The sequence below is a fragment of the Cyanistes caeruleus genome, chromosome 2 (assembly GCF_971803275.1).
Source record: "Cyanistes caeruleus chromosome 2, bCyaCae1.hap1.1, whole genome shotgun sequence".
Lineage (NCBI taxonomy): Eukaryota > Metazoa > Chordata > Aves > Passeriformes > Paridae > Cyanistes > Cyanistes caeruleus.
This window is the reverse complement of record NC_141702.1, coordinates 29508588-29580676: the sequence shown is the minus strand read 5'-3', so window position 1 is coordinate 29580676 and position 72089 is coordinate 29508588. Positions and strand designations below refer to the sequence as shown.

At 41.4% G+C, this 72089-nt stretch overlaps 2 long non-coding RNA genes across 3 annotated transcripts; one reads left to right on the top strand and one right to left on the bottom strand.

Moving 5' to 3' along the window:
* Positions 1-60304: 60304 nt before the first annotated feature.
* LOC111925819 (uncharacterized) lies at positions 60305-66996 on the bottom strand. Its single transcript, XR_015282934.1, has 4 exons — positions 66922-66996; positions 65210-65488; positions 61096-61190; positions 60305-61021 (listed from the first exon to the last, which is right to left on the bottom strand). It is a non-coding gene; the product is annotated as an uncharacterized LOC111925819 (long non-coding RNA).
* On the top strand, positions 66996-70080 carry LOC111925820 (uncharacterized). 2 transcript variants are annotated; one of them, XR_015282933.1, is made up of 2 exons: positions 66996-67080; positions 67290-70080. It is a non-coding gene; the product is annotated as an uncharacterized LOC111925820 (long non-coding RNA). The 2 variants fall into 2 exon arrangements; XR_002862478.2 differs by lacking the exon at positions 66996-67080 and adding an exon at positions 67103-67219.
* The last annotated feature ends 2009 nt before the right edge of the window (positions 70081-72089 follow it).

Sequence of the window (72089 nt, the reverse complement as noted above, 5' to 3'; positions counted from 1 at the left end):
ATGGGAAGGTTGAGTGATGCTACAAGTACATTCCCACTTGCTTCACTAAGTAGAAGAAAGGGCAGAAATTGTATATGAAATATGAAGACAGTCATTTGAGGAAGGTGTCCCACAAGTTCAGTTTTGAACCTAGGCAATCTATGGAGTCCTAGTCTAGAATAAACGGACTGAACACATTAATACCTTGGTGGTAGAAATCCTACAGAGCAGAGAACTTTCTCTTTAACCAGTCAGAGATTACCAGAGGTCCAGATGGAAGAGAAAGAGCATGGTAGGGGTTATGAAGTCTCTCTTAGCACTTTCTAGCTTGCTGTAAAATATTCTGTGTCATTTGATGCCCTTGTATGTGCACTCTTCCCTTTGATATGGGTGCTGCTTCTGTCTCTTCTTTTAATGATGCAAACAAATGAGGACAGACCAGGGCCCTGGGGATGGTGTGAATGGCTGTGTCTGGGGAAGTGTGGAAGAATGAGCATTTGCATAGTTGGAAGAGAATGTACTGCTTCATACCATTTATCAAAGAAGGCTGAAACCAAAGTCTTGGGGAGAAAGAATAAACACGAAGCTCTGGTGCTAGATATGGTTTCAACAATATCATTTCAATTATAAAAGCCACATAAACAGCAGGAGAATCACAAGGGCAACACTAAGCAAAAATGTGTTCACATGAGTCCTGATTTAGCAGTTCTGGCATTTTTATAGAGGATGCTTCATCTTTGTCATTGCTGTGGGAATAAAGAGGAGAGGAAATAATAAGAGCCTCCTGAATTTCCTCTGATTAATCCCCTATATCTTTTCTTGTCTATTAGCAAGAGTTCAAAAATAACTGCTAGACATAACAGTCTGACAACATAAGGGAATGATCAGGGGAATTTTATATCCTCATTAGCCCATCATGAAAAACACAGTTTCTCTGATACTGCATCCAGATCACTCCTTTTTCAAACAGCTTAAATCAGTGGCAGTACTGTACCAAATCTGAGGGCAGAATGAGCATTACATTGTTAGAGAGTGGCCTCCTGTATGACCAGGCTGAAGGCTTTCACCCCACTGCATTTTACAGTAAGACAAATAGCTCATTTTTAATACAGTGATTTTCCTAAATGCCTTCAAGACCTGATGTGAATACAAGGAGAGAGGGAAAACTACCACTGAGAATTTTCAGCAATGGCCAAGCAGACTCATCATTAAGAATCTGTCTTGTTCCCCATTTAAATTTGTCTGCCTTGGTTCCTGGCATGACTTTCCCAGAATGGCTGAAGGTGTAGTCCTCAGTATTTTTTCCTAATAAGGGATGTACACTTTGCAGTTAATTTGCTTCTCAAGCTCCCTTTTGATACACAACACAGAGGGACCTTTTGAAGAATTGGGTCAAGCAACAGGAACTGTGACACAAAGCTTAGCACAGTAACTAGACTGTAAAACACTGAAAATCTCTTTGGCGAGAAGCATTTGCCCCAATCTCAGTCATTACTGGGAAACTTTTATGCACATTCTCTAATATTCCAACATTGTGCCAAAATGTGTTGCTATGTATGTGGAACAGCCCCTTACCAGTCTCACTTGTCCCTGATGTAAAAGTATCTCTTTGCCACTGTCCTCCCTTAACACTAAGATTATAATTTTTCTTCACAGTGGTCTCCTTCCACCTTTTCACTCTTCCTAATCCTAAGGAGTCCATGATTTGTACAATAAATACCCACTTTCTTGGTATGGGCTAAAGCTTCTGTTCCTGTATATTAGGATGCATTAGGTGCATGAAAATACTTGCTTTATAAATGGGCTTACATATTATGAGTTATTCAGATCCATTCTCAAAAGACTGTTTAGCCATTCTCAGTATTTGCCACTTCAGTGGGATCATCCAAAGTTTCTGTCAGGAATGATCGCTGGATTGTCTTCAGATCTTTGCAAACCTTTTGGTAGCATATAGTCTACAGGCAAAGTTTGCCAGTGATTTGCCAGTGTTTGCCAGTGATTCTCCACTGAAAATTGTTTAAAATTGGACTGCTAGATAACTCTGAATCCATTCTAAGATGTATTTTGCACTATACTGCACTCCATACTTTTTGCTGTAATGGTGTCTTTTGCTAAGGAGCCTGGGTAGGTTACAGGTAGGTGGTATCTTTAATAACTAAATTTGCAAACTTATCAAAGAGGAAATTGTGTTTGACTGAGCCTATTTCCCATGCTTTACCAGTATTAATTATACTGTCAACATTTAATTCTTTAACTAATAAGTCCCAAACAGCTGTCGGATTGATGTCAAGCACAGCCCACATATAATTACCTGGGTCATTCTGCTCACAGTATGAATATTAGTGCTCTTACAGTCTTCAGGAATTCTCATGGCATATCAAGGCAAACAGGTAGCAGTGAGGTACAAGTCTCCATAGCTCAGTTCATCATCAGCTGATTCCAAGTTTGCAGGAGTTTTTATGGATGTCATTGCACCCTCTGAGTCACTGAAAATAGCTATGACTAAGCTGTTATGAAATCTTCTCTTTCCAGGCAAGGTGCACTGCCTTTCTGTGTATTTAGGAGTACAATTATCCTATGGCTGAGCTGTCATTCTAAAACCAGATTACTTTCCTGCAGTGTAACACGGAGAACTACAAATTCTTGCACTGCTATCTGCATTTTCCCTCCTCCATGTAATGGCTAATTCCTGGAACCAATTTTGTGGTTTCATTAAATCCCTTAATGCTTTTATCAGAGTTCCAGGTCAAGGCTCATCAGATGAGCAATGGCTAGACATACTGCATAATGATTTACATTCAATATGAACAAGAAAGAAAACTCCACAGATAGAATATGTTTTAATTAGAGACATTTTATTTCTTACACAATGATTTGTGGTGTCAGTATTAACTCACCTCTCTTCTCCCTGAAACAATTTATTGAATATTAGAATAAGAAGGGAACAAGAAATGGTAAAAATAAGGAAGTAATCATCAAGATTCTGGGGCTCAATAAAAAAATAAGTGAATGAGAAATTTGGGGTATTCTGATGGAAATATTGCAAAAATAAAATTCTCACTGTTTTTGAGAATTTTAAAAGGTTGTTATCAAATTCTAAATATGTGGCCTTTTCATAAACAAAGTATTATATATATATAAATATATATATCTGCAGTTCACAAGTCTTTTACTGATATTCAAAAGCCATCAAAAATTATTTTGACTCTCTAATCAGACTTGCTACAATATAAAGAGGACTTCCAATAAAGTATTACTATTTCTTGCTTCTCTCCATCTGGTGTCAGTTGGTAAAGATCAAACTTTCTGGAAAGACATTCCTAGAGCTGCTCTAGCAGCTCTGTGTTGTATACCAGATTTAATTATCTTGCCTGCCATGTTTTCCAACTTATTTCTCTTATGAATTTATGTCAAATTTCAGCCACGTTTTCTTATGTTAACTCTGAAGATCCTCCATTAATAACATTTTCTTCCTTTTGTAGGTACTTCTGAACTGAAAGCAGACTTTTTCTTAACCTATCCTTTGATAATCCAAATATATTGACATTTTGAGTGGCTCGCTACAAGGTGTAACTTTCAATCCTTTAATCATTCTCAGAGTTTTGTTCTCTGAATTATGTTCAATTTCTCAGTGTTTCTATTGAAGTAAAAATGCCTAGAAGAAATTGAATTACTGTCAGATATATTTTTTCAAGTTCTGCTTGGTATGCCTTCCTTTCTACATCCAAAGTGTGCACTAGTACCACACCTAGAGATGTGGCCTGCACTCAGCTTGCTAACAATCACGACCCATTTTTCAGAACCTGTGACTTCCCATATAAATCTCACACTCCTACATTCTTTTTATGCTGAAACTTTTACTTGCCCATAGCAGATTACATAGAGGGTGTTTTTGTTCTCTTTTGTAAGCAATCCAGATCTCTAACTACTGTCCTTTTGTGGGGTTTTTTTGGTCATGTTTCAAGATTACATGTTTTTATCACCTGAATATTTTTTAGCAATACGGACATAGCTGTTTCTAGATCACTGATGAAAAAGTTAAGTCAAACAGGGAAGGACCTGAGTCCTACTACATCCTTACTAAACAGAAACTTATTTCATACTTATTTAGTAATGAACAAAGATCACTGTTCCTTTTACTCCTACTACGTTTAGAAAATTACTCTCCTGTGTCCTTACCTTACCTGGCCACTGGTATGTTTGGTTTTCTTTTTCTTACTAGCATTTGAGAATTCTGATTTTTCATTTATACCACTTTTCATCCAGTTGCCCTCTTGTCTGAATATGTTCATGCATGAGTGCATAGTAATTGTTTGCAACTATTTGTAGGTTAATTTTCTAATACTCTACCCTCCTGGGTTTGAGTGTAGCTTTTTCTGGAGCGAATGAGACATCAGAAGGAACTCCCCATCCCCTTGTACATTCAGTCTTTCTTTTGGATAATGTGCCTCATAATTACATTGTGTGGTCCAACTGCAAAGCCAATTAATAAACCCAGAAGGAAAGAAATACTACAGTGGAGGAGAGGGACGAGCTTGAAATGAGAAAGGAGCAGATCTTCTAAACTGAGGAACAAAATCTACTAATTACACTAATCAGCTCAGTGATTGGCAAGAGAAGCTATAGTCATACCTGGGAAAAAGTAAATAGTGACTTTTAAAAATCTAACTATAAACATACCACCCCTTGAAACAGGGAAAAAAAGCTTAGTACCTGAAATGAGACATAATCAGCTAAACACTTGTTCAGAACCCTTAAGACACAGCTGTATGCTTTTCAGACTCTGAATAACATAAAAATACCATGGGCATCCACTCACACTCCAGCAGATTCTCAGCTAATTGGAAAAAGTGGTTCAAAGCAGTTTTAGACCAGCTTGTATCAGCCTGAAGGAACATAGAAAATCATTTGTGCAAAAATATCTGAGCTGATTTTTGTCAGTTTGAAGCTATGCCCACACCAGGAGCAGTTTGCTGGCGTGTGTGGCAGCACACCTGGAGCAGAGAGGTGCTTTGAGCCCTGGGATTGTCGAAATGTCAGATGGTAAATGCCTTTTCACTGACATACAGGTGTAGGTCAGATGCCTGGTGGATGGGTTTAGATGCCCTGCTTGAGCCTGTGCCGGCTGTAAAACCTGAGATGGACACTGCAATCAGAACACATACATTAATAAATGTCAGTAAATTTGAAACAAATTACAAAGGGGTGTAATAGGGATAATAATGAGTGTTGCAAATAGCCAGAAGCTGTGACATGGCTGCACTTTATTATACTGGAAGAGCTTTGTAATAAGGATAAAGTGGGCATCATTTAATCAGCTCAGTTTTTCATACCAAGCAGATCATCCCATTGGGATAAACCTGCCTGCATGGTTTAATAAAGCACATTATAGAAAAGAATTATATCCAGTGATAATTCAACTTGTAAATTCAAATGAAAAATGAGGTTAAAGTTTGGAGAGAAGAGTTGATAAAACTTCATCATATACTCCAACTACCATTAAAACCTTAGATTTATTGTTTTTAATTAAGCATCCTAGCTGTTCCCTGGTCTAACCAGCCATCCTTTGTCTATTTTAAGGTCATGACAACAAGATCAGTCTACAAAGAGATATCATCAGTGGACAGGGGAAGATAATAAAATGATATATTATTGTATCTCTTGAGCCCCTATTTTGGGGGGGGAGGCTCAGGAAAGGTTATCATGGAGGACCAGATCTGAGAAAATCTCTCATAACTTTGGCTGAAAGAGCAAGCAGGGAAAGATCATCCCTCTGAAAAGATAAAATAGGAGTAAGAGGAAATAATCTGGATGTATAAAATCACAATAGCAAAAAGAAAGTGAAGAAGGAGCAATTGCTTCCTCCAGTAAAAGAAGTAGGAGCCTACAACTACAGCTGACAGGAACTTTGTGCAAAACAAAACCAGGAAAAGTTGTGATGGTAGGCTTGGGACACCTCCTGCCAGTGAAAGCCGTAAGTGCAAAGTGTTTGCATAGGTTTAGGGAGAGGCTGGACAAATGCATGTGGAGGAGAGATCCACTTTGGATCACTCAATACAGAAAGCACATCAGGCTCAGAAAACTCTCGAAGCTGAAAACAGTTGTGGAACAAGAGATTACTGGAGGTATCAAATTGTCCTCTCCTATCCCAACATTGTCTGGCATTCACTTGTAACTGAGACAGGGTACAGGGCAAGTTGAGCTCTTGATCTCCACCAGGAACAGCCATTCTGATTTTCATTAAAGTGGATTAACTCCCTGATTTCAAATTGGAAGAAGACTCCTGAAAAAGTCCCCTTATCCAGTCATTCATTTTGATTCATTAAGTACATTATTTGGGACCCTGGTGTGTGTTTTCCTTTCCTGAGACAGCCAGTCCTTCTTTGATCATCTGTATCATAATGAAGCACTGCACCTGGAGTCAAAAAAACCCTCTCCCTTGGAAGGAAAATCTATTTTAAAAATAAATTGAACCATGATCTTTGGCTGGGCAGTGATTTTACACAGACCATCATAATTAGTAGGAAGAAAATAAAGACAGGAAGCCTCATTTACTAATCTATTGTGGCTTGTTGAATTTCAGAGAAAAATAAAGGATCCCAGTACAAGCTGCCACTTGAATTAGCCTTACTTCATGAATATCCTTCAGTGCACCAACCAAAGTTAGATATGGGAAAAAGTAGGAGTTCTCAAGGGGTTATTCAATAGTAAACAGTGCTTCTTCACGCTCTCTTGTAATCTCTAGCAATACTGAAGATTTTTCCAATCTCCTGTAATTGTCCTAGAGTACTGTAACTTGGGATTTTAGAAGCACTCTTTGACCCTCTCTGCCAAGGACCAGCTGGGTGCTGCTGAAAGGTGACTGTCTCCTGAAGTTTCATTCTGTGCCTAACAGAAGTAACAGACAGGTGGTAATTCCTACTTTGATTAGGAAAACCTGGATTCTGACTACTGCATCAATTTGGAATTAGATATAAATGCGCCCACTTTAAAAATGCTTTCTACCTATAGCTGCAAGCAGGAGCAAGGTGCAGGGCAGGAACCCCTGGGAGTCCAGGGCACTTGCCTTCAGTCTCCCTGAGCTGTCTCCAGCTCTGCAGGCACCAGGGGCAGTTGCAGAACAGCAGAAAACTCCCAAATGTACAGCTGGGGGAAGGAAAGATGCTGTCCTGCTCTTTCCTGTAACAAAACAGCCTCTAAAAGCTGACAGTTCATCTGAAACCCACCTGAGGCACTTCCTGACCATGGAAAACCTTTGGTTAAGCCTTTTACAATGCATATATATGGCCTCAGTCAAAAAGTACACAATGCTGTGAAATTGGGACAGGAAAACTTGAAAGGAATTTAGTGCCAAAAGTCTGCTTGGGCTCCTTCATGGCACAAGGAAAGGACAGGGCTTCTGCCACACTTTCTCATGGACAGGGAAGGTGCCCTGGCATTGCTAGGAAGCTGAGGGGAGTGGAGAGGGAACACAGCTCACACACATATGCACCTACGTGCTTGTGGAACATGGTCTGGCCACCTTCCCCTAGAAGGGGATTTACATTCTGTTGCTCAGAACAATAAATAAAAATAAATAAAATGCAGTAGCTTTGATAGAAGCTGCAGTTCCACTTTGTTGTGGAGGATGTAGAGTTTTGCTTTAAGCAGGTGAGGAGAGGTGGCTGATCCTTGGAGGACATAGTTAAAATGAAGATGCCAGGAACTGGAAGAGCATTTAGTGAAGAGCAGGTGCAAGTTGCCATTTTAAGGTTCCACTGTGTGCTTGGGAGGACAAACACAAAAACTAAGCCCCAGGTATTACCTAGGACTTGGACAGGGGGAGGTTGTGAATAACCCTGCAGTATGCCAGGTATAACTAGGAAAAGATAGGGTTAAAAGCAGACACCAAAATTCACAGCAAAACAGAACCCTCCACTTCCACCATCCGTGCAAGACAACATGGTGTCAGTAAGGATGATAAGAGCAAGCAAATGGATAATGAGATGGAAGGACTGTTTCAAATCTTACAAAAAATGTGCAGAAAAAGAAGAGAAGCCTGGTCAATATTAAAGAACACATTCAAATCTCCCAGGATATCAGCCTCCCAGTCAGTATCAATCTATTGAATTGTCCATAGGAGTGAGATTAGTTGATAGAAGCCCTGTCACAATCTCCTCACTTTCTAAGGAAAATGTTCAGTAAAACATGTAGTAAAACTGATTTAGTGGTATAAGGCAGTCTGTGATAAAGCTTCTAGGACTTGGCTCTCCAGTATGTATTAGCCTGCTGTAATTATACTTGCTGCAGCAGTATTTCCTTAGGGCAAATCCTCCTGCAAAAGCTGTGGGGGGGTTCTCTGTCGATGGCAGAAATTATGTTATTTTTACTTCACAGTGGGATTTTATAAATGTTTCCACCTGTTAAATAGAAATTAATTCTCCCATGGAGAAAAGCAAGGCTTGTATAGAGCAAGGGAACTTTTCTGAATATCTCTTTCCTATAGCTGTTGAAGAAAAAAGGCACAGATGCAAGACACAACCTATAAATTTTGACAATTAAGTGATGAAAACTTTTCTGTTTTCATGATAAACAAACACTTGAGACCTGGAGTTCACCACTAACAGCTAATATTTACTGCAGAGTGGTAAATCACTGCACAGTCACTATAAATGACATAAATGGTGCCACTTAGGCACTAGTCTGAGAAGCAATCAGTGCATAACCACGTGTGCAATGTGGGACAACACCTAGATGACTGTGCCTAAGATATGGCATTTTTGCAGTATCTAATGAAAGATTGCAGGCCACTTCTCTGTGTGACATAGCTCTGATTTGCAATTCTGTGCTAGCATGTTTCACCCCTAAGGTGCTGAGTAGGACTGAGTTGATGCATTCTCCAGCAGCATCACCTCATCTCCCAGTCAGTAACAATAAGGCACAGCTGGGGCAGATGAGCTGACAGCTCAGACCTACTGACCTGCAGGTGCTGTGTGAGCTTTGAGGACTGTTGACACCTGTCACAGGTTTGCACATCTCCAAGGTTCCTGGTTTCAGCATGAGATATATCTATTCAAGAATGACAGAGAAGAGAATTAAGTTCTGTGCCAGAGCTATGCTGTCCTCACAGATGCTGCTGAGGAATCAGGTTGGGAGTTTGCAGAAGGCAAAAAGGGTGGAGAAAGAGCAGGACTCAGGTTGTCTGCAGTTGTCTGAGTTTATGTTTTGATATTTGGAGCCAAAAATGTATATGGGATGTATCAGAATAAACATTATAACTGGACCTCAAAGACACTCTTTTTCCTTATCCTTGAGTTATTACTTCCCCTGTATGTATAGCACCAGTAACACCAATTCCTTAATAAACAAGGAACCTCTGAAAGTGAATTAATTAAAAAGTGTGAGGTAGCCAGATACTGGTGGTATCTGCTCTTGAGGTATCAAGAGGTGGGTAAAAAAAGGTCACGAGTATTTGGAAGTTGAAAATGTGCACAAGTCTCTCAATCACACTGAAATGCTTTGAGGTGATAAACCAAGGTTTTCAAAAATATTATGTGAAAAAAAAATTAAGTTTACCTTTAAGATATGTTAAATCACAAATGATGGTATCAGTATAATTAATTCATTTTGTTCTACCAAAAAGAAAAAGAAAAAAAAAAGAAAAAATAAAAAGTGTTCGACTTTCTGTCCCAGTGTAAGATGAAAACAAACTTTGAAAAATTCCATGTATTTCTAATGGAAGAGTGTGTTTAGTTTGATGTGGCAGATGTGCTGGAGGTCTTGGTTGAGCTGTGACTTCTTGGAGGTCTCTTCATGCTCAGCTGCAATAATGAAAGTCATGTTCAAAGCTAAAGGTGTTACATTCATGTAACTACACCAAGTGCAGACTCCCTGGGGAATTGGTTAATATCTCATGATCTATGTGTAGATGTATATAAAATCTGGTAATGAAAAGTCCCCAAAGAAAACCATCTGCATTGAGGCTGTCAAGTGCAATAGCTCTTCCTGGAAGCAATGTTTCCCTGCACCTATGACTCCAGGTTGCCAGCCTTCAAATATTTATTGCAAAGCTAGAGGAAAAGTGGAGCTATGTGCTTTGCATCAATATGCTGATCACTTCTCAGTGTGAAAACAGAAAAGCACTTGGCATTAAACCTTGAAAATGTCATGTCTGCTACGGAGCCAATATGAAAGTTGTTGATTTGGCTGTATTCAGCTGCGCATATGAGGAAGGTACACATCATTTTAGATTCCTCTCCAAAGTGTTCCCTCTTCCTTTGGTGGATGTTACAGGCAGTGTCTCAGTGAGCTCTGCACTCCACTCTCTGCTAAGCCAGCACCCATTTCCAGAACACAAAGCAGCCTGGCTGGCACACTGCAAGTGCAGATGCTTGTCATCTCTTGACTGCAGGAGAAACACCACGGCAGGATTTCAGAACAGAAATAACCCTGTAAGAAAATGTTTATGTCTGAAAATAAAGTTCCTTAGCTGAAGTACAACCTAATTAATGAAATTCTGATTTTACCAGAATGTTCTTTCCTCTGATCAAATAATTATATGGATTGGAGAGGGAAGGAGAACTCACATTAGATTGCAAGATTTCCTTTTCAACAGAGACAGTTTCCTGTAGGACACTCACTATGTTTTCCATACTACTGATATAATTGTCCCAAAAAGCTCTGTCAGCTCTTCCAAGAAATTTTTTTACACTTTGAAAAAGTAAGCAATAGAAAAGTTTGTATTTTGTGCTCTTTTGGTTTTTCCCTAGGGTTTTGATTTTTCTTTTACTTTCAAATTCACTAGAAGGCAGATGGAGGTGAAAGAAAGGCTGTACTTAACAGAAGGAGAGTATGCAACAAATGACACATTGAAGGCTGATATACGAATGTCTTTTCTTTTTTGGCTGTGGCTCTTACAAATGCAATTGTTTCCAGAAACTAATAAGTATTAATTAAAAAAAAAAAAAGAAAAAAAAAAAAGAAAAAAAAAAAAAGAAAAAAAAAAAAGAGAGAAGTACAAAACTGAGCCAAGGAAAAAGTATTTTGAACAACAATTAGTCAAATTCAAGCTTTAGTGTCATGTTGAAATATATGGCTGAATATATAGAGTCATAGGATATAGCAAGACTTTATCCAACAAGGCTACTTCTTACTAAAAGGCTAAGAACCTAAAATTCTCTCTCAGAATTTAAGGCCTGTAATAATTCACTTGCTCAATGTTAAATTCTTCCTTGGAGTGCATCTACTGAACGCAGTAATTCCCCCTGCCAGGTAGCACAGGGTTGGATTGCTGTGGGAGCCCCAAAGCTGTGGGAGAGAGGGATGTCCAGGGGGAGGAATGCTAGGGATGCCTCCCTCATCTGCAAGAGCTGTGGCACAGCACCAGGGCTGTGGTGGAGAGGACCACAGACAGCCTTGGAGAGCCATTGCAGAGCCACACTGTGGGTGTTAGAGATGGCAATATAATATTGGCTTTTGCATTTATAGACTAACCTTTTGTATCACAAGTATTTTGATACAGTAAAATTATCCTTACTTTTAAGTGCTTTTGTATGGTATAACCTGTCAAATTTACAAATGTGCTGTATAGTTTATATGAATGGCAATGTAATAAATACATTGTATTGTTTTGCTTTAGCAAAATGTTAAAAATAGAGACTAAAAATACCTCTATATAACCAGCTTAAAGAATGATGTAAAAACAATAATTTTCCTTACATCTGTGGACTGACATCTCCAAGTGATAAGAATGATGGAAACCAGAGCATAAGCATCTGGGAAGGTTTTCTCAATCCTCACACTTGGGAAGTGTGAAACAACAGGATGGGAAGATCTAATCTATAGAATATCCTGCAGTCAGGTCAGATGTTAAAAACCAAGCAAGAAGGGAGCCTGAAATTTCAATAGTTCCCAAGAAAGTCTGGATAATAAAATCTTTGAATATGCATGAACCTCAGGAATGATACAGTATAAAGATAACACTGTTTCAAATCTACAATGCGCTGCTCTCTGGCTAACCGGCCAGAGACACCTCTGTGCTGGATATTTTTGTCCCTTCTTTTATCCCTTATAAAAATTCTTTATATATAATAATCCCTTTTTAAAAATTCTAAAGCATGAACTTTGTTTTTCACAATGGGTCAAGGTGAATTTGAGCCAGAAGAAGCCTACAGAGATAATCTGAAGAGTGTATCTTTGAGAACACATGGAGTGCAGAAGAAATTTCAGAGGACAGAAAATGACAGACATGGTTTCTGTCTTTAGAAAAGGAATAAAGAAAGCCCTTGAAAATTTTGGAGACGTCAGCATAATTTCAGTATCTGAAAAGATCCTGGAACAAATAATTACGTGATTACATTATTACATGTATTATATAGGCACCTAGAAAATAACAAGGTGATAAGAAGCAGCATGGGTTTATGAAAAATAAGTAATGTTAAACGTATTTTATTTGGTCTCTTTACAAGCCTGCAGGAGAACAGTCACTGTGATGACTTCAGTAGGGCTTTTGACACTGTTCTGTATAATGTTCTCCAACATTTCGCGGCACAGTGGGAGACGGCCTCGTTGAGATTGCTGTACAACGGATATGTTGCTTGAAAAAACATAGTCAGAATGATTCACATTCTTATCAACCCTCTCTATCAAACCAGGCAAGCATTTTATACGGGCTCCTGTGGGGGGCTATCTTGGGCCAGTTCTGTTCAATAATTCCATTAGCAGTTTAAAAGATGGAATACCATGTATACCAATTTCCTGATGACACCAAACTGGGAGGGGTTGCTAATCCTGTGGAGGACAAGTCTAGAATTTGGAGAAATTGCCTGAAATCAATAAGATAAACTGAAATAAAGACAAGTACAGAGTACTGCACTTATAGAGAGGAAAAGATCAAATGCACAAACACAAGTTTGAGCATATATACAGAGAGGATCTGGGATTACTCTGCAGAAAAGGATCTAGGATTACAATGAATCACCATTTTAACAAGAGACAAAAGTAGTAATCTGTTGTTCAAAAAGAAAAATGTCATGAGATGTATTGTCCGAAGTGTCAGATAACATGTAGAAGTTAATATTTAAAAGGAATTAATAAAATTTGGCAATTTTCGGTGTTGCTGAAATACTGTGTCCTGCTTTAGTTCTCTCCTTTGAGAAAAGAGGATCCACAAAGAGAGAGCAATGCATTTTGCACACCCTGACTTCCAAGGAAAGGCTCAAATACATTGTTGTTTTCTTTAGAAAATGGAAGCTAGAGAGAATGTAGTAACGGTCCTGAAATACTGAAGAAAAATTGGATAATGTTTAATTGTGTTTCTTGTCAATTGAAAACAAGAAGACAGCTAGATTTGCAGTAATATAAAATTATGTTCTATATCATAAAGCATTTTCCAGTCTTCATTAAGGCACTGGAACTTTGAGGACAGGTTCTATATCACCTTCACTGGACATTTAAGAAGAGATTATACATGTCTCATGGGTCCTATGAAAATACTTGCTTCTGCTCTAAAGCATGAGTTTGGCTCTGGAGTTTTTTTAAGTTTCTTTCAGTGTTACAATTGTATGATATTTTGGGAAGCTTCTCCGGAGAGTCTGACTCCATTTTTAAATGGGTACTTCATAATCCTTTCCTCCTGCATAATTATTTTCCAAATAGACACATTGCCACCATATTTCTAACAAAAGATGCTTTGATTTAGGGCACTGGGTGAACACAGTGCTGGAAATCCTGCTGACTCTAATGGAGTCTTTACATACCCAGTTCAAAATGTCTTTGCCTTAGTAACAGTGAAAGGCTAAGCTATAAGCTTTCTTCAGAAAAAAATATGATGTGATCCATGCTACTTGGCTCCTGCTAGAGAGCAGCTGTTGGTATTCCTACCAGACAAAGCTGGGTTGAGCTAACGCCTGTTAGAGCTGCTAATGGTCCATTTTACTATTTAAAGAGTGCTACAGAATGTTTAACTGGTGCTGTTAACCAGTCGTATTTCAACTGCTAATCACATCAAGTTAAAAAAAAAAGTCACATTTTTTCATTACACCAGCTCCCTAGGTTCATCACCTGCTCCAGACTAATCTGTTAGAGCTGCATCTTGGCAGAGGCACTTCTGGCAAGGCACAGTCCAGAGACAGAACAAAACTCTGTTTGTCCTGCCAAGCACAGTCTTGGCTGAGATGCTAAGGTTATTAAAAACTGTACAAGTAGCCACCAAAGTACAAATGTCCACTGCACAGTTTTGCAGATAATTGGCTTGCTGGTGTCCCTGGCACAAGGAGGGTCTGGATCACACACAGCATCCAAAACAACAGTACGAGACCCCACAGGATTCCCACACTGTGACAGAGCATCAAACTTTGTCTGCAGTCAAATTCAAAACATAATGTGAGTGATTCCAGCAAGAAACTCAAGCAGACAGAATAATTCAGCAATTAAAAACAAGCCATCTTGCAACATGTTAGCTATTAGGAATTTTTTTTCCTATGAGGCTGGTGAGGTGCTGGTACAGGTTACCCAGAGAAGTTGTGGATTCCCCATCTCTTGAAGCATTCAAAGCCAGGTTGGATGGTGTTTTCAATGACCTGGTCTAGTGGAAGGTGTCCCTACCTGTAGTAGGAGCGTTGGAACTAAATGATCTTTAAGGTCCCTCCCAATCCAAACCATTCTATAATTATATGACATCAAATAAAATTTGGTTGCAAAGAAAGAGAATTCTTCATCTATATACTGTACATTCAGAAGAATCAACTTGTCCAGTCTCAAACACATTTGACCCCAGAAATCTGTGATTTTCTCCACCAAAACTGACCTGCAGCAGTCGCTTCTCATGGCACCTTACTGCTTTGCAGAAATAAGTGCAGACTTATGCCTGCCCTGTCATCAAGTGGAACAGGATGACAAGTAGACAGGAGTAACAGTGCTCAGGAATTTCCTGGGAGCTGATAGACTACTGCCTGAAATTGCCATGATGGCACTAATATATTAAGTCCTAAAAAATGTGCAACTTTGTTTTTATCAGTTCCCCCAGGCCATATTTCCCTGGGAGAGATCTGCACAAGCAGCTGCAACTTTGCTGTGTTTCAGATGTGTCTCCAGGGAGCCTGAAATCCCATTTCAGTCTAGGGGTTTTGGCTATAGAACATCTCCTCTCCCTTTCTGCTTTGCCAGAAGAGAGATGTGCTAGTCCTCTGGGCATACAGCTTAGTCTGTCTTTTCCTGAGGCTGAAGCTGATAGCTGAAGGTTTGGGTTTAATTTTTATCAACTCACTTTTTATAGATACATATAGATATAGATATAGATATAGATATATAGATTAGATATAGATTAGATATAAATATAGATTGGATATAGACACAGACATATAGATATAGATATAAAATAGATATAGGTATCTCTATGCATGTGTGTATCTTATTTAGAAGATCTCACCCTTTCCTCTGTTTATTTTAACTTATGGAATAAGTAACCCTAAAATTTTATATGTAAACACTATAGATGCAACAGTGATTTGGACAGTGAGGTGGCAGCTTTTTTGAAAGGAGATTGTGAAGCAGTGATTCACTGGTGAGCCTTGTAGTTTTCAAGACCCTGGGCTCAAGGATACTCTGGAAAGATGCTCCCAGGACTGATACAAGCAAATTAATGGTTGGGTGTGTTGAAATCAGGATTTTGGAAAAACAGATATTCCTGTGTCTGTCAGTACAGCAGAAATACAAGTCTGTACACCCCATTTTTTTATTCATATGTCTGCAGAAAAGTCTGCAGAAGCTGGGTGACCCAGTGGGGTTCTGGGCAGCCCCACGAGGGTGGCCAGGCTACATAGGCAGCCTGGGACAAGAACCAGCAGGAGCTGTGCTTATGTGTCCTGAAACTCCAAAGGCCTTCTGCAAGCTGCTCAGGGGGTGGATGTGTGGTATGAGAGCATCCTTCCCCATGCACACAGACCTAGCTAAATCCTTGCTCAGAGCCCTTCATTAGCCTTTGAGGATTTATCGTTCTTAGCAGGTTCTTGTAAATGAATGACTTGCTTTATACTTTTTAGCAGATAGCCGATATTATTTGTGGATAGGTTTATGGTGTGTGTTTGACATGAGGGATTACCTTATCTCTGGGGGCTAAAGCTGTTAAGAAAAACCTTTTTTATACCTTTAATCTAATATTTGCTTCTCCTGATACATAGGTATACTTACTAATCGCTCTAATTATGTAGAGTATACAAAGCCTGCTTTGTTAGCCTCCTTGATGGCACATGGTAGGTATCATCCATTAAAGAAGCTGTGCCTGTTACTCTCTGCTCTGCAACAAGAAGATAACTACTTTGATTACTTATGATTATAACTTTTATATATTTTGCATATTTCAATATTTGCTTCAGAATAAATGTGACCTTAGTCCAACTTCATGTTTACTTTTATTCTTCCCTTAAAATACAATAAAAATAAAATTATTGCATTTATTCATACAAATTTTCTAAATATTCTTGTCATTGATGGAGTCAAAACCTGATGTGGGGAACCACTGTTTTCTGGTTTTATAAGATGGTGAAAAGCTGTCAGCAAAGAAAAAGCCCATGTAACTTGTATTCAATAAAAATAAGGGGTTTAAGCAGAGAAACATCCACAGACATGATTATAATACCCTTAAAAAAGAGTCTATAGTGAATGAAATGACATCATTTCAGCATGACACAAGTTCATAATAAAAAACCAAAAGTCTGTAGAATTTCCAAATAATCTCACAACATTGTTAAAACGTCACATAATGAAAGATGAAATTGAATGTAGGCCAGATAGCTGCTGTTAAATTAACTGATAGAAATGCAAGGCAGAAAGGCAGCTCTCTCTACCTCAGCACTACAGTACTCTAAATCAAATAAATCATAAGAAAGAACACGAACACCACCATGGATATTTCATTGAAAAAGTTTCAACAGGAAATAAGAAAGCAGATCAAATGAAAGTTAAGCTGTAATAAGAAGGGGACAAAGAATAGTGCCTAATCAAAAGAACACCAAATGCACTGAAGCCCTATTAACTAATGCAGAAGGAGGTCTCTAGGGTGTATAGTTTCAAATGCTCCAGCTAAAAAACACTATAGCTGAAACCAGAGAAAAGGGTAATATTAAAAATATGCATGGAATGCTTTCTTCTGTATGAGGGAGCTTTTAAAAGCTGGGACAGGAAAATGAGCAAGCATATAATGCAGAAAATAGGTTAGAAATTGAAGTCTACTACTGATGCTTTCAACCTTAAGAAAAGAAACCACCCTTGTAGATATCAGAAATTGCTCAAAGATAATTCTTGTCTGTGTATTATACAACTGTCATGTGGAGCTCACCACCACAAGCCACTCTTGAAAGCTTAGCAATAATTAGATACTTCTGTGCCGAATAGAGCAAGTGGGCTTTATCAGTCTCTGATGCACTGCCACATGATGGGGAAGGGCTCTGCAGTTATATCACAGTCCCTGACACACCACAGCTGCCAGCAGCCTTAATGAGATTAACTGTTGCCGTGTTGGCCAAGATGGAAAATGCGCGGGGCAAATATGCCTTCCTGTTCTCCACGGCTTGCACTGAAGAACAGTAGTTGCTTAGCCTTCCTTTTGGAGCTACAAAGCTGAAGACCAAACATGCTGTGCAAAAAACAGTTTGCTGCTGGCCATGCCTGGAGGCAAAAAAAACTGGATACAATTGGTCTGATTGCATATAGTGCAACTCCTCAGGTTTCTGCCAAGCACAGTTGTCATTTATTCTTCTGGGAGGGGATAGGAATTTATAACCACTTAGTCATTGTGTATTCTCTTTGAAATTTTTTTTCTAATATTCAGATTGTTGGAGCCTGGTGTGAATTTTAAATTAAGGAACTAGAGGGGGAGAATGCATTTCTTTTTGTTAATGGCTTTTCCTTTCAAGCCACATTATTATTCAGTTGCCATGGTTTATCTGATTTTGTAAAGTACCCAGGGAGATGTGACAATGATTGGGTACTTAGAAATACACTGATAGATCGACACAGCCTATCTGTGAAGGGTTGAATATTAACATTTTCTATGTTGGTGACCACCTACTGCCTTGGTAAGTTAAAATCAGGATCCTTTTCCCCTTTACCTGTTGAGTGACTTAGATAATTGACTGCTAACAAATGGTACTTTCTATAGTAAAACTATTTACTGTTACAATTCCTGCTTAAGAAGAAAAGAGCAGACACTCAGCAGAACTATTCCTCCTTTGGAAACAAATATGTACAAATATGTAAAGTAAAAAACACATTTTGAATTCAAATGTAAACTTCCCAGTGCTTGCTCATTTGTGTTGTTCTTGCTTTAAAAGCTGCATTTTTTAACTCTCCTCCACTCATTAAAACAGCGCATACATGGTAAAGCTTTGTGCAGTTCACTTCCCACAGCTGTCTCCAGAGCCCACTGCTACCTTGACATCTTATTTACAAGTTCTTTGTATGGGATAAAAAAGAAAGAAAAAATAGGATGTTTTTGGTTTTGACCGGGATATATATGTGGTACCCCAAAGCCAGCACAAGTCCAGCATGCTCCACCCCAACAGTGTTTCCCAATGCCAGCAAGACTCTTATCTCCAGAATACAGATCTTCCTACACCAAGATGATGCTTTTGGCAGTCTTTTCTACCACCATCTCATACTGGTCTTGTAGGCACAAAGATTTTCTAGACTATCATCAAATGTTATAAAATGAACAACAATAATCCAAGCCAGTGCAAATTAGGGCATGTGCCTGGAAGATGCTGTAGCAGGCTCTGGCTGGCAGTGCCAGCTGAAAAGCAGCTCATTTAACAAGCTCAGTTCTTCATTTGGCCTTTTGCCTATATATTTTGAAGAATTTTTACCTTCCAAAAATGGTCCCAAAATACATTTGTGTTTCATGCAGGCAATCTGCTCTTTTGTTGAGTGGACTCCTACCGTGATGAATAACATGATCAGTGATCAAGCAAATACAGGATCGAGCCCTGCATACACCTACTGCCACATGAGGGAGTACCGCTGCAGAGAAAGTGCGCTCCTGCAAGGGGCAGGGCACCCCAGTTCTGGTCTCCCCACAGCCTTGCCCTAGCTTGGAAAACTTAACTTACGCTTCAGGTTCAGAGGAATAATTTGCATGGTTAAGCCATAAACTTGAGTTTTAGAGTGTTACTGCTCCCAGCAGATTGCTCAGCTTCTGCAGGATCAGTTCCACAGGAGTGCAGGCTGTGCAGGTTAGCAGAGAGGAGCACAGCAGTGAGGTTTCACTGCGTGCTGGCATTTTGAATGAGAGCATCACTTCAGCCTGCACACAAAGTGGAAAGAGTTTTGTTTTGTAGATGATAAAAATCACATCATTCCAAAATATTTATATTATGTAGAAACACTATGTGCTCTGGTAACCACAGTCTGGCAGACTATTAAACATGGGTCTGTTGTATTTTTATAGGAGGGGTGTATGCAGATATGTGCATCCATGCTAGTGCATATAAGGGTTTTATACCTATTTTCATCCATCCATCCATCCATCCATCCACCCTTCCCCATTTGAGTAAAAGCATTAATCAACTGCAGGTGTGGCTTTCATGTTATTCTGTAAAACTATTAGGATGATCCAGTATTTTTTACTACAAGTAACTTCCTAGAAATTGCAACCACATTCATGTATTTTTATGTCCTTCATTTTTAATCACTGAGATTAAAATAAAAACAAAGACAAGTAAATGTAGGAATAGAGTGCATTATAATCAATAAAAAAGTAATTTACAAAAATGTCCAATAATAATGTATTTTCTGCTTCAAGTGTAATTTATTAAAATTCATTCACTCTCTTGCTTGTTTTTATTTAGACTCTAATTATTTGAATTTCTGGTTAATTAAACCCTTTGTAGACAGATAGGAACAGCCTCACATGCAATCACATGCATGTTCCTCATGGGAAACTTATGGTTTCCACCTTGTGGTTGGACCACTTATGGTCCCACCTTGTGGCTGGGACCAGGACATCTGTTGGAGGGACAGCATAGCAGAGCATAAGCAATGCAGGAGGATCCTGGGATGCACAGATGATAGTTTCCTTCTCCGAATGTCAGAGGAGCTAACAAGAGGTACTAAGCTGGACCTTGTTTCCAACAAGAAGGAGAGGTTGGTGGGGAATGTGAACCTTAAAAGGGCAGCCTTGGCTTCATGACTGTGAAATGGTGGAGTTCTAAAAAGCCTTAGGGCAGGGAGAAGTGTACAGCACAAGCTTATTACCCAGGACTTCTGGAGAGCAGACTTTGCCCTCCTCAGGGATCTGCTTAGTAGAGTGCCATAGGATAAAGCCCTAGAGGGAGAAGGTGCCCAAGAAAGCTTGTCAGTATTCAAGGATCACTTCCTGCCAGCTCAGGGGTCATGCATCCTAACAAAGAACTGAGGCAAAACCCTCAGGAGGCCTGCATAAATGAATAAAGGAGCCCCTGGGCAAGTTAAAACATTAAAAGGAAGGCTACAGAGGGTGGAAACAAGGACAGGTAATCTTGGAGGAATACAGAGAGATTGCCTGAGCAGACAGGGATCAGGTTAGGTTGGGAAAGATAAAACCCTGATAGAATTAAATCTGGCCAGGATATCAAAGGCAACAAAATAAATTTTCTATAGGTATGTCAGTGATAAAAGGGAAACTAAGGAAATTGTGGGCCCTCTCCAGAAGAAAATGGGAGACTTGGTTAGCTGGGATGTGGAGAAGGCTGAGGTACTCAATGACTTTTTTCCCTCAGTCTTCACTGACAAGTGCTCCAGCCGTGCTGCCCACATTGCAGACAAAGGTAGGAATCAGAGGAATGAAAAACTGCCCACTGCAGAAGATCAGGTTTGAGACCATCTAAGTAACCTGAAAGTGCAAAAGTCCATGGGACTTGTGCAGAGAATTTGACACTGTCCTGCATGATATATTTGTTTCTGAAGACATGGATTTGATTGATGGACAATTTGGTGCAGAAGTCTTGGTCAATTTGGCTGAATGGTCACACTGAAAGAATTGCAGGCGAGAGTTTGATGTCCAAGTGGATGGAGAACAGTGATGTGTGTGTGGAGTGGTGTTCCTGAGGGGTCAGGGTGGGACAGGCACGATTTATCTTTGTCAGCAACATGTACAATGGGCGTGAGCGCACCCTCAGCACTTTTGCTGATGACACCAAGCTCTCTGGTGCAATTGACACATTGGATGGAAGGGATGTCATCAGAGGGACCTTGACACAGGAGAGGTGGCCCGTGTGAACCCCATGAAATTCAACAAAGCCAAGTGCAAGGTCCTGCACCTGGATTAGGGCAATTCTAAGCACAAATTCAGGCTGGGCAGAGGATGGATTGAGAACAGCCCTGAGGAGAAGGACTTGGAGATGTTGATTGACAAGAAATTCAACATGATACAGCAACGTGAGCTCATGGCCCAGAAAGCCAAACACATTCTGGGTGAAGTGTGACCAGCAGGTCAAGGGAGGTGATTCTCTCCCACTCTGCTCTCAAGATCCCACCTGGAGTACTGTGTCCAGCTCTGGAGCCCACACACGAGAAGGACATGAAGCTGTTGGAGCCTTCTGTTGGAACAAGTTCAGAGTAGGGCCATGAAGATGATCAGAGGGCTGGAGCACCTCTCCTGTGAAGACAGTCTGAGAGAATTGGAATTGTCAGAGAGGAGAGGATTGGAGAGAAGACATTAGGGAAACTTTAAAGCAGCCTTCCAGTACCTGAAAGGCAGCCACTTCTTACAAGGAAAGGCTCTTTTTACAAGGGCATGTAGTGACAGAACAAGGGGGAATGGCTTCAAACTGAAAGAGAGTAGGCTTGCATCAGATGTTAGGAAAAAATTCTTTAATGTCAGGCTGCTGAGGCACTAGAATAGCCCAGAAAGGCTGTGGCTGCTCCATCCCTGGAGGTGTTCAAGGCCAGTTTGGATGGGGCTTTGAGCAACCTGGCCTAGTGGGAGGTGTCCCTGACTATGGCAAGGGGTTGGAACTAGATGATCTTTATGGCCTCTCCCAACTCAAACCATTCTGTGATTCTAAGATTAGGCAGGCATAGAGTCCTTTGGCTTCAGTGGCCTTGCTGAAGCCCATGTTCATCCCTGAAGGAGGAACTATAGAGTTTGTGACTGCCTCACTTTCCAAATTTTTTTGCATTTTTTTCAGAAAGCAGGCAGTGCACTTGATCAGACTTGGAAGGTGATCTGAGCTTTGGCCAGCTGAGCAAAAATCTACCTTGTTCTTGCTCAGGCAAAACTTGAAAAAATAATGTTCTTGTAATCTGTGGTGCATTTCAGGCTCACATCTTTTCTCTGCCAAGTCAATTAAAAATAGGGAGGTATTTTTACACTGGAAAGAACTCAAAGAAAGACAACAAAGACTTGCAATTACCAAGTAGACCCATGGCCTCCAGGGCAAAAGAGAAAAAACTTAATGCAGGACATAGAAAGCCAGCACAGAAAAACACCTCCAAAGAGGCAGAGTAAAGTTACCAGAAAGGTAATACCAAAAGAAGGAGCATGAGTTGTTTTGGGTAGCCAAAATCAAGCCTTTGAATGAAAGTGTTTTACTAAATTTGAATTGTTAGGGATGGAGTCATTTAAACAGCATTTCCACGGCATCCTGCTGAGGCTCTGCAACCAAGTGCTCCAAGCCCAATCTGGTAAAACATAAAATGTGTTACAGTAATAGAGGGCTATGATGACCTGTAGTACTGGAAGGAAGTTGTTTACACAGATGAAGTAACAGTGAATCAGAGAGCTTAGAAATAGAAATTTAAAAAGCTAAATAATGAATACTATAGGAAAGCAAAAAAAAGGAGCTTCTTAGCTAAATACTGATTTCTAGGGACATAATCTACTGTACAGTTTAATTAGGGATGTAGGATGGAGTCAACTTCATTAACCTGAGTGCTTTGCTCAACTTGGTAGTATCCACCTACATCCTTCAAGTGCTTGGTTCACATGCTTCCCCTAAAATCTTTTGTGTGACCCAAAAGAACTGATGAAAAGTAAAGACTTGAAAGTGAGGAGGGGCACATTTGGGCCATGTGCAGAAGCAGCAGCACTATGAAGCTGAAGAAGAGCCTCATAAGTGTTATCTCCACACAGGCACAGATCCTTGAGCAGCACCTAAGGACCCTCTGGACACCTTCTCTAGGGCAGAAAATCTGAAAAGGCCCAGAAGCCAAGCAGAGAATCAGCCAAAAGGGAAATGGCTGAAGAAAGGTGCATGAGTATCTTTGGCTTTGTCACTTTGAGCCTGAAGAGTAGTCTGCAAACTGGATTCATACCTGGGACTACTGTGCAGATTGCCTGAACCACCCTTTCCAAGAAAGAGCTGCTGAAAGAGAGGGAACATGAATGTGTGAATAGGGGGAAAAGGCTGAAAGAACGGAAAAAAAATAAATAGGGGAGAGTGAGAGGAAATATGAATCAACATTAATCTTCAGGTAAAGAGGTGAAAAATTTACCTGGAGACACCAGGTTTCTGTCCACATCTAGATGAATATCTACAGGGGCTGGCATTTCTGTGAGTGTCCTAGCCACTGTGTTACAGAGTTATTCCTGCTCTTTGTCTCAAGGAGTACCTACTTTTACCACAAACATTTCTCTGGACACCCAGGAGCAGACAGCAGGAGTCTCTGGGGACTTTGCAGAAGAACATCAACTGCTCACTTCACTTGGTTGAGCATAAACATTTGGCACCACATTCCTGCCTTCAGCTTTCCCTCCCCTTCTCCTTGGGACCTCTTGTAAGTCCTGTGCTGTATCTGCAATGTGTGCATGGATGTCCTGAGGACACCCAAGGAGTGTCAAGCCACCACATTCTGCATCTCCAGCAACTGCTAGGAGGTGACACCAGCCCTTGTGTTCATGCAGGAGCCTCAGCATGTGTGCAGGTGTCTCTGGCACTTGGGCACGCCTCACCCACGGTACAGAGCAAAGCCAACAGCATCACCTGACATAGGTTTGCTCTCAGTCAGTGAGTCTCAGCTCAGGAGAGCTGCCAAGGGCAAATAAATAGGCTGTCCAAACAAAGAGGGCACTGTTTTTTCTAAGCTTCCTGCAAGAAGTGGAAAGCAATACATCTTTTTGTTCTGATGTCAAAGTTATTCAGAAAACTCATGCCACTATCAAGAGTGTCACATTTAATTGAACAGCACTTGAGGTTTTTTAATGATCTTGTCTCTCTTCTGCACCCTGGGGAATTCCTGCTACTGTTTGCTCTTGAGTGCTGAGACTTATCAGAGCAATCACTTAACCCTCCCACTGCCTGCATGTGAGCAGTCCAACAAATGCTGTATTTTATGAAAATACCATTATAGCCTCTTAGTGACTTTCAAAAATTAGGTCACTGCCTGATCAATGCAGCTATGTTTACTTCATTTCAGGGATTGATTTTGGTGCTCTAGGAGGATAAGAAAATGGCTGAGAGTAGTTGACTCTCTTTGGCACTGCAGCATTGAGCAGTTTGACTGTAGGCTGAACCAGTAAATCTCTGGATCTTTTAAATTTCATTTCTAATCAGTCTTAGAGCAAAATTTATGCTCCCAACCTGCAAATGATATTTTGCTTCTGGTATTGTTCTTTTATATGCTGGGAACACCCACTGATATAAAAGACAGTATTAGAGTCAGGAGCCATGCTGCACATCTAAGAAATTATATTGCTCTTCTGATGCCCTTACACAGGGTGAAATGCTTCTGTAAGAAAGTGGCACACAGCATTAGAGTCTACAATCATTCAGCAGCTTCCATGAGAGATGTGCTCCAGTTACAAATAAAACATTACCAGTTCTGTGGGCTCACAATGGGCTCTTTGGTTGGAGATGCCGTCTTTCCTTCTCATTTGCCACGTCTAGTCATAAAGTGCCGTGAGTCATTTCAGTCCTCAGAGTCACTTGTGTACATCTGTTTTCCTGTAGCCCAGATGCAAAAGTTAGGATTCAGTAAATGACTCAGTTGATGATGTTTCACAATGAAAAGCATCCGGCTAATATCCAATCATGATACCGGATCTTTTGGGGTAACAGGAATGAAACTATAAAAAACAAAAGTAGTTTTAACACTCCAGGAAGTATTGATGAGCCTTAAGAATGGGCTGTGTGTATGGTTATTTTATACAGTTGCTTTTCAAAGCAGGGTGAGGCTAATGACTATCACATTGTTGGATCATCCTCTTTAGCACAAGGCTGTTGTGAAAGGTTGCCTTAGTCCTGGGGAGAAAAAGATTTATGAAGAGCAACCTGCCCTTGTGTGGAGTTCTGCTGCTATGGGGAGCCAGGCACTGCAGCCTTTGGGCATGCAGGACACCTCTTGTGGCACAGCATCCCCACTTGCAGAGACCATCCTGCTGCCTTCCTGAACCACCACACAGCACTAAGAGGCCTCTCCTGCTGATATTTTATCCAACAGAAATGAGGTTTTTCATCTCATCTGTTGTTGTTGTTGCTATTATTATTACTATTATTATTATTATTATTATTATTATTATTATTATTATAGCTAATTTTGCCACATGATACTTTGAAGTACAAAATACATTTTGTCAGAAAAAAATAGGGCTTTATGGCATTCTGAATAGTTTCCCATAAAAAAAAAATCATTTCCCAGAAGAAATAAAAGACCTGAATCTCTCATAAATCACCCCAAGACACTTTTGTTACAAAGTAATTGAGAATCCAGAGCCTCTTAACCTTCTTTTAGCCCTATTTTTCATCATATCTCCTACAGCCAAAGAAAGCCTTGCTTGTGGTAGGATACCATATTTAATACATTACACTATATGCCCTTGCTGGACCTCAACACTCTTTCCAGTACTTTCCAAGGTAATACGATTTATGCTTTCTTTAAATCTCTTCCAGTGCTATTTTTTTTTTTTAATAAACCACAGTCAGCTTTAGGAAGTCCAGCTTTAACAGAAGTGATTCAATATCCTCTCAATTGCCTTGGGCTTCTTCAAAGAGTGCTTGAAAGGGAGGATGTGGTGAGACTGATAATGGGATATGGCATCCTTCACTTCCAAGCTGCCAGCTTGCCACCAACACTCTTGGGGCCACTGTGACTGGAAAAACTACGTGAAATGTGCTCACCTTCATTTTCTTACAGCTTGATGTTTACTGCAGAAATACCTGCCACTGCGATGGGCAGAGTTATGCTGCAGCCTGAGCAAAGGGGCAGCAGGTGAAGATAAGGGCTTGCTGCCTGCTGTAGGGCTTGTGACAGTGCATATGAAAGTGGCCTCTGCTTTGGTTAGCCCTTTACTGTAAAATAAAATATGGCTCCAGAAAGGATGAATAATAAAGAGATTTTCAAATGTACAGCATTTACAATATTCTAGTTGTTTGCCAGGTAGTGTAACTGCATTTGGAGACTGCCTTTGTTTCTGAACATTACAGCATAATAAGGGAGGAGAAAACTATGGAGACATTTTTCTTTAAAGGGTGGTGGTTGTAGATCAGGTGAATAAAGACATTGGCAAAGCAGTGTGGAAAAACTGTGCTGTACAGCTTGAGCCAGAGGTACTCTGTGAGAATAACATTCATGCTGCTCCCAGACATCCAAACACCCAGATGGAGTATTTGATGCTTTGGGGGTCCTGGGAAAAGCAACACAACCTGCACTGCACCTGCCCATGAAAGGACAAACTAATTTTGTAGCACAAAGAGGATGCAGAGGCTTATTGGAGTGTCTGTAGGCCCAGGTCTGCCTATCTGCCTATGTGGCAACACAGAATTTATTTGCCATCCCTGCCAAAGTAAACCTTCAATAAGCCAATTCAGCATCTCAGGCATGACCCTTCCTAGAGCTGATGTAGAATTTAAGGGACATGAGAGGCAAATTACAATCTGAATATACCTACAGGTTAGAAATTTGTCTCACTTAATGCTTTCAGCAGAAGTATCTTATTTCAACCAACCCTCCTCCCCTGGTAATGTTCTTCCCATCCAGCAGCACGACAGATTATTTCCAGGATGGCAGGAGTACATGGCAGGAAAATTCAGCATAGCTAAGGAAGCTGTGCTTGTTAGTCCCAAGGGTTTAGCATCAAGTGAACTGCCCTTAACAGCAATATTCTGCTGCCCCCCAGGGGAAGGAAGGAACATGTATGGATGGGCTCCGAGTGACCTGCACCACTTCACCCCCAGCTTCAGAGCTGAAGTTCTGCTCCTGGACCTGCTTTCTCCAGGCTTTATGCCTCTGGAAAACGATGTTTAAAACTGCAGTGTTTAAATGACGGAGCCAGAGGCTGCGAAGGCAGTGGGTGCTGCAAGACTCTTTATTGCCATTTCACACAATGAGATATGATTGCTTACCTGGGTCTGTGTCAAGGAAGGCAAGGAAATGAATATGTATGACTAACTGTTTGCAGAAACAGCAATACTAATGTCAATAGGCACAAGAATAACTTTCCGTTGCCAAATAACATGCATTATTTAGCATTAATACATGTGCATAAATAAGAAAGTGCAGCAGGTATATTTGTGCATTCTCTGCTTCTGAAAAATATTTGTTAATGTCACAATAAAGATGTTGTTCATAAAAGTAGACAAGGCCAATCTACTATAAAATTATCTACACATCTACATAAAAATATAATGTTCAAAATAGTAGATCTGCTCTGCTTAGGATCACCCTAAATAGAAACATCTGAAGGCCCCGAAAAATGTCATGCAAACTGGAGTTTTCATGGCTTTCCAACAGGAATCTTTTTGCATATAAATTCCTGCTATCTGCTCACATGGCTTCTTCTCTGTATTTAAGAACGTCACATGTTGTCCAGTCCAATGTTAAAAGATTCTGGAAAATTGCTTGGGTCATTTTGATTTACTCCTCAATAATCTGTTTCTTTACCATAAGTATATACCATGACTTTTATATATTATTTGTATTTGTCTGTCCTGGATTATACTGGATCATGTTGTTACTCTGCTGGCAAAGGTGTGAGAGCTCAGTTATGTAAACACACGAAGAGTGAGAATGTGAGCTCTTCAGTCCTTACAAATTAAATTGAAGCGACTGGTAATGCAAGTCAGAAAAAAAGTAACACCTGACCCTTCAAAGCAATAATAAAACAATAACTCACGTTTCATGTGATTATTACTCTTCCACAGAGACATAGACTCACTAATCTGTGTTAGACTGTTTTGCCAGTTTCACCTGGGAAGTGAAAGCACCTAAGTAACAGCAACACAAAACAAACCTGAGAAAATCCGTGCTCACTGAAATGCCTGTGGAAATGTAAGACATGGAAGCTGCATTACCTTTTTTGCAAGTAAGAAATGACATTTGATGGTAAGGTTTCAATGCCAGGTCCCCAGAGTTAGGGAATATGTATGTGTCAAGGACTGAATAAGGGCTGTTGCATAATTCTGAGTATTTCTTTGCATTTCTGCCTTCCCTTTTTACCTCAGACATCCCCAACGAGTGTAGCAGTGGGCACCACAGCTGCTGCAAGCGCTCCCCAGCCCCTGGCCAGCCCCACACAGCCAGCAGGCTCTCAGAGGTCTTTCCTGCTGGGGGCTGGTAATTCTTCCATGAGCACCCATGGGCAGAGCTTTCCACAGTGTCTGGCACTTGGTGCACACCCAAGGAAGCATTCACAGGGACAGGGAAGTGCATATCCCTGTGTTCAATCTAATCTCTGATCAGATGCCAGACTCCATGTGTCTGCCAGAAATTGTGAAAGACCTTGTCAAGAAACTACTTAGTATCATATACTTACTTTCCTTAGTGTGCTTAGTGTTTACAATGAGCTTACTCTTGGAACAGTTATTCATTCAGTATTTTTTATTTTATGTTTTTTTTTAAAGTCAAAAAGGCAGAATGGGGCTGCTGGCTGACATGAAACATGTCATGGCTGATTTGCAGGTTGATAAGACTGGTGCTTTGGTAATCAGAGGTGGTTCAGGGCTGCCCTCAGTGCAGGGCATACCTTCACTGCTCACCCATGTGTGCTGACAAACATCCCTGTCCTGTGCTCAGATCTGTTTCCAGGTCTCCAGTGAGGTGACTCCAAGCTGTGGACCTGCCATACAAGAGGGCTCCTGCCTTGGCACAGCCCATGCAGGCTCCTGATGGTGACAGAAACCCCCTTGCACATGGGTTCATTGAAACTATCAAGCCAATGTGGTCTTTAAGCCTTTTGCAAACATGACATTCAAAAGGCTCCCATCTGCATAGAAGCATAGCTGCCTGTCCTATAACAACTTGGGAAACATCATCGTTCTGGTGCCTCAAAATCATTCTTGTCACTCCTGTTAAGACAAGCTGTGTCTAGCCTGTCTTCTCAAATGCAGTGTTCTTCAGATCAGAAGGATATATATATTATGTATGCATTGAATTAGAGGTTTAAGCCATGTCTAAGATGGTGATTATTCGTCCCTACTATCTATTTCCAGGAGATTTGCAGGACTGCATGGTCTCAACACACTTGGATATGGTCTATTAAAAGTTCTCCTTTATGCTAAGAAGATTTGAAAACTCTGCAGCCTAAGCAAGTAGGCTTCCTGACAAGATTATTTCATATTAGGTACACTTGGTTTTATCCGAAGCTGGCTGTAATTTGTTAAGATACAGTACACAAAGAAATTAAACTATAAACTTTAAAGCATCCATCAATTTCAATATAATTTGTTTAAAAAAGCTAAATTATGGGTTAACTCAGAAGGTAATAGAATTGAGAAAGAGAGTACTTGTGATACAAGGAGTCCCTTCATACATTAATTTTCATTTTTGGTGAGATGAAGTTTGAAATTAGATTCAGATTGCAAATTATAGCTTTGTATGGGCTCCCTATTGCTAGCTCATGAAATACTTAGATTCCTGAGGATGAAGCAATTTTGCTTCCCATAACAGACTGCAAAAGCCTTATTTCCCACTGGTAAAATAATAGGTCTGCAGCTTAAAGTAGTAGCGAGCCATGTCTTTGCTCCTTGACTTGGTCACCAACAGGGATACATTAAACTGAAACATATAGCTGAAGAAGAAATGGTGACATAACGTGAGGGTTTTTTTTTTTAATTCAAAGCTTATTCTTTTCAGTTCCCCACTACAGATAACATTACAGCCTGAATTCTGTGAAGGAGGCAGCTCATGACTTCATGTCATACATATACCTTATTTACCTCCCCCTAAACACTGCTAAATTCTTGCTTTGTACCAGTTTTTGGGCTCCACAGCACTCACAGACATAGGAGGAGAAAGTAATTTGTCTCCTGGCATAAACTGATGGACTCATTTAGCAGAAAAGATCCATTACATTTAGGGAAGGCAGAAGAAGTAACGCTTATGGCAACAAAGCAGATGTGAGATGATCTGTTACCCTGGAGGGAACATATTAAGTCTGTAAATTGTCTTCCTGTGGTCTCCTAAACATCCATGGTTGTATTAATCTATTATTATCCCCCTTCTAGGAGCAGCAGGGAGGAAGGTTGTGTGGAACCACACCTCAGCAGATGCTGGCAAGGGCCAGGTCCTACGTTAGGCAGAGGTTCATGAGCTGAAATAATGATTAGACAAAGCTTAAATACCAAATGAAACTATTTTGCTGTCTTCTGCAGCTTAAAGCAAAATGGGTACGCTGTGTGTACAAAACCAAAATTAACTAAGAAAATTTCCCAGAAGAAGAATGGAACAGATTAAAAAAATAAATTACAGTGAAATACTCCAGAAATGTGGAAAACAACTGGAGAAGGTTTGACTTCAGTATCTGATGCAGAAAAAGACTACAGATGCTAAAAGACTACAAGACTACAGTTGGGACTTTTTCTGATTCTGAAACGTTTTCTGGTTTTAATAGCTTGCAGTTAATTCAGACTGATAATGAAATTGTGTTACTGCATTAAAAAAAGAGGAATAGTGATGAAATGAAGTGTCAGATTTACTTCCAGAGTACGAAACAGACTTTGTGTCAGATTTTTGATTGTGTATCACATCTTATAATTTTAGCAATTTATATTCCTGAGCAGAGACATTAGGATGGGGAACTGGAACAAAAGATTCAAAGCAAAATTCCAAAAGACACAATTAATCCTCAACAGAACAAGCTTAGATTTTTCTAAGTAAAATTGAAATCCAGTCTGGTATGAAGCCTCCAAAATGTGTTACCTCTTTGACAGCCAAGAGTCACATACATTAATAAAAAGGAAGCAAATCTTGAATCTGGAACCTTCAGAAATCCGGATGTCCTTTAGCCAACACCACAAGTTACGACAAGGTCTGACCCTTGGAAAGTAATGCAAGAATTATGGCAGAGTGTATTGTTCAGTGAGAGTTTAGAGAAACCCTCTATAAGGGTGCACAGACTATATGGGAAAAAAAACCTTCCACCATCAATTTCACTGAAAACCCTTTTACAATGGACACAATGCAGGGAGACGGAGCCTGAAAGCAAATGGAGTTTTAATTCTTTTTTAACTGAGTAAAACCAACACGGTGCTAAAAACAGTGATATGAATGTTCAAAGAAATACAGTGAATAGAAGGTAAATGGCTAAAGTTCAGGATGGAGGTTCAGAAGTCAAGCATCTCTGAAGTGGGACAGAAGCCACAGGTGAAAGAACAGTTAGAAAAAGGCTTACACACAAGGGAAATGCCTGCATTCCTCTGATGGAAACATGTCTGTCTCTGGGCGTCTTTAAAAGCATGCCCTCATTTGAGAAGCTGGGAACCAGAGACACAAAAAGATGTGGGAATGTATTCCAGGGAAGAAGGGATCTGCTAGCAGAGTACAGGGCAAACCTGTATTAATATTAACCTGTAATTAACATCTGCCATGTGATTCCTATCTTTAAGGATGTTTCTCTTATGTAAGGCAAAAGTAAGAAAAGAGGGTGGTTTCATTACTCTGGAGACCTCAGAGCTGAAAAACCAGAAATATAATGCTGAATATATGTAAAAAAGACATAATTCTTCATTGATGCATGTTATCAAAAGGATTTAAATCAGTATGTGCACAAAAATTTTCCTCCAACTATAACTCTTGAACAGCTGAAAGAAATGGCAGGTATTTGTCTATGCTTCATGCTTCAGGGCAGTGACATTTTCTCACTAGGCATCCTCACTGGACTGGCAGTCAAAGCCAATGAGTCTCCAGCATCCCTCGGTGCCTGTCTGTGGAAAAACTGAAGAAGCCCCTAGTAAAAGTTGTCAATGTAGCCAGAAAGCTAGAGATAGTAGGTAACACACGAGTACTATCTGAGATGCCTCGGGGCATCTGGTCCATCTGCATAAAGCTGCTCAAAATAACACGAGCTTTCAATGATGTCTCACACCAGAGGAACAACTTTCAGATGCACTATGTGGGCTATGACAGGAGTTTCCAAATGGCATCTAACACTCATGAGCAGGCCACTGTACCGAGCCCTTCAATGTCCCTCTGGGAACTGAGATATTTACTGTGCCTGGGAACACATTCATGCAGACATCTGCACTTGGATGTTGCAGCCTTGAGTTACGTTCTGCCCTTGGTGTACTATATATAACATATATGGGGAAAAAGGAAACACAGTATGATGTATGGGGAGCTCAGAGGGCATTTAAGACCATGTCTAGTAAAATGGCTTTACAGGACAGGGAACATGTCATGGTTCCTCCGAGTGCTGAAACAAGAGTGGATACCCAGCCTAACTCAGCCCTTGATGACTGCCAGTATTGTTAACATCCAGTTAGTGAGAAATGCCTCTGCCTGAATTAAGGTGCAAAACAGACCATTTGCCAAAGTCAAAAATAGGGATTTTTTAACAAAAAATGTGAGGCAAAGAGATAGAAAGAAAGGAGAGGGAGAGGGGGAGGGAGGGGGGGGGAAGGGGAGGGGAAGGGGGAGGGGGGAGGGGGAGAGGTAGACCAAGCAGAAGGCAGTCACCACCCATGGATCCAGCAGCATCCCATTTATCCTTCTATACCCTGGGCTTCACCCTGGGTTTCCTGGAGCTGATCTTCTAGGGGTACCACCTTTACACAGTCCAAGTTCTTGGTATCCACAGGGTGGTCTCAGATGCCATTCCTACAATCTGTGGTGATCTTTGACCAATGATATGCATATAAGCAGTTGCTTCCTTCCCCACAATTTAGTCAGTGGTAATTTTTGTCCAGATGCATTAAGCAGGTTGTGCTAAACAGATCTCACGTCTGTCAGACCTGGAATTAGTGCTCTCCTGCCACAAGTTCCTCCTTTCTGTGCTTATCTCAAGTTCCCACTGTGGTGGCTTATCTCATGGCAAGTTCCTTCAGTGGCCTTGACAGTGTTTGAGACAGGGAATTGTGCTTTTTAAGCCCTATAATTGTGCAGGTGTGTCATGGCTCTGATGTACAGCTTCTCATGAAAAGTGAAAGAAGCTGATGGGAGAATTCAGATCTGGAAGGCACCAGAAAGTTGTACATGGATGCCTCCATGCAGAATATTTTCAAATCCTCTTGCAGCTGTGAGGTCAAAACTGAAGACCGGTGGTTAATGTGCTGTAAGTTCTACCAAAAATAGGCTGTTGGCATGTTCAAGGAGGAGGTCTTGGATTTGTTCTGTAAGCTTTCATGTCTTTTTTTATGTGAGCCATGTTTCTAAAACCGATCGTAAACAGTTAATGTCGACAAGCACTAACTCAAGACCTGAAGAAAAAGGGATTCATTTTTTTCCAGGATTAACATACTTTTGGCTGCACATCACCCATCTCAGAGAAGGAGAACTAGAAATTATACAAAAATGGGCAGGAAGGTACTAAGTGACTTCCACAGGAGGAGCAGTTAAGCAAACAAGAACTCCTGGAATCATGAATATAGTTGAGGACTTTCTAAGAAGAAAATGATCATTCATAGAATTAGAATAGTTTACGTTGGAAGGGATTTCTAAAGGTCATCAAGTCCAAGTCCTTGATCAAAGCAGGTCCAGACAGACAATGTTGTTCAGGGAGTTTCCCAGCAAAGAGCTGAAACCTCCAAGGATGGAGACTCTACTAATTTGCTGTGCAATGCGGTCCAGTGTTTGACCACTCTACTGATGAACATCCCATGTTCCAGCTTGTAACCATTGCCTCCTGACTTGTTACCATGAACTCTCCACAGGACTCTGTCTTCTGTACCCTTCTATCAAGCCACACAACATAACTGTAGAGCTAAACACGACAATCTATATCAGAAGCCAAAAATATAAATTTGTTTAATAAAGGAATGAATGGTGAGGTAGCTTAACAACAGCCAAATACAAGTCCAAATAAGCCACCCCCTTTCCTCCTCCCCTTCTGGTTAAAGAAAAACAAAGACAGAGACCTTGAGCTGAGATAACAATTGGTGAAAACAAGCAGCAATGGAATAAGAATGCACCATGCCAGCAGCCATATTTGTAACAAAAGTATACAAAAAGAGAAGGTGTTTTACCCACAAAAAGGAGTTCACTACCTCAGCTTAGTTCCTCATGGTGACCAGAACCAAGACAAGATGGTGAACACATTTGCCAGCCAACAGTGTTTGCTGTCTTTGGAGCTATGTTCTCTGAGAACCAGGAAGGCACAGACAGCGATGAGAGAGGGCAGGGTCTGTAGGTGCTGATCCCTGCAACCCTCTGGAGGAAGAGAGGGAAACAAAATGACACTCTTCCAGGGGAAGTGAGGAAGGGGAAGAGCTCAGCTCTTCCTCTCTTGGAAGCAATGATGTGGGTGGTACAGAATAGCAACCTATAGCCACATCCATACCCTAACCCCTGCTCTGCAACCAGGACAGATGGGGCGCTTGCCTATTGTTGCCCCATAACATCATAACTCTGACAAGCTCCAGCCCAGGATGCCACTAAGCTGCCAGCTGCTAGAAGCTGGCAGGACATGCCAAGGGGAAGGAACACACCTCCCTGCTGCCCTTTCTGTTCACAATTGTTGCATTTCATCATCCTCACTGGATTACCATGGAAGGATGAGCTAACGTCTAGCCTGAAAACAGTGAGATCTCACTGAACTGGAGAATAATAAAGCCCAGGTGTATCAGCTGGGGTCAGAGGTTCAGTAGGAAGTGACAGGAGGAGAGTGCTGAACAGAGCATGTCTGACAGCACCACCACCCCTTGGAGGTGTTCAGTGATGCTTTCCTAGAGGCATGAAAAGAAAGGGCCACAAAAATAGCTCCAGGGTTGACAAGTACAGGTTGTATCTTTTTGTTTCCCTTTATGGCTTACTGCATAGAGCTTTAAAAGGAGTATGAACACTGACAGGGTGAGGGGAAGAGGGCAGCCAGACTGGAGAAATTGCACTTCTATGCATTCATCTATGTTAATATATTCTTCATGTTACTTAAATATGTATAGTGAGGGGCCCTCAACACACACTGTGAAAAAATATGCAGCATCCCTGAACTCTGGCAAAATGTGCGGCTGGAAGCAGGAGGGTAGACTGGCTGGTGGCTGCCCTGACTTCCTGGGGTAGGAAAATTCTTGCACAAATAGAATACAAATTAGGGAGGATTTGGGGAAGACGGTCACAGTTGTAAAGTACTTGACATAAATGCAGTGGAGCCAACACTTGAGCCAAACAATATTCAAGTCAATCTGATTTCTTAAAAAAAATCCCCAAACCTGTCTGGTCCCAGCCAAAATATGGAGAGCTGGTTGCCAGAGTTGTTGTAGGATGAGCCATAGAAGGTCATTAAGGCATTTAGCAGATGTCTGGGGTGGCAGATTCCCTGACTTTTTATCAATGTAAAAAGATGCCTTGAAAAGGAGACAGAATTAGGGTTGAAGGCGACAGGATGGCAAATGTTAAAGTACTGTAAAATATTTTTTTGAGGAAAATGTGGAAGTTACCATTTCCATCTTTTATATCAGTCTTAGATGAACAGCAATGTAGAAGGAGTTGCTTAAGTTTACTGCATGTGCCAAAGACAAGAGGTGAAAGCATGTATTAAATCCTGGACTGGTAACACTGGAAAAAAAAAAAAAAAAACAAAAGACGAAAAAACAAGTACTTTGTGCAAAATAGATTTACTTGTGCTTTTGGAAAAATATAACCCAGTTGTCCAAGAATTGCTTCCCTCTGTTTCTGCTAGGGCTCAATTAGCCGGTACTAGCTGCTTGGGCCACAGGTTAGAGACAAAACAAAAACCCAGAATAATTGCAAATTTTAGAAATAACACAAAATCACTGTTATTCCCCCATTCAAGGGAAAGTGAGAAACAAAAATGCCACTCATTCAGGCTGGGCACAGAGCCTTTCCCACAGAGTAGCCTCAGGGAGCAGAGCATAGTCAGGATCCAGTGCCTACTTCTGAGCAGCAGCAGGGAAGCACAAGTTGTCCTCTCTGGTGTTTCAGTCAACAGAAAATTGAAAACAAGGATGTGTGCCAGTTGGAAACCAACACCAGAGCTGCAAGGTTAAGAAAGAAGAAGATATAAAATGCAAAAGAAAAATTTGAGTATGACTTGGAATCCCAGAAAAGCCCATCTCTTCCTCGGAACAAAAGTGTGCAGAACCACTGTGGGCACTAGGGATCACAGGGAACAGCAGTCTCCCCATTACCTGTGAGGCTGCTGACCATATTGTGGAGAAATAGTTGTTACCTTTATCCAGCCCCAAAGGGAAAGAATTAAGAGGTATGAAATTACACATTTTGTTGCAAATAACTCACAAAGCCTCCTCAGGCTAGTACAGACAGCAAACATATAATGCAATCCAAGAAAATAGCAATACTGATTGCTGCCCTGATACCATGCAGAGACAAAGGAGAATTTTTAAGCGTGACTTCATGAAAGATGGTAACAATAATTTTTTGGTTCTTCCAAAAGCATGGGAGAAACCAAAATATCATGTGTTAAAAAATGGAAAAACGTGAACCCTCATGAAAGGTACTCCACTTCACATGGCTTTTTTATTTCTGTTGTTGTCTTGATTGCACATAAACTCCTTCTCTCTGTGTTAACCAGTTTTGTGTTAACCTACTTTATTTACATACACTTCACCTCCTTTTGTTCTGATGTGCCCGTGCTCCTCATCCTGAAAGGAGGAAGGCACAATTAACAGAGCTGAACCCTAACATGCAGCTATCTCTCCCTAAGTCCCAGGTCTTGTGCTGAGGCATTTTGTGCCTCTGCTTCCAAACAGAATCACAATGCAGGCAACCTCTAAGGAGTGAAGATGTTGGATGTGCAGAGTTTTCTTCAAGGATAAATACCATAATGCTACCCAAAGTCCTGGAAGCATTCCCTCTTGCCCTGGCTTGATCTGCATTTCAGCTCCAGGCCAGGTCTGGTTGTTACCCACAGCAGACCTCTACAGAGCTGACAACCAGATTAAACCACAGCAGACAGCTTTCAGGAGCTGAGCTAGTTTTTTTAAGGCTTACTGAAGTATATCTACATTACAATGCAAGCTGCACTGTGGATATAGTTTGACTTGCTTTATTTACACATATCCCTGATCTTGAGAAGAAGCCAGAAGGCATGCAAGGCAATTCTTCTTGCAGGAATTGTACCAAAAAGAAAATCCCTATTTCCCAGAGGTCAGCTTTGCTTTAGGGACAGATGCATATCAGAACCTCCGGCACAGACTAAACTATTTTGCTGCTCACGCAATTCCCTCTCCCTCTAAGCTGATTCTGCATAAAACCATAGCATAACTTGAAACTTGTGGTCTTAAGAATAATACTTGAAAACTGCATTTAACAAAGCAAGCATGTGATGCCTAGCATAATAATATATTTATTCATGAGCTATCTAATAACTGAGGATGCATATTTTATCATAATGCTTTGATACAGAAAAACAAACACACTATGTAGTTCTGCACTGTTTTGCTTGCTTTAGTATATTAATAGAGCTAATGACCACAGTTTGTGCCTTCTTTGCTAGGCACAGAAAATCCCTGCTTTGATATCATTGTGCTGTGACAGAACGATAAGAATTAGGGCGGTGCACCAGAGAGCCTGGTTCCTCAGCAGAGTGTCTTTGAACTGCAGCACCAGAGCAGCAGAGAGGTGTGGGTTCCTACAGCCCCAAAGAGCAGGCTGTGGGGCTCTGCCAGGGAGCAGCCAAAACCACGGAGAAAGCACCAGCAGAGGATCATAGACAAAACCCAGGGGTGACGTAAGGTTGGAGTACATGTATATACGCAAGCTGCTCAGGGCTAGGGATATGTGATTGTAGCAATTATGCTAAAAAAACCCAACCCGCTCACACTCTTTCCATTACCACCCTGTGATAATTCACCCCTTTTGGATTAAGACTGTTACATGTACGGACACCTGTCTGTGCAATTTGGATGTGGACAGTGGAGCATTTCTGTTCATGTAAAACATATGTAAGAAGGGGCCAGGCATAATATGCCATTTCCCAAGAAAATTATCGCTGGAGAAAAATTTAGTTTATGATGCATTTCATTTCATTTCTAATTCGTTAACTTCTTTGCCAGAAATGCTGGGTTTTACCTTAACTCCCCAGGGACCAAAGACATTTTGCCACTGCTCTGAATGGGATAATTTTAAAATGCCCTAACCTCCTGGAACAGTCATTCCCCTCAGATCAACATGCAGTGTTCACAGAAGCTTGCTTTCAGAGATGTAGGAGGAAGAAATCTGCATGATGTATTGATACAAGCTCCACTGTAGGAGCAGAGAGACAACAATGGATTAGACTGGTATATAAAAACACCTTTCCAAAGATTAAGATAAGTTTTCCTCTGTGCTGGCAGTGAATGAACAGAACTCTCCATTTTCTTTCCCAACAGGCAGGAGCACCTGAGGTAAAGGCTTATTACAAATGCACCCCTTGGGAGACTGATGTTGTGTTTTCTGATGGCCCGTCAGTTTTCTACTTTCCCTTGATTTATTTGAGCTGTGGTGTGTGTCTATCTACAGGGTGCATATTTAGAGAGAGTATCTATTCAATTATTACAGGTAGAGATTTGGCTGCTTGGAGGTACATTCTCTGTTTACTCCTAAGCATCAGTTTGGATGACAATCTCTCAAAGTCATGGTCCAAAAGAAGTCACAGATGATTCATTCAATTTGAATCTTATCCTTGGTTTCAAGTGCCTGTATGTCTTACTCCTTATCTAATTAGCTCTGCAAAATCCCTGTTTGTAAACACTAATTGGAAGCATGCAAGGGTAAGTGTCCATGTAAATCCTCTTCTGCATTTTTGATGTATCAGGTGCTACAGGCAAATAAATCTGACACCGGATAAATGCCCAGGAAGTTTTGCCTATACAGCTGGAAAATTTGAGACTGTATGTGAAAAGAAAGGGTCTTGTGTTAAAGCCAGTTTAGAGTAGGAGTCAGGAAGAGTTATGTACAGGCTGAAAATTGCAGGTAGTAAAGGGGGCAAAGTGATAATAAAACCACAATTTGTAGACCCTATAATTAGCAGTAGTAGCATAATGCAGACATAAATTAATAAAAATTGTTAGTGGAGTGTCTGGCTTGGGGGACTGATAATAAGACTGTATTTTGAGCTTAGTGTCTCCTGCCAGAGAGACACTGATTCTGAGAATGCCAGTAGCAAAGATTGCTACTGTCTGTTGAAGAATTAGATTACTGTCTCAGTTTAGTGTTTTATGTAGGCTCTGTTGTTCGCTGACTCCAAGAAGTGACCAAAGGCTCAATGGATGGAAAATGAAAACTGCACCTTAACAGAGGAACACATACCTGAATAGGTATGGAATAGATTAAGAGGCAAATTTTCATACTTTCTATCTATAATAAATGTGATTTTAAGTATGCAGTTAACATTTCTAGTGCTGTCAGTCAGAGCTTTTGGAGAATTACTAGCAAAACTAGGGACATAGCAACAACTAACCACTGGGAAGTGTAAAACATAAAAATTAAACATCATATTTTTAATGAATTTTATTCATTATTTTTAAGTTGATTAATTTTAGCACAAAATACTAGAAAAATAAGGTCTTGATATTGAGGCATAGAGAAGATACATTCTGAAAGAAATGTTCCACCTTACTGCCTTTATGTTATCAGTTTTGTGCATAGGTACCTAAGTAATACTAAACTGGATTATAAAGGACATCTACCTATTGACACAGGCAGCCTGTCTTTTAATTATAAAAAATACATGAGAGTGAGGATACTTCAGTAAGTAGAGAAATTATTTTAATTACTGCTGCATTATGCAGAAATTATTATGCAGAAAAATTACTGGAAAATGGCCTGTGCCAGTGATTTGCTAAAACTTGTGGAGGTGCGACAATTTCACAAAAGTTTCTATTAAGAACAAATTGAAATTAAATTGAATGTGTCCTTCCTTCTTGTCACCACTTTGGTCAGTATCTTCTGTGGCATATAAAGTTCTAATATTCTTTCATCAGACATAAGATTATTCTTTGGTTAAATGACATTTCCACACAACCTGGCCTACCTTTTCTGTAAGTTTTAAATCCATAACTTTCTTGGCTGTGTTATGCTTTGGCAATACCAAAGATACAGTACCCCTCCTGCAACAGATACAGCTCAAATTAATTGGTCTTACTATATACAATTCCAGCAATTTTTATTGTAATAGATATTTTATGTTTCTTTTCTTTCTCCTACAATTCACTGTGTTCCTCATTGCCCTTTGCAAGCTTTGCCTACAGTTCAGGTCTTTATGGGCCTAAGTCTGATAACGCTTTGTGATGGACAATTTTTCACGAGAAAATTGATTCCTGGTTTACAGTGGGATAAATAAAACATGACCTCAGGCCTTTTGTCTTGTGATTTCTCTCTTTCTCATCGCTAACACTTAAAAATGCTATTGGGTGATTTCTGCTGATACATTCAGCTCAGATGCAACACTTTGTCCTCCCCCCAGGCCTCTCACATTTAAAAAAGGAAAAATAAAAAAGATACATTGCCTTATCTTTCTATGAAAATACAAGAAGCCAAAGGAGGGGTTTCAGATGCTTCAAGAGCATTAAGAACGGTGTTTGTCATCTCAAGTGATAGAAAGAACTTAGTGACTGTGAAATCTACTAACCATAAACCACACAAACTTCACACACATTTTGTGTTATTAGTATTACAAAGCATTTATATGGTGCCATACATTTCCACAGCCATTTCTTCCAAGCAGATAAAGCACATTTCCTTCCTGAGACAGCCTGCACTCTACATAAGTCAGGACAAATATTGTATGCGATAAAAATAGAGGACAAAAGTTCAGGAGGGATTGATGTGTGAGACAGCTGATAAGGAGAAGAGTGGAGAGGGAAATTATTAAAGGTTGTTGTTTGGGATCTTTTCAAAACTAGGGAGAAGCTGCTGAGAGCTGCTGGCTGCATACATCTGGGAAACCTGCTGGTCCAGGGCAAAACAGAAAGTTTCTCAAGGAGTGTGGCTTCAGGATCCATGTTCCACAGATGGGGATGACTGCGGGGCTTCCCACACCCAGCTTAACCCAAGGGGTGGACATGGCTATAGCATTTTTGGGATACTGGTGTTTGTAGGGCACCTGGTGCCATGGCAGCCACCTGGAGATGCTCCAGGTGCTGGTGGGAAGTTTGTGCCCCAAGGAAAGGCTTGTACCTGAATCCCCTTCTGCCTGCCCTGCCAGGCAGCCAGGCCCAGGACAGGAGCCCATCAACACGTGTTAGGGTCTTCCCCTGGGAAAGGAGGCTGCACTGCCTGTAGCAAACCACCAAGGGGCAGAGGCAGATGGTGCAGAGCCAGAGCCCAAACCTGATGGCAGAGCACCAGCCCCAGCATGCAGAGGATGCCAGTTGGGTGTCCCCATGCCTGTACTGCCAAGCAGCCTTCAGCTTAGGCGCCCATCCCTGATGTCCTCCACAGCTGGTGCTGCCGTACCCACCTCGCTGCTGTCAGGGAGGCTGGCCTCAGGAAATTCATGACAGTGCTTCACTGCTCAAGCAAGGTCTCACTGAGGGCTGACACTGATTTCTAACTTTGCTTTATTATTTATATTAAGATTCTTTCTGTGACTTGCTTGAGGCAGCATAAGCAAAAGCACAGCTATTTGGATATGCATCCTCAGGGCATCTACCCAAAGTCATATGGGTTATTCAGAATTTCTGAATACCTACTTAAATGTCTCAGATGAAGCAAAACTGATGAACATATTGTAAGTTTGTAGGCAGGTACTCAACCATAAATCTATGATAATTATGTCAGTGCATATTATAAAATAGGTCCAGTGTACACAGTTTACAATAGAGATTAGGAAACAAAAACAACATAAGCACAGGAGAAAGAGGAAACTTGCAGTTAAGTTGAATATTCAGAATCAAACAAGAAAGGAGGATGTAAGCGATATCAATACATGCATAATTTAAGAAACATTGTCTGAAAGTGCACATTTCACCTTTAAAAACACTTCTAATTATGAAAGCCACAGGGAGGAGAGGAATAAAGAGATGTCAAATAGTAGCTTTTTATTAGGCCTGCCTAAGAGAAACAATATTTAAGTTCAGAACATCTAAATATGCAATTCTTTACATATTCTTATTATGCATGTAGTAAGGATAATACACAAAATACACAACCAGAACCACCCAAATACTTCAAGATATATCAGTATAAGCATAGAGGTTTGGGACCTCCACCTTCTTGATGAGCTAAGAAATTGTCTAATTGTGTAAAATGCTGATCTCTTCTTACAAAATGCTGATTATCTTCAGCACACCACAGAATAAAAGGAGTCAGTGGAAACTGCAGCTAAAGAAACAAAATTGTTTCCCCTTAGGTTGGAGAGATTTTTTGCAAAACTGCAGGGAAATAGTATTTCTCAAAGCAGCAGGCATGACAAATGGGAAATAAGTGCTAAGTTTAACCCACTCACCTCCTTTTAAATAACAAGCCCACAAATAGAAGTTAAAGGAAAAAAAAGAATAAGTCCAGAATCGATTTATTTCAAAATTGGAGACAAAAATAAATCCCACATTTTTTTAATTAGTCATTCTTGTTGGGAGACAATATGGCATCTCAATATGGAAAAATAATAATAGCATTTGGTAAAGATGCAGTTCATCATTGTTACTTTAAAGAAAGACCTCCCCTCAGCTCAGATTGCATCCTAGTGGTAGATACTATGGACTATTTCCAATTTCTTAATCTTCTTGGGATTATTTTCAGCACCACAAATTTTTAATGTGGCCGTCCAGTTCATACTTGCTTCATTACATATCTAATCATATCTTAGAGAAAATCCTGCACGTGATGACTGAATGCACTGCAAACATGGAAAAATCATACTGGGGAAAATGCTTTGAGACAGTATTTACCCAATGCAAATGGACATTACCCACCAAGATGTTGAACCACTTCTGGGTTTCTAACTCAATAGGCTGGGGAGGTAATTCAGGACAGGAACACATAAGCCTCCACAGGTGGAAGAAGTTCCTGGGGGGAAGACAGAACAAGGGAAAGGACAGGAGTTGGGCAGCAGTGTCTTCTTTTGCTTCCAGAGGAAATATCCCAAAGGTGTTCTAGTCCTAAAGAGAAACTTTTGGTACTACTACCTGCAAAATTACTGAAGGGCAGTCATGCCTGAGCTAGTTGGAATTTGACTTTCTCCATTAAAAAAGGCTGGTCTCAGAATCACTGAGCTTGCAGAAAGAGGAAGGAGGTGAAGGACTCATAAGCTGCTCCCTTTTCTTGCAGTCTGAGGTGCTGTCAAAGGAATGTTTACGATACAAAGTGAAGGACTGTGCCAGGCATAACATCTCCACCAGCTGTGGTAAGCATGGCTCCTGCAAGAAGCTTGGCTTCTGGAAAGGCAAGCATTCCCTTCTCTGACACACCTGCCATCACAGCTGGACAACCAGAAAATAGTTACTTATGGTGCAAGCACCATGAGCAGCTCCAACAGGTCCCAGCCCCACTCCTGTTCATTTTGAAAACTTGTGGTTTAGGATGTTTAGCTCCTGTGTGCTCCCCATCAAAGCTGAACCAGGTTGTTAATGATATGGAGCCAATCAGGAATTTGCAGCTGTGGATAAAGGGGAGGTGTCTTCATGTGAATTCGTCACCCTAGGATGAGCTGATAAGATTAGAATGAAACAGAAGAGAAAGGGGGATGTGGAACTCTGTTGATTTGTTTAAATGTGTGCTTTATTATTAGAACTGTGCTCCCAGAAGCATATTTGTGGGATGGGGAGCAGAGTCACATTTCCCCACAGAGGTACAGGAGTTAAGCTGGATGCTGCAAAGGGCAATCAGCAGAGACCTTACCCCATGGGAACAAGAACAAGAACACCCACGTGCATGGGTAGTCATGATGTGGCATTACCATGGCTTCAGAGAGGCAAATTCAAGTTACAACAGAGTAACTCATCTGCAATATCTTCCTGACAGGGTGGAAGGTTCAGTGTCCTTCTATCCCAGTAGTGGGCTACAAGGCTTATAGTGGGATCCAAGGCTGGGCAGGATTGCTCCCATTTACCCACTCCCACGGAGCTGCTGCAGTCCTGGTCCAACACACTGCTACAGAGGAGGCCCCTGTGAACCCATGAGCCTGCACAGCTGGGAGAAGTTCCTGGGGGGAAGGCAGAACAAAGGAAAGGACAGAAGCTGGGCACCAGACAGGCTGCAAAGGCAGCACCAGGTTTTGGAGAGTTTTGAAGTGCACGTATTTTCTAGACCTAAGTTTAGATGTGTGTTTGACTGTGCACCTAATTTTAAGTATATGAGTAGTTTCACATAGCTGAATTTAGATGAAATGTGATTTGATAATTTGTAAATAATATTTTCTTTATTTTTGCTTCTTATTTACTTATTCTGTGAAGAAAACGAGAGATGCCTCAGTTCCAGTAAAGGGGGAAGCTATGAATTGATACGAAAACATTTTGTCAGAGATGGATGTTTGCAGTTAACACATTTCATACAGTTCCCTAATGCACTCAATGAACATTCAAGAAATAGAAATAAACAGACAGATAAAGAATTCATTAAATACAAAAAAACAGAAAAAAATGACACTGCACTTTGGTCCATCTTATTTTAGCACAGAAACCATGTAATAGATTTTGCAATCTTCCTATAAATATTGTGTGCCTAAATGAGCATTTCCTTTTGTGCTGTAAAGACCTAATGGAAGCAAATTAAAAACAGTTCACACAGATGCATTTCTTTTGCCTCTTGGAGCAGGATTTCCCTTCTCCCTCTCTACTACCTTGGGTACTTACCAAGTCATAAGGTACTAAGATGAGAAAACTCATCTCCACCCCACACCTTGGGGGCTGCCATAAATGTGGTCAGTCAAACCCTACTGGTTATGTACACATCTCCAATCCCTATGAAATGCAAAAATTCAAGAGCTATTTTCAGAGCACACCACTTTGCAGCCCTTCTTCGTAAGCAGCAGCATGCAAGGTCAGGTCACTAATCATGAACTCTCTTGTGTCCCAGAGGACATAGGTTACAGATTTTCCCAAACACAGTGAAATGGGATCTACAGTGTTGCAAATGAATCTCAAGGAGGTACAGCAGCTAGGGAAATAACACACATGAGAGAGGATGTAAATATCCATGGTTACTGGTGCTAGCAATGGCTCCTGGGGTTCAGTCTCCACAGTCTTCAGCCAGAACCAGCTTCCACCTAAAAACTGCTTTGTTTCCTGCCTTGGTAGGAGACAAAGGCTTCATAAGGTCACATCCCCTTTCAGGAAGGGCTAGTGAGGAGTCTCACCATGGTCTGGAGTAGCACCCACCACCCCCACTCCTCTCCCTTTGTGTCTCTTAAGGAGCTTGCTTGGGATCCCTTAGAGTAAATGCCAACTTTAACAAGAAATATATTGATCAGATTAAAAATCTAGGAAAATAAACTACAGTTATACACTTATGAAACACAGAGCCATTGTGCCTCCTTATCTTTTAAAATTTTATTTTGGTAATTAAGTTCTACTCAGACCAGTAATGGTTTAAAAGCTGGCTGTTTTATGTACACCTTGTTTATACTGCACATGCTATCAAGAAAAAATACATTCATATGTAATGTACACTTCCCTTTCCTGCAAGCCTAACCAGATCAGACCAAAGACTTTGATGAAGTGAAAGAAAGCCATTAGGTTGTCTCTTCTGCTTGATATTCTGCAGATTGCTGCTGTAAGTTGGTAGATGATCTGTCTGGGAACAGACAGTGACAAATCAAAGCCACCACTGTCCACTCGCAGAATCTCTACAACAGAGATGCACCCTTTACTAGGCAGATGGGTCCCTCCTTGCACCTGAGCCCTAAACCCTAATGGCAGCTTCAGACAGATGCTGAGGTTCCATGGGTGGCCTAGAAGAGGAAGAGGTGGAGAGATAAATGTTGGTGCAGTACCATGCTCTCCATGTCATCCCTTTTCCAGGCTGGGTGTCCCTAGAGATGCAGGTTTTGTGAAACCTAACCTTAGCCCTAACCCTAATTTGCAGGCTGAAGCCCCAAGCGCCACGAGTGGCACGGTTTAGATAAATGTGGAGATCAATATTTGTGCAGTGTCGTGCTCTCCTTCATATACCTTCTCCAGCCCCAGCCCCTTGAGCTGTAGACTTTGTGATTCCCTGAACACTAACCCTAACACTAACTTTCATCCAGGGTCAGTATTTCCCCTTTCCTCTCTCAGCTTTAGTATGCCCCAATCCAATTAGTCATACTCAGTTTGTCTATGTTTTAGAATATCAGGAAGAACTTATCAGGATTATACGTTAAAATGTTTCTTGTTGTTTAAAAAGTCCAAATGAAAATAGATTTTACAAATCTTAATTTCTGGCTGTGTCATGTAAGTGATAAAATATTCACCTGTATCTTATGAAATTTTGTGTAATGCAAATCTCAAATAATATTTACAAGTGATAAAGTGATGAAGATTTTATATATCTCAGTTACATGCTGGTGGTAATATTTTCATGAATATAAGCTGTCACAGATTTAAGAATTCTGTCTGAAAAAACAGTATTCACATAAGTTAAAAAAATAGCTATATACCTACTCTTTCTCCCCTGATTATTTATCTCCATCTAGATGCACAGAAATAGTTTTGATTCCAGAGCAGGCTCTATATTTTGGTTATAATAGAACACATAGTAATAATGGAGCACAGGCTCTGGTTGAATCATAATTCCAGCTCTTCTCCTGTTCTGGCATGCCCTTGATTTCCATGCATGAAATTAATGACTGTAAGAGGAAGAAAGGAAATTCTTTGTGGCGCACACTCTTACACTACTGTGACATGCAACTCTTGAGCTGCAACCCGTTTTTCAGACACATTAAATTCAGGCCCCTACCTTACAGTGCAGCAGATGGCAACCTGTCCATGTTAGCCCACACTGCAGTGCTAGTGTTTCTGCAGCACTAAGTGACCATCAGTAGCCCAGTCTTAGCCACTCAGCATTGCCTTTCCCATGTTATAGGATAGAGTCAGCTTTGCAGAAAAGAGTGGCATGTGGTGGACACCAAACAAACAGCAGCATGCCCTTGCTGCAAAGACAGCTAATGGTATTCTGGGCTGCATTAGGAGGTTAAGAGAGGCAATCCTTCTCCTCTGCTCAGCGTTGGTGAGGTCCCACTTGGAGTGCCGTGTCCAGTTCTGGGCTGCCCAGTACACTAGAGACATGCACGTGCTGGAGAGGGTTTAGATAGCCAGTCACTAAGGGACTGAAGCATCTCTGTTATGAGAAAGGGCTGAAACAGTTGGGAGTGTTCATCCTGAAGGAGAGAATTCAGGGAGGATCTTATCAATGTGTATGAATATCTGATGGGAGGGTGCAAAGAGCTCAGAAGCAGGCTCTTTCCAGTGGTGTTTGGTGAGGCAAAAGGCCCAAAACACAGGCAATTCCATCTGAACATCAGGGAACACTGTTTCTCTGTGAGAGTGGCCAAACATTTACTCAAGTTGCCCAGAGAGGTTGAGAAATCTCCTTGGAAATTCTGGACACAGACCTGTGAAACTGCCTCTAGGTGGTCCTGCATGAGCAGGAGGCTGGACAAAGTTACTGTCAGAGGTCCCTTCCAACTTCAACAGTTCTCTGTTTTTGTGAATTCAGCAGTGTTTTAAACACCTATGAACTGCAATATCCTGCTAATGGTGAGAATTCAAGATATCTGATTCTCATTACTTCACACTCAGTTTGTTTTTGATCTTTTGAGCTCTTACAACTTTCTCAACCAACCTGTTCACCAGACTCAGTTTAACAGTCATCAAAGAGAAAACATTGTGATAGAGTCAGATGGCTTCAATGCGACTTTATTTCCTCACCAAGACTTAGCTACATTCTGTTTCTGTGAGCTCTAAAGAAATGCAAGGAATGCCCTGGCAGTTAATGATCACTCCCTGCTGTTTTTTCTCTTATCCTCCTGGTCATTTTGTTCAGAACTTCCCTTGCTGGACCAATACTGCTGACTTGTGTCTGGGTGCCTCTGCTCTTCCTAGAGTTTCTTGCAATGACATGAAGACCTTCACAAAAAGTAAGCAATTAAACACCATCACTACCATTTCTCTTTGATCTGGATGGCAGCACAGATCTATCTTTAAAGCAGATTGCTGTTATTTTAGCTACCTTCTTCCCACTGACATGTCCAACTTCTCTGAAGTATGGCAGGGTTGTTACCTGTCTCTATCATGATCCAGAGATGTATGGGAGATCTAACCCATCTTGTAACAAAGCCTGGCACACTGCACATACTAGATCAGTTTGTGGTTTACAGTGTTGAATTTTTCTATTTCTGTGGAAACATCATACCAAGTTAAAGCTTTTCCTTACCTTCTCACTGCTTTGCTTGATTTATAGATTAGGGAAAAAAGCACAGATCTGTTCTGACAGATACCTCTTCTCACAGATTTTATAATTCAGAGTGCTATCATGCGAACAATTGGTTTCCTAGTAGAAGACTTTATGATGAAATATGGAGACCATTCTGTTAGAAACAAGGGGTGCATTTCTGCTCTAGAGACAGTGATGTCAATCAGGACTGTGCATCTCCTTTGAAGCTGATAGAATAAAAATAGCTAAAATCAGGGAAAGAGGTTTTCAATCAGAGAGGCCCAGGAATTATCCCAGATTAATTTTAAGGTGAAAACTCCACCCTGCTGCACTGAATATATATGCAGTGTAGGAAAGCATAGTACAGTTTTACCATTACCAACAGTAAGGTAAAAGATAAGAGACAATAGATACACAAGAGATAAGAGGTATTAAGGTTGCAATATCCTTTTGGACGAGCTCCACAGGGCAGTTTTTATCTCTCTCAAGCTCAGATACTGTCATACACCAATGGGCTGAGCTGTCCCACAGTGCCATGGCTGGGCTGCATCCAGGTATAGGATGGACTGGCCCCGTGGTTTAGTCCCCACTGGTGGCTTGGTCGTAAAGTCACGGGCTCCTCAGCTCCCTGTAGCACCACCTGCCTGACCAGAAATGCATCAATGGGTAAATTCAGTGTCCTGACAGATACTCCCATTTTTAGGACCCCCTCTGATAAATTTTGAATAACAAAAGTAGCCAATTTTAAAACCAGCACCTCTTTTTTTTGTCAAGACTCTGAAAGATGCTTCCTTTCATGACAAGATGATAACAGCAGAGTCAATTACTTGTTTTGGGATTGATGTTGCTATCAGGTTAAATACTCGTCCTCTTTTCTCTTCAAACATCCTCTCTTATTAGAAAATAACAATAGTTCTGCTGATGCACTTTGGAAAGACCATGTCTTCTGAATAAATGTTGTAGTAGTTGTATGGTGCCTCCAAGATGTCATGTTTCCAGTGAGCATAAGGTCAATAAGCCTCACAGCTGTGCTGCCCAGAACTCCCAGGTACCACCCTCATTTCCACATAGCCCTTCATCTTATTACCCCATCCTCACATTCCCATCCCAAGTGGAGCTGAAGTCACCCCTGAAAAATGAATTTACCATTTGTCATGAAAAATGTTTACAAGGATCATGTAAATCAGCACTACCCACAAAAAGATATGTGCTGTTGCTTTCAGGAGAAGAAAATCTAATATCATTTTTAGTGGCATAAATTTATTTATCTCATTATTTCAAATGAAATGCAAAATGAAGGGAGTTGATAACAGAACATGGCCTTTTACTTCATCAGTGTTTCTGAGCAAGTATTTTCGAGTCCTTTCTTATGCAAGACATTTAGTCTGCTTTCTGCTTGCAAATTATTTGTCAACAAACTTCAGTCTTAAAATATGGTATTTTGTTTTTCCAAAACAGTTTTGCAAACAGATTTCAGTCTCTTGAGTTCTTAATTTAGGATATTTGCTATTCACTTTTCATCCAGGCCCCACCATAATTTTGATTCCCTGACCAGACCAGAAATTCAGCCTGTCAGCCAACTTCCTATAAAATAAACATATGTGCTACTTATTTTTTCATCTTCTTCTGCTTTCCTTTCATATTTTCTTATCTCATTTCCTTTTCAGCAGTTTTCCCCCTACCTCTCTTTTTAAGTGCCTCTTTTTCTTTTTCCTCTTTCCTTGTCCCTATTTCATTCCATCCTCCCCCAGTCTCTCACCCAACAGATTCTCGAGTGTCATAGGAGTTTAGAAAAATGTGTTTTCTGCAAGTTTTCAAACAAGTTTTCCAAATCTGTATGAGACTCTTCCAAGAAGAGAGGGTTTCCTAAGTCAAGTGCCTTTTCTCTGGAAGCTTCCAGAGTATCTTGTTTCTCTGGAACAAGAGCAGAGTTGCTAAGTCCAGAAAGCAGCAGTTAATGGTTTCAGACACGCCAATGTTGCATACAAGTGTGTGCTATTCTAAAGAATGTAATAAGCCTTTACTAGCAGCTGAAATCCAAGGATATATATTTATTGGTTACCTATAGCCAAGAAAATGTGTTTAGCACATGAAAATTCTTCTATCAGGAAGTGCTCCCTGCAACATGTTATAATGAAAAGCATTTTGGCAGTTTTCTGAAAACTGCTGGGTCATTGATGGGAGTTTGTCATAGAAGAAAAGTCCTGCAGAGAACCTCAGAAAACCTCAGTATGATATAAATGGCTCTGGTAAACAGTCTTTTCCATCCATTGAGCTGATGTATCTGAAGTCAATAATGAGTAACACTGCAAGAGTTGCAAGCGATAATTTATTCAAGTATATATGTCATGGGAAAAACAAGCAGCGATCAGCTTTACTTTCTGATCAATTAACAGCACTCAGACAAGCAGAACTCAAATTATTTTGAAACCCCAAATGAACTGATCTAGTCATTAGGAAGTCTGTGGTGCTGCTTCATGCAAGCAGCTGTTCATTTTATCATATTTACTTTTACAAATGACTGTTATCATCCTGCAACCTTAGCTTTATGGCTCTTTGGAAACTACCCAATGTTTGATTTTTAAGAACTCTATATGCGGTTTAATCTACTTCAAGAGAGAATATTGAAAATTTTGAACAAATTGGAATTGCAGGAGGAAATGTTTTAACAGCTATTTGCAAGTAATAAAAATAGGATGTAAGCTCCCAGATAGTCCCTTCACAGCGATTGACTTTCTAATCAAGGAATTCAGTCCAACATTGCAGGCAAACCTTTGGGATGAAGAACTGTCTGACAGCTGCTCCCATTTAAGATCCTTACCTCAAAATGGCCTGCAGAAACCAGTCCCCAAGGCCAAGCAACCTTCTGCTGTACGTGTTCCCACTGCCTTCATGCTACCACCATTTGTTTAACCCACAGTGCCTCTGCTCCCATCCTTGCTTTCCCAGGAGCCTGAGTAACCCCATGGCTTCTGCTTATTGTCCGATGATGATGATTGTGGGTTTGACTTCCCAGAGGCATCTTTGGGATGAGTTGTGTTGGAAATGGGAGGGAGGTAATACATAAAAGACAACCTCTGCTCTTACTACAGCAGTAAAAACCTGAAAAATGGGATACTTCAGTGCAGCTGGCCAGTGCTACCAGCATCCTGCTCCAGCAAACACCCAGCTGGAGGAGCCCAGATCAGTGCGGAACATGTCAGTGAGCTACAGGATGAGTCAATTGCACCCTCCTTGCAGAATTACCTTTCTTCTTCTCGTTTTCACTTTTATTTTTACTATGGTTGTTATTTTAAGAATAAAAATGTGGAGGGAAAAAGGAAAATTATAGGAAAGGGCAAGTGGAAAGGGATATAAAGGGCACTTCAAGTAGAGAGAAAAGAAGATAACCAGGACAGTGGCAAGAACTTGCTGAAACTCTACATGTTGCCTTCTCCTTTGGTAAAATATAGCTTTCAGGCGCTCCTGGATCCTTTATTTCCTACATGCAGGTGGCTTTTTAAGATGGATTGCTTGGCATTCACAGGGTTTTTTTTCCCCAATCTCTTCATTTGGCAGCACATGCTGAAGCTACTAATGCATGTAGTCCAGGAAAAACAATTCAGCTGCAGAAAAGTAGCTTGTAAGTCTATTGTGTTGTAGAGAGACAGAATCTTTGGGAAAGAAGCTGCACTGCTGGTGGTGCTCTGTTATCCCTTAGTGACAGCACATGGTGGGCATTGGCCTTTGCCCTTGGGCACCAGCTCTGCCACAAGGGATGAAATATTAACCCCTAACAGCAGCAGCCTCTTCTCCCCTTCCCCATTTCAACTATCCTTTAGTGCCGGGAGGAGAGCCCTGGAGCCAGGCAAGGGGGGCTGTGCAGGCACAGAGGCACTCAGCAATGCCTCAGTGCCCATCCTCACCCATCTCAAGCTCAGCCAGGGAAAGCAGCAATGGCAGGAGGGGCATCAGCTGGGCTGCCATGTAACCAGCAGCAAGGCACAAGCCAGTGCACTTGTTTTACTAGATATGTTTTTATCCTGAAAAAAAAATACTTCATTTTTCTCTAGCTAGGCAGCTAAAGTGTGCTTGTTTGCACATGCTCTACTACAGATGAGGTTAATTCAATATTATCTTTATTTTGTGTGGGTGAAGCACTGGCTGCTGAAAAGACAAAAAGCTCTGTGAGTCTGGTGCTACTTTTTGCTGAAATGCTGGATGGGCCTGCACTTTGTTAAACAAGACAGAAATTATCTACCCAAGGGAAGAAGTCCATCTATCTGTCTGAGCCCAGGAGAGAAATTCAGTCTTTAATATGGGTCTTTCCTAAATTATTTATTCCTGTTAGCATAGTGTAAGGTTTCCATAGTCACTGGTTGTCTGTGATTTCTAAAGATGGCTCACTGCAGGGATCCTCCCTCACTATCTCATTTCCAGTTGTCTTGCTTTCCCTTTGTACAGGGGGATTTAATTGTAGCAAGCTGTTGAATAAAACTGTTGTACTGTTACTGCCCTTTGGTCCTTTTTTACTTCCTCAGCCATTTAGAGTTGCTGGGGGTCTGCAGACAGCTAGTAATTATTTCTTAGGCTGTTAAATATTGGGAATATGCTTAGTGCCATGCCGTACACCTGAGCCACAGCCTTCCAAGCTAAAATCCTCCTCCAAGGAGCACTGCTTTCCAGACTCTCCACCAGGGCTGGTCTCACCCTGAACACAAACCTGTCCTCCCAGGGGCTTCTCAATCCCCCGTGATGGATATAGGGCTGAAGTGGGATCCATATTCGTTATGAACTTCTATTGAAGTTCTGTTTTCTTTGCAGAGAGGGATCTGCAGATCCTGATGGACAGCAGGCTCTCCATGAGCCAGCAACACCCTTTTGGCCAAGAAGGCCAATGGGATCCCGCATTAGGCAGAGCATTGCCATCAGGTTGAGGTGATCCTGCCCCTCTACTCAGCCCTGGTGAGGCCACATCTGGAGTGCTGTGTCCAGTTCTGGGCTCCTCAGTACAAGTGGGACATGGAGCTCCTGGAGTGGGTCCAGTGGAGAGCAGCAAAGATGACTGAGGGCTTGGAGCATCTCCCTTACAAGGACAGGCTGAGCGAGCTGGGCCTGCTTGGCCTCGAGAAGAGACAACTGAGACAGTACCTCATCAATGTCTATCAGTATCTGAAGGGAGGGTGTCAAGAGAATGTTTCCAGGCTCTTCCCAGTGTTGCCAAGCAATAGGACAAGAGGCAGTGGGCAGAAAGTGGTGCTCAAGAAGTTCCACCTGAATACGAGGAAGAATTTCTTTGCTGTTCAGGTGTCACTGTCACAGACTGCCCAGAGAGGTTGTGGAGTCTCCCTCACTGGAGCCATTCAAGAGCCATCTGGACATAATCCTGTGCTATGTGCTCTAGGATGACCCTACTTGAGCAGGGAAGTTGGACCAGGTGACCCACTGTAGTCTCTTCCAACATGGCCCATTCTGTGATTCTGTGAAAGGATCTAGGGGAGGAGCCAGCAGGAAGAGGAAGGCTGGAGGGGATCTCATATACCCAGACAAGGGATCCTGTGAATGCTTCAGCTTCCTGTCACCCAAGGCAGAAATGTCAGTGCCAAACCTCAGCAGAAACCGTGGCTTCACACAGAGAGAGGTAAAAGAAGGGAACACTAGGAACAATCAAACAGCAACTCCAAAAATAGTTTGTTTGTGTAGAATCCTGAGACAGCTTTGGCAAGCTTGTTTACTGGGTGAAGTCATGAAAGTTCCTGAATTAAAAACGTGCCTCCTAGTGCAATGGCCAGCAGAAGACTTCTTGACCTAAGTGGCAAAATGCTGGCACAGACACATATATAACTAACACTATGACAGGACTCCATCTTGGCCTCATTCCTGACACCTACATCTTTGTAGTTATCAAACAAAGCCACAAAAATGCCATCATTTATTAGAACTTAATAATTTAAAAGATTTTGTATTTGCAAAAGAGAAAACTTAGGGAGTTTGGTAGAAAAAAAGAAAAGAAAGAAAAAGGTTTGGAACAATACAGTGTGAGAAAAAAAAAATCTGTCTGGAAAAAACATCCTTGCAGATATGTCTTGTATGTTGGTCATGCAATTAGAGCTAGTCTCACACAGCCCACAACTTACTACCTCTTTCACCTCTAAATAGGTGAGGGGCCTTTTGAAAGATTGCATCATCCTGCATCTTTAATAAAAGGGAATTATCCTCCCAGGATGCAGGCAAGCAACAATACATCTTCCTCAGAAACAAGGGCCATCATACCACAGTGTTGCTGAAATTGCATTTTCCAGCCACACAAAAAGATCCATGTGGGAGAGGCTTGGCCCCCAAAGCTATAATCTAGAAAATCCATTGTCCTTCCAGGGCTTGATAAAAGAGATGCAAGGACAGATTTGCCTGGACAAATGCTAAGCAATGAGCCTGGGGAGGGAAAGTTCAGACACACACGTGCCTATGTTTTTTGAGAACCACCAAGACCATTTCCCATTTCCACTTTCAGCTCATGCATAATTCACTCAGCACTCACTTAGCTACATTCACATGATGCTCTACTGTAACATCATGCATTTGGAAAAGCTTTGAGCCTTGCCATGAGAAATTATTTAAAAATTTGGGGTTTTTCACTTACTTGGATGAGCTGATCATTTTTGCTCACAAATTCTGCTGGCTCTGGACCTCCTGTGCAATTATTTATAACCATGACTAAAGAGTGAACTGAAGAGGGAAAAAGTCCTAGAAATTAGCTGCTTCCCTGATCAGTCTGTGATTTTTATCAAAGGAAACATTTGTTGGTTCCAGTAATTCATTAAGTCTCTATTGTTTCACAGTGCACACAGCAAAATCTTTGTAAAGTGTTTTACCATTAAATCCCTTGCTGCTATTTGTGGCTCTGCTGCTATTCAACGAGGTTTTCAAGGCTCTGGCTCACAGCCTTGTGTACAGCTTCTTATAATGGCCGGTACTATGGGAATCAAAGACTCCATTATATCAATAGATGGTACCTGTCACTTTGTAACATGCTTTTTATGGCAAGATATTTATTTTTCAAAGATGCATTCCTCCAGCTGTAATCCTACATGCTCCTCCTTTATGCTTGCAATGTGCCAGGCTTTAAAGCAAAGGACAAAGCAGCTGAAAATAGGAGTCTTTCCACCCACCCAGCCCGTTTCTTTTCAGATAGTGAGAAATTAAAACACAGGGCTTTGTGGATGAATTGCTGTCAGAGTCATTTGATAACTAGGATCCCAGTAGAAGCTTTTATAACAACATTAATAAAGATGTGCTAGCACTAAGATCCCTGCGTGCTGCATACCAATAACACCAGTTAGAATTACTGCCTTCAGATAACAAATCACACTTTTTTTAGGAGACAAAAAAATTTATTAGAACTGTCTTCCCTCCCTCCTCCCCAGGATTCAATAATGAATGTTTTTTTTCCAAAAAGGTGCTCAGAAGCACAATGCTGCAGCATCACTGCCAGCCTGATGGCTGCGCTTCCTGAGTCCTGTGGTGGAGAAATTCATTCAGAAGAGGTTAAATAAAAACCGCCCCTCAATAATTTGAAATCTGTTTCCTTATGTGCTTTGCTATTCCTTTTCTATGTTCCTTTCACTTAGTCACTGAAACCAGGACACCTAAATAGTGGGGCAGGTTTTGTTAATGAGTGACAGTGGCATGGGTTGGCGCTGAAGGGAGCAATGCCTCCCAGTGTGGCTTGGGAAGGCAGAAAGGATGTCTGCAGCAGACTGCAACCTGTCTGTCTCTACACTCCCAAGATGCAAGAAGTCAAACATGAATTGTGACGATCTGAGGTGATGCTGCCTTGCAGAGGAAAGGCAGGCACATGGAGCACAGGGGGTGGGTCTATGATCTCCTCCTCCCTCTCCCTGCTGTTGAATACTGGACCAAACAAGCTTTAATGTTGCCAGAGGAGCTGACTGGGATGGGGACATCAAGCAGTGAGGGAGGGGAGATTCCAGATCTGAATCTTGCACCTCGCTCTTCGACAATTTTATTGGGTTGTTTCTGGAATGTTTGATGTGCTGGGACGCTCTGCACAGCACATGCTCCACAGAAAGCCCACTGGCTCCTTGCAGCATGGAGACATGGCAGAGGACAAAGGTACCTTGCATCTCTGGAGAAAGGGTGCTTGGCACTTGTCTCAGAGGGGAAAAACAGCAGCTGGGTTGAGCCATGAGATTGAACCAATTTTTCTTCTCTTCCAATTCCCACAGCAAGCCCATCTCCAAGGAAGAAGACCAGGATGGCTGAGGTTTAACCAACAAGCTTGGACCAACAATGCTTGCAGCATTGAATCTTCTGGGATATGAGACTCTCTGTCTACTCCTAGTTTTATGTAGTGCCAGTCAGAGAAATATAAACCTGGAAAGGAGCTCCTGAGCCTGAAATACCAGTAATTTTCCAAATAAACTTGTCAAAATATTTCATGAGCTAACAAAATTTTGTTTTAATGATGACCAGGTTTTACATTACCACTATCCTATTCCAGATCCTCAGTACACTGGCAAGGAAAAATACTTGCTGAAGTGTATTTCCAGTTGTTTCTATGTGAATTATATTCTTTGACTTAGGTTTCCTTTTCCTGTTTCTCCAGAATTTAGCATCACAATGTCCTTGCAGGGAATAATTCCACCTCTCTTCAGCTTCAAAAAGATTAAACCAAGCCCTTGCTTTTCCCTACCACATCCATCCCACAGGCTGTCCTCTGCAGCTCCTCTATCCTTCATAAATGGGGATGCCACCAGCCTGAATGCTACTTCTGCTCCACTGGAAATGAGTCATCAGGGATATCCTCAGCCTGGATTTGCCCTTCATGGTTGGATCACATTGATGACAATATTCAGCCTGACTGGCTCAGTGACCCAGTGCTTTCTACTAATTTCCATTTCCAGCTGATAAAGTCCCATTATTTTTAGTGCAAATTCTCCACACTAGTCTTTAAATGGCATTGCCCTTCATTCCCCTGATGTTTATCACATTGTTTGCCTCTTTAGGACAGGCATTTTCTTCCACCCAATACTGTCATCTTCTCATATCAAGAATGCCTCCCACCTTCTTGTCACTCACAAACTTCAGAAAAACCCTCTTACTGTTAGTTTTAAGGATCATTCATTAGCCTCTATCCCAACTTAATATTTCTATAGTACATATATTTTGCCATGTTAATTGATAATTTAATTAAGTATTTCCGAATTTTTTTTAAGAAGACCATCAATATTTTATTCTGCTATGCAAAGAGATTGATGATTGCTTTATGTCTGAGGTATTTTATATTTAAGCCAATACAGCAGTTTATCCCCCCTGTTCTCCTCAGTATTAACACTTTCCCTCTTTATGCTGTCTAGCCTCTCATCTTCTGTACTTCCATTATAGATTGTCATACTGTTGTTTATTTGATTTTTCCCTTTTTTTACATTTGATCCTCAGGCATGGAGATAAAAGAAGCCCCTTCCACCCAGCTCCCTTCTTTTCCAAGTTAAAATTCTCATCATCATTTATGTCAGCTTTTAGCCAGGAGGATAGTGCCCCAACTGACTGGCAACTTTTCTACTTCTTGCAGCAATACACAGAATCAGGCACTCAGCATATTTTTGTGAGTAAAAGACATAAAAATACACCCAAGTGGAGTGGGTTTTTTGTTTGGTTATTTGTTTTTTTTAATTCTGGGCACACATTAGGAAGACTGAAATCTGTACCATTTCCCTGTGTACCACTGTAAACATGACCACAATACAGTATTTCATTTGCCTGTGGAATCAAGTGACTCTCAGTCCTGATGAGGCTTTTATGCAACAGCATCAAAGGGAGCTTGAGGGGATGTGCAAGAAGAGAGGAACAGAATTTATAACACTTATATAATCCAAAAAAAACTTTGCATTTTTAGACAGATGAGCAAGATGCCTGTGGAACTCTGGGGTTGTCCATGTGTCAGTGGTGGGGCTGGCCCAGGGTCACAACACCAGGTAAAATGGGTGTGAATGTGTATGGCAAAGCGGGGGGCCAGCCTTTGCTGACAGCATCGAGTCCTGCACACCTGCATGTGCTGGGGACTAAGAGCTTCTGGCCAAACCTGGTGGGTGGAAGCAAAGTAGCACCTTTGTCTCTGTTATCTGCCTTAAGTAGCTACCATGCTATCCCACCACTGTGACTATTAAGAGAAGAGAGAGAATATGTGAAAGAACCATAAACCCTGCATGCTGTGTTGCAGGCACAGCTGCCTTTTGTTTGTACATATAGCCACTGTTACTCTTCAGCTAACAAATTTGATTTGTGGCCCTTAATATCTTCAAAGTAATGCTCTTGCTAATGGTAGCCATGTTATTGATTTTCATAGGGGCATTTTACTCCATATGAATCCATTGCTTTTAAGACAATTAATCATGCATGGCTAACTTAACTGCAATGACGGATTTAATGTGAATATTCAAGTAGTGCTTCACTTCAGGGTTTGTCAACAGCTACCATCTGAAGACAATTTCAAAGCCTTAAGAAACTGCTTAATATAGATATTGGATGCTTACCAGTTCATAAGACCCTGCCCCAGCTGCCTCATATATTTTATGCAGAACAAAATCTTCTAATTAAGTAGATGAAAGAAAAGAATTAACATACCACCTAGGGGACTGAACATACATGATTATTAAGCAGTATAAAAAAAAATTTAAAAGGCTTGCCCAGCTCAAAAAAAAAAAAAAGGATTAAAAATGAACTGACTGGGGGAGCAAACCATCATTACACTGCAACAGGGAAATGAAAGAGTTCAGACAGACCTAATACCACAACTGATACTGCAGGGATGTGCTGAAAGTAAGGTATAAGGTTTTTCTGAAGCAGCTGTGTGTGCTTTTTAATTTCCTGAATCCACTTTCATTTCCCTTTTTGGGATACCATTATGGAGATTTTCTCAAAGGGCCCCACACAGCTTCCCATGGATGCAGTGGGATCCTGCATCCCACCCCCACATCTGACTGCTACAATCCCTGCTAGAAACAAAGGCTCCCATTTTCAGTCCAGGTCCAACAGCTAAACAGGGAAAATATATGTTCTCCTGACTTCCCACAGAGCCTGAGAAGCTCCAGCCTTCCACTGCTTCAGCAGCAATGTTTGGTACTCATCAGTGGTAGTCATGCTGCCTGCACCATCACACCAATCTCCATCCTTCTCCCGCGCCATGTGGGAATGTATGTCTGGGAAGCAGAGGGGTGATGAACAGAGCCAGAGCACTGGTTGCAACCAAACATAGGCACAGTTAAAAAGGAGCTACCTGACAACTCCTTTGGGGTGAGGACCATGGGAAAGAGGTATTTTCATTTCAGGTTTAATGTGACAAACTTAATGATAGAAATTACACATGTGGTTTGCCCATCCCAACTTCCATTACCTCCAGCTTTCATTGCCTGCCTGCAGAAACAGTTACCTTCATTAGGATTTTTTCAGCTTATCCACAAACAAATGTAAGTCTTCAACCACACCAAGAGACTTGCTTGTTCTTTAATGGGAAACAGGCACATTGGGGATATGGTCTTGTATACTGTAACGCTTACACAGGGAGGGAAGTAGCTATCATCTCAGTATCAGGATAGTGAGAACCAGACTTAGTCCATGCTAGACAGGGCTCAGACAGTCACAAGTTTGAGAGTAGAGATCTTAAGCAAACTTAAAAAAAAGAGGCAAGAACTTGGAATAATTTTTGAAGAAAAACTAATTTAATCTGTGAAGATGGGTGGAAGAGCAATGCAACATATGTGTCAGATGAGCCTAGCATCTTTCTTAGAAACAATAATTGATATTTTTAACTATTATTACTATGCAATGCTAAGACCAAAATTTCATTTATCTAAACATCTGTGAAACATCTGCTATACAGCCACACATGAGGTAATTTTATTTTGAGCAGAACAAGTAAAAGCCATGTAGTGTAAGGATGCTTGAAGGGAGAATGTCAACGTGATGGGCTGAATGAAGATGATGAGCAAAGTTTTTCAAAAACTTGATCTGGTTTAGTTTTAGCAATATTAATAGTATGAAAAGTGATAGCAAAACTTGCCAAGTACACTGTCCTCAGTATGGAAGAGGCTGTCACACAAGGAGAGGGAGTCATGAGGACAGGAGGAATCCCAAAGGAGTTCCATAACACACAAGGACATGCCCATCAGCAATAGTAATAAAAATGTGCACTGCAATCTGAGAGTTCCTCAGCTGGCAACAAACACATGAAGCAATGTGTGGATGTTTGTGGATGCACATGAATACTTACACAAACATGTACACTTGTACAGACACACAAGCACATGTGTATCACGGATGTCTCCACACCTTGCAGCCATGACAAAGACAAGTGGAAGGTTGTAGTGACTCCAGCAAAACACACTCTGTCCTTGGGGTCTCATGCAGTTCCAGCCACCTACATACAAGAAAACTGAATTTAAACTGGACTAGGCACTGGGGAGAGCTTTTAGGATGAACAGAGATACTCACTGTGTTTAGTTGAGAGGACTAGGACAACTTGGTTTGCTTCACTGAGCAAGACCTGCAGGAAGGACAAGGACTCCTCTACCTTAGATGAGTAAACTCTGGAAAGGGAAAAACTATTTCAGATAAAATACAATGTTGTACAAAAACGAAAGGCACAAGCCAACCAAGAAAAAATTAGACTGGAAATCAGGAGGTTGTTTCTGATCACTGCAGCCAGCAAAAGCCACAAAGTGAGGCCAAGGCAATCTCAAGGGAAGAGACAATGCAGAGAACCTTTCTGGACTGTACACATAGGAATGCCATGGGCTCAGCAGCCCATTGCAGATGATTTAGTGGTTGTAGCTGGTGATGTCTAGGTGAACGATGCTTCATTCTGTGATGACACCAAGGTAAATTTCAATTGACCCCTATTCCATTGCAAACATCTCATACTGCTCTATTATCCATAAATCAGTTAGCATGCTAAAATACATTTCAGGAAGAACTCTCTTGCCTGGGGCCTTTAATAAGGCATTTAAATGTGCCTTCTTTAGTCCTGTTGCTGCCTGTTTGAAATATATAAATAAATAATCAGTACTCAGTACATTGATTAGCTCTATCTATTTTATAGTAAAAATACAGTACCCTTGTTTATTAATTTCTATGTAGTGTCTAAAAGAGAATTAGATAACTAATAAAAACTATACTTACTATTTAACAATTATGTTGAAGAAAAGTCTTGAGGACTCCACAGCAAACATTACACAAAATTATGAAGAGATAAAGGAAGCATAAATAGCACTCTGTTGCAAGGGGCACTAGTGTTTTCTTCAATATTTGGGAAATAATTAGGGAATCTTACCCAACTCTTTATCAATAATGGATAATAGTACAACATCACTGTGGTATTTGAAGTACATAAACTTAAAGTTATCCAGAAACTGCAAACTCTTCTTTCAGATCAACCTTTTTGAACAGAAAGTGGTGTACAAAAATAACTAAGAACTAGTGTCTTGTGACTGTGTCTAGCCCTCAAAAATATTTTTCTTCTGTTGTGAGCATGAGTGACCTAAATCTTTTAGCAACTCTTATTTATTGTAATTTAGAACTGTTTTATCAGGGTTGGTGAAGAAGATCCAGTTTTACACCTAAGAATGAGAACATAATCAGAACCACTATTTTCAACAGAAAATAATTAAATCAAGCATATTTCCTTCATGTGAATTATCCATGAATGGATTTAAATGTCACTCTTTCACCTTTATTCACAATTTTCTAGGGATTTCAGTAGATCTGTTTCAGATCAAAGAATTCTGAGTGATAATTCACCTTTTTCATGGGGGTGTCCAGACACAAAACAATGACAATATTCTTCTGCAGGCAGAGGAATAAATGGTAGATTCTAAATGCAGAAGGAGTGCTTGCAAAGCCTTTATGCCAATAGAAGCCTAAACATGACTTTATGCAACTATTAAACTACTTCTTCCTAAATTACATTATTATGATTATCATCATCATCATCATCACTATCATTATATTTACAAAAAGTAAAATATTTTTCACAAGAGGAAATTATTTTCGCTTAAATGAATAACCACACTTTTATATATATACATTTATACATAGATGTGTGTGCGTGTTCAGTGTCTTCTCAGCATGAGTAGAGAAGTAACTTCTGGCAGTGTAGCAGCTAATAACAGTACTGTGCTCTGGAGTGTCACTACAATTGTAGCTCTGAAGACATCATGATAGTAAAGATTTTTGTATGTATTTATGAAATTTTTCTTATCTCTGTGGGTAGTAACATATCCTCAGGTACAGACGAAAATGTCTTCAGTGCATTAATATTGATAGTATTATTTGTATCTTAGAATTATGAATGCAGGATGTTAAAAAAAAAATTCTTTAGTACTAAGAAGTGGTATGTTGCTTCAAAGATAATCCTCCAGGGATAAATCCCAAACATCAGCTTCATAAAGCTTCACAGAGCGTGTAAACATAAGAGCAGAAGGGCTGCAGGGAGTGAGGTAAAGAAGTGGCATTGTAAATATAACTTTGCCAACATGATTCTTATCTAATTTTGTTGATTTATTTGGACTTTGCATTTTGCATCTTTCAAAGGGTGGAAGAAGTTGACACAAGATTTGGTTCCATCTGGTTTGGTCTATAAAGCTGGAGATGTGAGTGCACATAAAATATTAGAAGGGACCCAAAAGAGACTGTTTTCCATCCTTTGTCTTTTTTTCCCTCTCTGAAGGACAATTCAGTGCTGTCCAAGCCGGAGAACAGTAAACTCCTACAGTCATAAGGATCTTCTCACATCTGAAAACACGACTACTGCAACTTATTTTTCTCTACAATTCCCCGTTTTCCTGTTGATCAAGCTGTGCTGCAGAGCCACCAGAGAGAAGCACCACAACTGGCTATATTTGGACCACTTGCTGTTCTTCAGATGGAAAAAAAAAAAAGGGAAAAAATGTGCTCCCAAATTACTGTTTCTTTTTCCATGTCCTGGTCAAATGCAAACAGCTGCACACTGAGAGTCACAACATTATTGTGTACTATTATAGACTAACAGGAGATGCTGAGATCAGCTCCGGCATAGCCCCAAGGAGCCTCGCTCGGCAGCACACAGGGTGTGACTGCACAAAGCACTCCATCACCCCACTGGGAACACTCTTGGCTGCTTTTGGGCAGTGACTGAGACCCAGTGGCTGAAATCTCTAAGAAAGAAGTAAAAAAAACCCAAAATGTGTAATATCAAGCTGAAGAGGCACTGACACAATTTGGAAAGCAGCAGAGGAAGAAAGTATTTCAAAGAAACTGCATGGAAAAGGAATAATTCAAGTAAAAGCAGAACACTGTCCTGAAAACATGTTTAAGGAAAAATAAAATTTAAAAAAGACAAAAAGGAGAAAAGGCACAGAAATATTAGATTGAAAACAAAAAAAAAGCATATCTAGAAATATAGATTACTACTATCTAAACAGGAAATATATCACTACAGGGGAGAGAGAGATACAATTGCAACAAACCCACAGTTTTCTAGGAAGCTGCATGCAGAGAGGATCTGAAGCCTATATAGCCTTCCTGGCCAGGGCCATACAACCAATCACCAGTAAACTTGGACCTTCCTAGCTGTGTTGCACACTCTTCTAAAAGAGCAAAACAAAGGGTTCACGTCTCTAAAGGCTTTGCCATGGGCAAGTCAGCTAGGAGAATCCTGGACTGGGCCAGGAGCAGAAAGGGAGATCTGTTCAGCACCCCCAGCCAGAAGTGAGGGCCCTTCCCAGCAGATGCAGGGAAAACAAGGAGTATCAGCTGATGAACCTTCAGCACCTAGAAACAAGGGCAGTGTCAGCTGTGAGCTTGTTCAGCTCACACAGGCAGAGGCAACCATGGAAACCCAGGAGCACATCCCCAGCTGGGGTGCCCCACAGCACCCCCATTTAAGTAACCTTTTGGGACACCCAAAACCACTTGAGAGTGAGTACCTAATACTGCTAGCACTAATCAGGGAGATGACTATCCTGATTAATCAACAACCAGGGAATGACAGTGACCCCAGGTAGATACCTTGGAGCAGGGGGAGGAGGATGACATTTTTGGGCCTGGCATCACCCCACAGCATCCCAGCAGCACACAGCCTGTACCCCAGAGCATGGGGTGGCACGGGGGGTACGCCACTCCTCAGGGTGCACATGGGGCCATGAGGGGCACTGCCCTAGACAGGGTGAGGCAGCAGATCTGGCGTGGGCACTGCAGGTGTACCTTCTACTCCACAGGAGGGGCTGCACATAGGAACCTGCACCCACACACAAAGCATGGGGTGGTGTAATGCACACTGCCTGGGAGGGGGAGCTCTTAAATGTTGGGGCTATAAGGGCATGCTTAGAAATCTGCAGGCATTTATTAACATTTTGCAACTGTCTAGTGCTGTGATTTATATGATGCGTCACTGATAACAGCTTAAATATGCACTGCTAATAAATCAATAAATTGCTTTAATTTCAGTTGGACTTAAACCATGTGAGCTGACCAGTTTTTCCATGCAGTAGGGCTGCATGTGCCATTGGTGCTATATGAAGACAGGACTGATTGCACTAACTTCCACAAGCAATTTTAGCACCTAACCTACCTTCCAGTGCTCTCCTGATGATGATGATCAGTAGAACAGAGATGTGCACATGCTCTTTGTGCCAAGCTCCAGGGTAATTCTTTCATAGCTCAGGTTTCAAAGATACATTTTTTCTCTTTCCAGTTTCCTGGAGCGGTTGCACAGTATTGGATTATTTCAGATAAGTTTCAGTAGTGAGTAAATGAACTTGTGATTCTTAATGACAGCTGTGAGAGCTCACATCTTTGCTACTGTCATTGTGCTGCTGGACCATGACTGAAGAAACAACCACAATTTGATCTGTTGGAGAAATGCAGTGAAATGCAGAGTAACAGGGACTGTGTGCATATTGTCAAGGTACCTAAAATAGATGTGAGCCTCACTCTCTGCTGACTGCTGGACAGCTAAAACTCTGATCCAAAGCAGGACATCTTCTAGATCATGAAATTATAATTTTCATACCAAAAAGTATGAAAGAACATTGCCCTATTCCTATTATGCAGCACTATAGACTGCTGATGCTGACACTCTCCTGGGTAAATGTCAGCATAACTCTGCATTGTGGACATATTTCAATGATGTTCTTGAGTATATTACTCAGGGAATTTAGGAAAAAGACTACAAAAGGAGAATTTCAGGTCTCAGAATGTTATGTTTCTGGTCAGGTTTCATAAAAAGAATCCCAAATCCCAGTAGCTGGTGATAAAAATCTCCATTACAGACCTAACTAAAATAAATAGGCAAATCTGTATGGTCCAGATCAGCACATGTTTGCCTGAGTGAACCATCACAATTGATCTATACATAGAAGAAAAGCAATCAGAAGACTATATCTCACAGAACACCTTATGAATATTTCTGCTGCATTAAAAAAAAAAAGAAAAAAAAGAAAAAAAGAGAGAAGCTTGTTTTGCTGAGTGAATTCTATGAAAGGAAAATGATGTATTTCTCAGGGCCACTATGAATTGACTGGAAAACTACCAACATCCACCAAACATACGGTTTTATGTGGAAGAGTATGCCACATCTCCCATTCTGCTTTCCAGTTCAACAGTGAATTTGCCCTAATTTGTTAACTACAAACACAAAGCATACTTCCATGTTTCCTGCAAACTGGGAGCTGGTCTATTTGAGCAGTGACCCCAGAACACCCCATAGCTCCCAACACGGATCGACACGCTCCTTTGGGCCAGAGGTGCTCCCGGTGGCACTTCACAGTTCAGTGCTTTCCAGCTGCAACAGCTGACTTCCTATTCTATGGAAAGAGCAGTTGGAAAATCAATAGTTCTTTGCTGATTAATAACTGATTTTTCCACTGACCAAAATGTAGCATGGGTCCCACTCTAGCAGGCAAGCACAGGTCATGCATGGCTGCAGCTCCACTCTTAATGAGGCAGAACTGAAAATTCCTTCCTTCCTTCCTTCCTTCCTTCCTTCCTTCCTTCCTTCCTTCCTTCCTTCCTTCCTTCCTTCCTTCCTTCCTTCCTTCCTTCCTTCCTTCCTTCCTTCCTTCCTTCCTTCCTTCCTTCCTTCCTTCCTTCCTTCCTTCCTTCCTTCCTTCCTTCCTTCCTTCCTTCCTTCCTTCCTTCCTCCCTTCCTCCCTTCCTCCCTCCCTCCCTCCCTCCCTCCCTCCCTTCCCTCCCTCCCTCCCTTCCCTCCCTTCCCTCCTTCCCTCCTTCCCTCCTTCCTTCCCTCCCTCCTTCCCTCCCTCCCTCCCTCCCATCTCTCCTCACCTTGCCACTTCCTTCCCCGCAGCAGGGCTCCAAGAGCACAGGAATTGCAGGAACTGCAGGAAATTCAGGAAGTGCAGGAATTGTAGGAAGTGCAGGAATTGCAGGAGCTGCAGGACTCGCGCAGTTCCCCCGCCCCGCCGGCCCCGCCGCGGTCGCCAGGTGGCGCTGCCGCCCGCCCTTTGCGCCCGGCCCGGCCCGGGGCTGAGGGGGCCCGGCCCGGCCCGGGGCTGAGGGGGCCCGGCCCGGCCCGGGGCTGAGGGGGCCCGGCTCGGCCGCTCAGCCGCAGGGCCCCTGCACGGTGCGCTTGTGGACAGGGCTTTATTTTGAGCGGTTTTGTTTATGTACCCATCTGTTTCATCTCTCTGCAGGCATGAGGAAGGGACCGTCAGGAACTCCACGAAGCTGCAGGACGTGTCCCGGTCAGGCTTCCTGGGGAGGTGGTCAAGGGAAGAGGATGGTGTGGCAGATAATGCTGAAGACCTCAGGTCAGGCGATGTGGACTCTGGCGCTCCCTACCCTGGGTCTGGTGCTTTTCTTTCATCACAGCAGCGCCAAGGGCCTGGCGAGGATGCTGGCCAAGTGCTCCGGCTCCTGCGGCTCTGAGCAGCCACAGCGGGGCTCCTGCGCTCAGAGGCTGAAGAGCTCTTTGGGAAATTACCCTATGGAGCTCCGCGCTTTGCAAAGCTCTGTGGCAGGATTTCATTAGCCCCGCTTTAGGGAGAGCCTGCCCACGCTGGGACAGCCGGGCACACGAGGAGAGGGCTGCACCACTACTGCTCCCCGTCTGGCTCTAGGGCATCTGGCCGTGATGGACAGCCGGAGCAAGTGGCTCACAGGGGTTAAAGTCAACGCTGTTAGATCATCTAACCAAATAGTTATTTAATATGAGTCCTTTAATTTGCTGAGGATTTCCTCTTCTGAACTCTAAATATGTCCCTTGCTAAAGTATGTTTTCTTGCAAAGTGTCCAGCATGGATAACCAGAAATGGAGAGTTCACAACCCACATCAACCCATATCAACACAAGCTTATTCAGCTTTGCTATTTCAGGCATGCTTCATGTTCCATTTGATTTTGTTACATTTTATCCACCTGCCTGTAGCTCCTATAATACCTTTCCCAAGTAGTTCAAAGAGCCCCTTAGCACCTGGATTTTCTTCTCATGAAGGTATTTATAAGACAGCTCTGGATCTTTCTCATAACTCCATCAGCAGGAAGGCTTGTCCTATACTACAGGGCAATCCCTTCAAGCCTTGTTTCAGCTTCATGGGGCCTTCTGCATTGCTTACAATTTTTCAGCAAATAAATGTGTCTGCCCTCAGTTCTTGCAAACAGTGTTAGCATGTAACATGCCAAATGGAAACATACACCGGGATGTAAAATTAAAGGTCCTGATTCCTGTTCACATTGGGGACCTTTAACTAAGCCTGGCAAATTACTTTTCATTTAGATCCAATGTACAGCTCCCCTAAAATGTTGGTGTTGGTAAGGGGCCAGACTGTAAATAAGAGTTGACTCTCAATTATTTTTATTGACTGAATACCAAACCACTGACTGTACTGCTAAGGTTACTGCACTTTTGCTCCTTTGTATTATTAGACTGGCACTCACATACCAAGAGTTGTCTGTGCACACACCCTAGTATTTTACAGTGAAATACATAGATTTATTTCCATCTTGCCTTATTTAGAGAGAGCAAAGGTGCAGTCCCTGAGAGGGCTGCTGCTCTGTGTTAGATTGGATATGGGATACCTGACAGACTTCTCTCCAACCCTACCTTGGCATAACTTCTCTCACTCCTTCAGTGGATACACATGCCTGATTTATGTCAGCATTAATAAAATAAGAATCAAATCTGCTGCTTGTGCCCTAAATTTCCATTACTCCAGACCACCTGCTAAGACATCCTTGCTTCTGCATTCAGAAATTTCCTTTGTTCCCTTTCAATACGCCATTAGTAACAGCTAAATAGGGGGGCTGAAAGGCGATAAATACATCTGCATTTCTAAGCATGGCTGATGCTTTCTTTCCTTAAAATTACTAACATGTGGCATCCATTTGCCTGAGTCATTAATTCCCCTTTTACGGAGACTGCCTCTGTTATTTTTATGCTTTGTCCTTGATGTTTGCTTACACTGTCCCTGTTTTCCATGTCAGAGAGCACAAGGTGCTGTACCCCATTAAGGATGACTAATACACAGACAGAGAGGAAAAAAGAAAAAGGTTAAACCAGAAAGAAATGCATACTAGAACCATCACAGAGTACTTAACTGAAAAACCCTGCTGCTCACATGAAAGCAGTCTGGGAAAGGAGACTATTAGAAAATGAATGCACATGACTGAGGTGGAAATACAATTAAACCACCAGAGTAAAATAACAGAAAATGTAGTAGTAAGGTTAATAATAAACTCCCGTCATGAAAGCACGAAGTGTAGAAGGGAAATTACACTGCCAGTCATCATCTCTGTATTAGGAAACTCATTAAAACCAGAGCAGTACCACTCCTTTCAAAGGAAAATTTGGATGGGCATGAACAACACTCAACTGGCAAGAGGCAGACATGTCCAGGGGAGCTCTATGTGGATGTAAAGAAAGGATGATCCTGCTGCAGATGCTAATGCAATATTTTCATTAATTGGTTTATGCACTTATGGTGCATATTCATCGCAAGCACAGCTTATTGCTCACTACTACTCCCTTGGCTTCCTTTTATCTCATTCTGCCTCACCTACCTTGCAATTTAAAGCCCTATATTTCAATTTCATGACAGGACAATCTGTAGCAAAATCTTTGCTCCTCTCTGCTTCAATCATCCCAGCTCATCTGATTCCTGCTTCACCAGTACTCAGCTCTCTTCATATTGCCTGTCCCAGTTTCATGCTTTGCACTCCCAAATCCTCTCCTTAAAATTTATTTTTCCCTTCCTCTGCCTTTACTTAGAAGCTAGCCCAATGCACTTGGCTCCTTGTGCAGCTGGATCACCTTGTGTCAGGAGTTGGAGATGTTAATAGACTGGAGAAATCAGGAACCTTGTGGTGTGAAAGAAGGGGTCTAGGGATGGGGATGTGCATAAATGTGGCTGCCTGCGCAGCTTCTGCCCAATATAAAAGTCAATAACAGTGAAATAAAAAATTTGATGAAAACAACACATGTAAAAAAGCATTTCAGGTCTGCTTTTTATTGAAGGCGAAAGCTCTGTCAATACAATTTGCTGAGGCTCAGAGACCTTTAAATAATTAGAATAACTCTTCTGCATCTAATTTGAAAAGTGCAAGGGTTGCCAAAATAGATGTTGTTTTCGTGTATTCCTCTGTGGGTATATATTATAAGCACACACTCAAATATGCATTCATATTGGGAGCTTTTAATCCTTAGCTGTAATTCTTCAAATTCCCAAGGTAAAGATACCACTGCAAAATTTCACAATAACTTTTTTTCATTTTTTACCATTAAAATAACGTTTTAAAACAATATAGCTACAGTGGCAAATGACTAGTCATCTTCAAATTGATTTAAACCCAAATGTTAAACACCCAGGGATGCTTAAAAATACAGAGTTGGGACTGAGTGAACCATTCCCAATGACCTTCACAGCCCTTCCAAAACCTTGTTCAACCCTGTGAAAAGTGCATCTGCACAGGGGAGATTCTCACATTCTGTGCACTTTCTAGATGTAGAAAACTACTGCCTCAATGTTTATCTGCTGTACCATTCTGTGCTTTCAGATGGTGAAGAATGTCATGGGCTTATCCATGGCCACATGCTTTGAGGTGTTCAAGCATGACCTCACTGGTCACAGCCAGTGACACTCCTAGGTGTACCTTCTCCAGTGTGGCCTCATCCTTAGGCCACATCCCATCAGACATACAACTACTGCACAGATATTTCAGGTGTCCTGCTCGCACACTGACTCGTGTCAGAGTCAGTGGTCAGAGTCTCTTCAATTCAAGCTCTCACCAGAATTCCAGCCTGTCCAATAGAGCAGCACGGAAACAGCAGTGATGCCCTGGCCATCAGCCAACCCAGGCTGTTATCAAAATGTTCCCAAGCACAGCAGAATAAGATGATAAGCAGCACAGCAGCACAGCAAGCAGCGAAAGCAGAAAGCAGCCACTAATGAGCACTCGGCTCTGATACACAGTCAAGCAAGTGAGCCTCATGGCAAGCACAGAAGCCTGCCCATTAACAGCTAAACAGCAAGAGCAGCTACAAATTCAATCAAGCACATTCTAATCAAATCTGCTGTTATCATGGACACTTTGAACCCCATGTTGGGCACCAAAAAGAAATGTTGTGGTTTAAGCCCAGCAACTAAGTTCCACACAACTGCTTGGTCTGTCACCTCCCCTCAGTGGGATGGGGGAAACAATTGGAAGAGTAAAAGTGAGAAAACTTATGGGTTGAGATAGACAGTTTAACAGGTAAAGCAAAAGCCTCACATGCAAGCAAAGCAAAACCAGGAATTCATCCATCATTTCCCATGGGCAGACAGGTGTTCAGATATCCCCAGGAAATCAGGGCTCCATCATGTGTAACAGTGACTTGGGAAGATAAACCCCATCCCTCTAAAAGTCCTCCCTCGCCTTTTTCTTTCTACTGCTTTATATACTACTTTAGATATAGCATGTGTAGGGTATGGAATATCCCTTTGGTAGTTGGGGTCACCTGTCCTGGCCATGTCCCTTCTAACTTTTTGTGCACCCCTAGCCTCCTCACTGGGGGCTGGGGTCAGAAAAGGCCTTGACACTGTGCAAGCAATGCTTGGCAATAATGAAAACATCCCTGTGTTATCAACTTTGTTTCCAGCACAAATGCAAAACATGGCCCTATTACTGGCTACTGTAAAGAAAATTAACTCTACTCCAGCCAAAACCAGCACAACACTTTGAAGAGGGGTCCTATTTATACAAATATATACATATCTGTAAATATTATTTATGTATATATGAATGGAACACTGCATTCAATATGAAAATGGTTAACTTAACACATGGACAGTGGGGTTGAATGCATCCTCAGCAAGTTTAAGGATGATGCCATGTTGAGTGGTGCCTTAGATTCACTGAAGGGAAGGGATGGTACCCAGGAGGACTTTGACAGGCTTGAGAGGTGGCCCATGCAAATCTCATGAAGTACAACAAGACCAAGTACAAGGATGTTTCATCATT